Here is a 72,089-nt window from a genome sequence, read left to right on the forward strand (position 1 = left end):
TAATGGAGAAGCATTTACTTAGCCAAGTTTTAACACCTTGCATTGCTGGAATATCATTTCCAAATAACAATATATCATCCACATATAGTACAAGGAACATGATAGTGCTCCCACTAGCTTTCTTATATACACAAGCTTCATCACCATTTTTAATGAAGCCAAATTTCTCGGCTTCCTCATTAAAACGATGATTCCACATTCTAGATGCTTGTTTCAATCCATAGATTGACTTCTTTAACTTGCATAGTTTTTTAGGATATTTCGGATCAACAAAACCTTCAGGCTGAACCATATAGACATCTTCCACAAGATATCCATTTAGGAAAGCGGTCTTGACATCCATTTCCCATATTTCATAATCATAATGAGCAGCAATGGCAAGTAATATCCTAATAGACTTTAGCATTGCCACTGGCGAAAAAGTTTCATCATAGTCAACCCCTTGAGCTTGAGTGAAACCTTTTGCTACAAGTCTAGCTTTATATGTATCTAAGTTTCCATGTATGTCAGTTTTCATTTTGAAAAGCCATTTACAATCAACTAGCCTTGAGCCAGCAGGTTGTGTAACAAGTTCCCAAACTTGGTTGTCATACATGGATTGCATCTCAGCGTTCATGGCTTCCTGCCATTTATCTTTATCAATCCTTGATAAAGCAACTTGGTAGTTTATTGGTTCATCCAAATCAACCACATAGCAACCATCCATGAGAAACTCATATCTCTCAGGAGGATTACTAATCCTACCAGATCTGCGAAGGTCTTGTGTATTTTGATCATCCATTTGATCACTCTCAACATATTCATGTTGAGTGCTAGTGTCAGCCAATTGTGTATCATCTACTTGATCTTGAACCTCTTCAAGATCTATCTTCCTTTCACTATTTCCTTCCATTAGGAACTTAGTTTCAAGGAATTCAGCCTTTCGAGCAACAAATACATTTTGCTCAGTTGGATCATAGAAATAGTATCCCATATCATCCTTGGGATATCCTATGAAGATACACTTCGTGGATCGAGCATTCAACTTATTAGGGACGTAACGCTTAGGATAAGCTTCACATCCCCATACCTTTAAGTATGATAGAGATGGAGGTTTTCCAAACCACATCTCATGAGGTGTTCGTTCCACTTTCTTGGTTGGGGCCATATTTAAAATACGAGCCGCAGAGCATAGACAATAACCCCAAAATGATAGAGGTAACGAGCTTCTAGCCATCATAGATCGAACCATATCCATTAGGGTTCGGTTCCTCCTTTTGGAAACTCCATTAAGTTGTGGTGTCCCTGGTGGAGTAAGTTGCGAGATAATCCCACAACTTCTAAGATGATCTTGGAAAGCATCACTTAGGTATTCACCTCCTCTATCGGTACGAAGTACCTTGATTGTCTTATTGAGTTGATTTTGTACTTCGTTTTGATATTCCTTGAATGCCTCAAAAGTTTCGTCCTTGTGTCTTAATAAGTAGACATATCCGAAACGACTGAAGTCATCAATGAAAGTAACGAAGTATCTTTCACCATTCCTAGTTATGGGCTTAAAGGGTCCACATACATCCGAGTGTATTAATCCCAATAAGTCCTTAGCCCTTTCATAGGTCCCTTTGAAAGGTGCTTTAGTCATTTTTCCTTGTAAGCAAGACTCACATACATCAAACGAGTCTAGTTCATTTGATTTCAAAAGTCCATTCTTTTGAAGTGTATGCATTCGGTTCTTGTTTATGTGACCAAGGTGACAATGCCATAAGTAGGAATCACTCAAATCCCTTTTGAGTTTCTTGGTGTTCGTATGGAACATTGAGCTACTGCATGAAGTGTCATTATGAACCAATTCATAAATACCATTCGAAGGCGAAGCCTTAAAATAGAACACATTATCTAAAGAAACATGGATATCATCATTAATGAAATTAAGATTGAAACCATATTGTTTCAAACGGGATACAGAAATAATGTTTCGAGATAAATCGGGTGCATACAAAACATTTTTCAAAACAAGCTCCAAACCACTTGGTAGCTTTAAAACAAAGTCTCCTTGAGCTTTCACTTGCACCTTTGCTCCATTTCCCATGAAGAGACTTGTCGTTCCCGCTTCTCGGTCACTTCTTTTGAACCCCTGCAAAGAATTGCAAATATGAGTTCCACATCCTGTGTCTAATACCCATGTATTAGAAGAAGTAATACTAAGCTCAATGTATACCATATATACATTACCTGAGCTTTGCCCTGCATCCCTCTTTTCCTTTAACTCCTTAAGGTAGACCGGGCAGTTTCGTTTCCAGTGACCCATTTCACCGCAACCAAAGCACGGATCTTCCTTGGGGTTAGCTTTACCGGCAACCTTTTGCTTCTTGTTGTTGGTTGGGGTAACCATCTTCCCCTTTCCCTTGCCCTTGCCTTGGTAGGCGGGTCCTTTCCTCTTAGCCGCCTTTGGCTTAGAAGTGTTATGGTTTTTGGACCCGCCTACATTGATCGTAAACACGGGTGAAGCCCTTTTTCCCATGCTTGCTTCTGCCGTCTTAAGCATGGCATGTAATTCGCCAATGCTTTTATCCCAACCATTCATGTTATAGTTTAACACGAATGTGTCAAACCTCTTTGACAATGAGTTAAGGATAAGGTCCGTGGCTAATTCATTAGACACGTTGCAATTTAGACGGTTTGCTCGATCAATGAGGCTTTTCATCTTAAGGACATAAGATGAAACGGATTGGGTGTCGTCCATCCGACATGCATGAAGCGCTCGGACCGTTTCAAAGCGCTCGACACGAGCTTGTTGAAGGAACATCTCCTTCAATTGTGTGATCATGTCATATGCACTATGATGCTCGAAATCCTTTTGGAGTTCGGGTATCATAGTCCCAAGCATGAGGCAAGAAACTTGCAACGAATCGGTGCAATATTTCTCCCAATAAGCCATGGCTTCCGTATCATCCTCGTCCGGTTGATCGGGAATGGGGTCTTCCAACACATACGCCATGTCCTCAAGTTTGAGGACTATTCTTAGATTGCGGAACCAATCCATGAAGTTTGTATGGTTGAGTTTTTCCTTTTCGAGGATTGACCTCAACGACAGGTTGTTAAAGTTGATAGGTGCGTTTGGAATGTTGTTGTTGTTATTGGCGGCCATCTACAAAATTTAACAAAATTGTTTAAGTATTAATTTTAATTTAACAATCAATACCCTTTAAATCCAATTGATATTTATTAAATTTTAGAATCCAACGGTAAACCTAATTTCGGTTAGGTGACCTTTATCCCGTCATTTGATTTAGCTAGGTAGTCATTATATGACAATTGCAATCCTTTTGCAACTTCTAAGTTATGGGATCATGCAATCCTTTTGCATGGCATATTATCCCATCAACGCCTATTTGTTAATCATGCTTCGGTGACCCTAAGTTCATGATTCCCAAATCAAGTCGTCCTACTTGTGCTAACGTGTAAATTCAACATACTAGTGGTTAGGTGACCTTTATCCCACAAGTGTGTGAAATTCACCTCAATCATATTAGTTTGCTCATAACGGTTAGGTGACCTTTATCCCATTAAGAGTTCCCTAATATTTTAAGTGTTTGCACAAAAGGATGGCATTTAACTTGTTTGCCTTGTTTGTTAAAGGGATTTTAAGTTTCATAATTTCTAGTTGGAGAAAACTTTTATGCCATACACCAACATGCATTTAGTGTATGGTATTTATGAAAATCCATTTACATGTTATGTAATAAAGATATTTCATTACTTTGATATAAACCGTTTTATATGTGCAATCCGTTTCTTGTTCTTAATAACCATTTATTAGCGTCTTTTGCCATTTCAATTTAACCGATTAAATTGTAGTTTGGTACATTTCATGTTGTTAATAATTTAACCAATTAAATAGTAGTTTTACTTGTTGTTAACTTGTGTGATAACTTGTTGTAGTAACATACACAATCCACAATCATACAAGAAATTAAAACAACCACGCATGCAAAACAAATGTTCACAATCAAGCCTTTTGGTAGACATTTTGTTTGGCCGAAAACAAAATGCCACCGAGTAATGGGTCATAACACAAAGTAGGAGATTTTACCACTCCCACTTAATCTTGCATCCAAGTAGATTCTTCTTGTGTTCTTCCTTTGACTCCATCCTTTCATCTTCATTTTTACAAAAAATATATCCTAATACATTTTTCTAAAATGAAAATATAACCTAATCTATTTTACATACCAAATATGAAATAAATTACATAACCAAAATTAATATTACATGCCAAATGAATAATTAATTTTACAAACCAAATGAATGAATATTACAACCATATCAATTGAATAATAAATCAACCAAATAAGCATTCATTCAAACACATGGTCATGGCTAGATTGTGAACTTACAACATACAACAAAATTGACCAATTTGCAAGTTCCAAACCCACTTTTTGAACCCTTAAAATTCGGCCAAAATCATGAACCCACCCAAACCCGAATATTTTTACATTCTACTTTCATGCATGTACATAGAATGCAAAGTTGGTGGGTTTTAAAGACCATATATAAGAAGCATATTTCATAGACTTCGGCTCTGATACCATTGATGGAATTCAACATAATAACAAGTTTCTTGATGTTAATAGAATCATGAAACCAATTCATTTTAGTTATAACTAGCGGAAGCATAATTAACAAGAAAACAAGTTTATATGTAAAACCATTTTATTTGAATTCCATAAATGCATCAAGTCATGAAAATATGCTTACAAATAATAACTAGGAAGTAAGAATGTATTTACCTCCTCAAGTCAATTGAGAGTGTGTATGAAGAACAAAGTGATGAACAATGTGTAAAAGCCCAAGCTTTTGATGCACCAACACTACCCTTAATGTAGTTAGGCTTAAGAACCTTGATGAGCTAGTAAACCAAGCTTGAAACCCACTTGTATCTTCTACTAAAACCCGGACAGCAGCTGCCCAAAAGATGATGACGAATGAAGTCTCAAAATGATGAAACCTCAAGGAGAAATACCCCAAACTTGTGCACCAACACCCTTGCTTTTGGTTAGGATTTATTAGACACTTGAATGAACTTGCAAAAACCAAACTTTGAACCTCTTTTCTCCTCCCAAAGGCCACGGCCTAACAGCAGTTTTTGAGAGAGTTTGGTGCAGTTTTTTTTGATGTATTTTGCATGTAATGTGTTCCAAGAAGTCAAGGAACATGTATATGGATTAAAGGAAAAGTGTGACCAACTAGATGGAATCTCTAGCATGTGTGTTAAGACTCCAAGGCCACTTCCAACTTTTATATAAAATGGTTTTATAAAATTTGATTTTATATAATTAAATTTTATAAAATACTTTTTATAAAACATTCATTTTATTTATCATGTGTACATTATTTATAAAACTTACTTTTATAAAATGTAACACAATTAATTAATTATTTAACCTATAAATAATTAAACCCATATCATATAAATTATTCCATAATTTATATATATACATCAAGTTAAATTACTGAAAACCATTTTTCTTCAAGTCCAAGTGTCGCGTATTTGATTAATGATCCAATCGTTAAGATCAAATACGAATAAGGTGCTGGTAAGTTTGTTATTGGGTATGACCCGACTTGGATCAAAACATATTAGCCACGTTAATTTAATATGTCTCTCGGGCATATGAAATACCTTCATATCTACCATTAGTAAGACTTATCATATTTTTTTATCATTAGAAAATAATATATTTTATCATTTTTATCATTAATAATATTATTATTATAAAATTCACTAAAATTATTATTATTGTAACTTATTATTAGTATTACTATTATTATTATTAATTATTATTGATATTATTATTATTTGTATTTAAATTATTGTAAATAAAAGTATAATTAGTAAATGTTAATAAAAATGGTATAAAGTCTTATGCTTGAATCCAAATCAGTTCAAGATAATCATCAAACTGTATCATGCTTTGTTTCTATCCCCAATCTGTTACGTATCATTTTCAATTATACAAATCTAATCACCTTTACAGCTTAAATTTTTGGTTATTTAGTCTTTGATTGAATTGATCCTGTCTCCAATTTGTTAAACGTCTGAATCAACTCAGAATACAAACAAACGGATTTACTGCATCTAATGATTCGATTATTATTTGTACATAACTCAACCATCACAATGACATTTAAAATACCATCATCCCTCACCATGAACATACATATACATATATATCTTTATTTTTGGTTCTGTTGATGAACCAAACCACCAAGACCATCATCTCACTGCCATTGTGAAATGTCCCGTTCTTATTGATTAAAAACGTTCCATATTAATTGATTTCGTTGCGAGGTTTTGACCTCTATATGAGACGTTTTTCAAAGACTGCATTCATTTTAAAACAAACCATAACCTTTATTTCATCAATAAAGGTTTAAAAAGCTTTACGTAGATTATCAAATAATGATAATCTAAAATATCATGTTTACACACGACCATTACATAATGGTTTACAATACAAATATGTTACAACGAAATAAGTTTCTTGAATGCAGTTTTTACACAATATCATACAAGCATGGACTCCAAATCTTGTTCTTATTTAAGTATGCGACAGCGGAAGCTCTTAATAATCACCTGAGAATAAACATGCTTAAAACATCAACAAAAATGTTGGTGAGTTATAGGTTTAACGTATATATTATCAAATCATAATAATAGACCACAAGATTTCATATTTCAATATACATCCTATACATAGAGATAAAATTCATTCATATGGTGAACACCTGGTAACCGACATTAACAAGATGCATATAAGAATATCCCCTATCATTTCGAGAAATCCTTCGGACATGATAAAAACGAATTTGAAGTACTAAAGCATCCGGTACTTTGGAGATCTATCTTTAGGATTCGCGTCAATTAGTAGATCGGTTTACTAATTCTTAGGCTATCAAGAAAAAGGGCATATTCGGCTTCGATCATTCAACCATATAATGTAGTTTCGATTACTTATGTCTATTTCGTAAAACATTTATAAAACTGCATGTATTCTCATCCCAAAATATTAGATTTTAAAAGTGGGACTATAACTCACTTTCACAGATTTTTACTTCGTCGGGAAGTAAGACTTGGCCACTGGTCGATTCACGAACCTATAACAAATATGTACATATATATCAAAGTATGTTCAAAATATATTTACAACACTTTTAATACATTTTGATGTTTTAAGTTTATTAAGTCAGCTGTCCTCGTTAGTAACCTACAACTAGTTGTCCACAGTTAGATGTACAGAAATAAATCGATATATATTATCTTGAATCAATCCACGACCCAGTGTATACAAGTCTCAGGCTAGATCACAACTCAAAGTATATATATTTTTAGAATCAACCTCAACCCTGTATAGCTAACTCCCACATTACTGCATATAGAGTGTCTATGGTTGTTCCAAATAATATATATACATGGGTCGATATGATATGTCAAAACATTTGCATACGTGTCTATGGTATCCCAAGATTACATAATATATTAGAATACATGTATAATACAATATAAGTTAGCTAGGTTATGATTTGTATAGAATTGTTAGTATTTCCCGTAGCTACAAAAATCAAAAAATATCCAATCTTGTTTTACCCATAACTTCTTCATTTTAAATCCGTTTTGAGTGAATCAAATTGCTAGGTTTCATATTGAACTATATTTTATGAATCTAAATAGAAAAAGTATAGGTTTATAGTCGGAAATATAAGTTATAAGTCATTTTTGTAAGAGGTAGTCATTTCAGTCGAAAGAACGACGTCTTAATGACCATTTTAAAAAACATACTTCCACTTTGAGTTTAACCATGATTTTTGGATATAGTTTCATGTTCATAATAAAAATCATTTTCCCAAAAGAACATCTTTTAAATCAAAGTTTATCATAGTTTTTAATTATCAACCCTAAAACAGCCCGCGGTGTTACTACGACGGCGTATGTCCAGTTTTACGGTATTTTTCGTGTTTCCAGGTTTTAAATCATTAAGTTAGCATATCATATAGATATATAACATGTGTTTAGTTAATTTTAAAGTCAAGTTAGAAGGATTAACTTTTGTTTGCGAACAAGTTTAGAATTAACTAAACTATGTTCTAGTGATTTCAAGTTTAAACCTTCGAATAAGATAGCTTTATATGTATGAATCAAATGATGTTATGAACATCATTACTACCTCAATTTTTGTGTATAAACCTACTGAAAAAGAGACAATTGGATCTAGCTTTAAAGGATCTTGGATGGCTTGAAAGTTCTTGAAGTAGAATCATGACACGAAAACAAGTTCAAGTAAGATTTCCACTCGAAATAAGATTATTATAGTTATAGAAATTGAATAAAAGTTTGAATATGAGTATTACCTTATATTATAAAGATATCTTACTATAAATAAGAAAGATTTCTTGAGGTTGGATGATCACTCTACAAGATTGGAAGTAAGCTAGCAAACTTGGAAGTATTCTTGATTTTATGAAACTATAACTTGTAGAATTTATGAAGAACACTTAGAACATGAAGATAGAACTTGAGAGAGATCAATTAGATGAACAAAATTGAAGAATGAAAGTGTTTGTAGGTGTTTTTGGTCATTGGTGTATGGATTAGATATAAAGGATATGTAATTTTGTTTTCATGTAAATAAGTCATGAATGATTACTCATTTTTTTGTAATTTTATGAGATATTTCATGCTAGTTGCCAAATGATGGTTCCCACATGTGTTAGGTGACTAACATGAGCTGATAAGAGGTGATCATTGGAGTGTATATACCAATAGTACATACATCTAAAAGTTATGTATTGTACGAGTACGAATACGGGTGCATACGAGTAGAATTGTTGATAAAACTGAACGAGGATGTAATTGTAAGCATTTTTGTTAAGTAGAAGTATTTTAATAAGTGTCATGAAGTCTTTCAAAAGTGTATGAATACATATTAAAACACTACATGTATATACATTTTAACTGAGTCGTTAAGTCATCGTTAGTCGTTACATGTAAGTGTTGTTTTGAAACCTTTAGGTTAACGATCTTGTTAAATGTTGTTAACCCAATGTTTATAATATCAAATGAGATTTTAAATTATTATATTATTATGATATTATGATGTTTGAATATCTCTTAATATGATATATATACATTAAATGTCGTTACAACGATACTCGTTACATATATGTCTCGTTTCAAAATCATTAAGTTAATAGTCTTGTTTTTACATATGTAGTTCATTGTTAATATACTTAATGATATGTTTACTTATCATAATATCATGTTAACTATATATATATATCCATATATATGTCATCATATAGTTTTTACAAGTTTTAACGTTCGTGAATCACCGGTCAACTTGGGTGGTCAATTGTCTATATGAAACCTATTTCAATTAATCAAGTCTTAACAAGTTTGATTTATTAATATGTTGGAAACACTTAATCATGTAAATAACAATTTCATTTAATATATATATATAAACATGGAAAAGTTCGGGTCACTACAGTACCTACCCGTTAAATAAATTTCGTCCCGAAATTTTAAGCAGTTGGAGGTGTTGACGTATCTTCTGGAAATAAATGCGGGTATTTCTTCTTCATCTGATCTTCTTGTTCCCAGGTGAACTTGGGTCATCTACGAGCATTCCATTGAACCTTAACAATTGGTATCTTGTTTTGCTTAAGTCTTTTAACCTCACGATCCATTATTTCGACGGGTTCTTCGATGAATTGAAGTTTTTCGTTGATTTGGATTTCATCTAACGGAATAGTGAGATCTTCTTTAGCAAAACATTTCTTCAAATTCGAGACGTATAAAGTGTTATGTACAGCCACAAGTTGTTGAGGTAACTCAAGTCGGTAAGCTACTGGTCCGACACGATCAATAATCTTGAATGGTCCAATATACCTTGGATTTAATTTCCCTCGTTTACCAAATTGAACAACGCCTTTCCAAGGTGCAACTTTAAGCATGACCATCTCTCCAATTTCAAATTCTATATCTTTTCTTTTGATGTCAGCGTAGCTCTTTTGTCGACTTTGGGCGATTTTCAACCGTTGGTGAATTTGGATGATCTTTTCGGTAGTTTCTTGTATTATCTCCGGACCCGTAATCTGTCTATCCCTCACTTCACTCCAAAAAATCGGAGACCCGCACTTTCTACCATAAAGTGCTTCAAACGGTGCCATCTCAATGCTTGAATGGTAGCTGTTGTTGTAGGAAAATTCTGCTAACGGTAGATGTCGATCCCAACTGTTTTCGAAATCAATAACACATGCTCGTAGCATGTCTTCAAGCGTTTGTATCGTCCTTTCGCTCTGCCCATCAGTTGGTGGATGATAGGCAGTACTCATGTCTAGACGAGTTCCTAATGCTTGCTGTAATATCTTCCAGAATCTTGAAATAAATCTGTCATCCCTATCAGAGATAATAGAGATTGGTATTCCTTGTCTGGAGACGACTTCCTTCAAATACAGTCGTGCTAACTTCTCCATCTTGTCATCTTCTCTTATTGGCAGGAAGTGTGCTGATTTGGTGAGACGATCAACTATTACCCAAATAGTGTCAAAACCACTTGCAGTCCTTGGCAATTTAGTGATGAAATCCATGGTAATGTTTTCCCATTTCCATTCCGAGATTTCGGGTTGTTGAAGTAGACCTGATGGTTTCTGATGCTCAGCTTTGACCTTAGAACACGTCAAACATTCTCCTACGTATTTAGCAACATCAGCTTTCATACCTGGCCACCAAAAATGTTTCTTGAGATCCTTGTACATCTTCCCCGTTCCAGGATGTATTGAGTATCTGGTTTTATGAGCTTCTCTAAGTACCATTTCTCTCATATCTCCAAATTTTGGTACCCAAATTCTTTCAGCCCTATACCGGGTTCCATCTTCTTGAATATTAAGATGCTTCTCCGATCCTTTGGGTATTTCATCCTTTAAATCTCCCTCTTTTAAAACTCCTTGTTGCGCCTCCTTTATTTGAGTAGTAAGGTTATTGTGAATCATTATATTCATAGATTTTACCCGTATAGGTTCTCTGTCCTTTCTATTCAAAGCGTCGGCTACCACATTCGCCTTCCCCGGGTGGTATCGAATCTCAAAATCCTAATCATTCAACAGTTCAATACACCTGCGTTGTCTCATATTCAGTTGCTTCTGATTAAATATATGTTGGAGACTTTTGTGGTCGGTATATATAATACTTTTGACCCCATATAAATAATGCCTCTAAGTATTTAATGTAAAAACAACAGCGCCCAATTCCAAATCGTGAGTTGTATAATTTTGCTCGTGAATCTTCAATTATCTAGACGCATAAGCAATCACCTTCGTTCGTTGCATTAATACACAACCGAGACCTTGCTTTGATGCGTCACAATAAATCAAAAAATCATCATTCCCTTCAGGCAATGACAATATAGGTGCCGTAGTTAGCTTTTTTTTCAATAACTGAAACGTCTTCTCTTGTTCATCCTTCCATTCAAATTTCTTCCCTTTATGCGTTAATGCAGTCAAGGGTTTTGCTATTTTGGAGAAATCTTGGATGAATCTTCTGTAGTAACCAGCCAATCCTAAAAATTGACGTATATGCTTCGGAGTTTTTGGGTTTTCCCACTTTTCAATGGTTTTGATCTTTGCCGGGTCCACCTGGATACCTTCTTTGTTCACTATGTGACCGAGGAATTGAACTTCTTCCAACCAAAATGCACACTTTGAAAACTTAGCGTACAGTTTTTCTTTCCTCAATACTTCTAGCACTTTTCTCAAATGTTCTTCGTGTTCTTGATCATTCTTTGAGTAAATAAGTATCTCATCGATGAAAACAATGACAAACTTGTCAAGATATAGCCCACACACTCGGTTCATAAGTTCCATGAACACAGCTGGTGCGTTAGTCAATCCAAACGGCATAACCATAAACTCATAATGACCATAACGCGTCCTAAAAGTAGTTTTTGGAATATCATCCTCCTTTACTCGCATTTGATGATATCCAGAACGTAAATCGATTTTCGAATAAACCGACGAGCCTTGTAGTTGATCAAATAAGTCATCGATTCTCGGTAGTGGGTAGCGGTTCTTGATGGTAAGTTTGTTCAACTCTCGGTAGTCGATACACAACCTGAATGTACCATCTTTCTTCTTGACAAACAAAATAGGAGCTCCCCACGGTGATGTGCTTGGTCGAATGAAACCACGCTCTAAAAGTTCATGTAACTGACTTTGTAATTCTTTAATTTCGCTGGGTGCGAGTCTGTATGGAGCACGAGCTATTGGTGCAGCTCCCGGTACAAGGTCTATTTGAAATTCAACGGATCGATGTGGGGGTAATCCCGGTAATTCTTTCAGAAATATATCGGGAAATTCTTTTGCGACGGGAATATCATTGATGTTCTTTTCTTCGGAATTGACTTTATCGACGTGTGTTAGCATAGCATAGCAACCTTTTCTTATTATTTTTTGTGCCTTCAGGTTACTAATAAGATTTAACTTTGCGTTGCTCTTTTCTCCGTACACCATTAAGGGTTTTCCTTTTTCTCGTATAATGCGAATTGCATTTTTGTAACAAACGATCTCTGCTTTCACTTCTTTCAACCAGTCCATACCGATTATCACATCAAAACCCCCTAACTCTACTGGTATCAAGTCAATCTTAAATGTTTCGCTAACCAGTTTAATTTCTCGATTCCGACATATATTATCTGCTGAAATTAATTTACCATTTGCTAACTCGAGTAAAAATTTACTATCCAAAGGCGTCAATGGGCAACTTAATTTAGCACAAAATTCTCTACTCATATAGCTTATATCCGCACCTGAATCAAATAAAACATAAGCAAATTTATCGTCAATAAGAAACGTACCCGTAACAAGCTCCGGGTCTTCCTGTGCTTCTGCCGCATTAATATTGAAAACTCTTCCACGGCCCTGGCCATTAGTATTCCCCTGATTCGGGAAATTTCTAATAATGTGGCCCGGTTTTCCACATTTATAACAAACAGCGTTGGTATTACTTGCTCCGACACTATTCGTTTTGGCATTACTTGTTCCAGCATTATTTGCTCCCTTAGTTCTGTTAAACTTTGGTCCGTAGACCTCACACTTTGTCGCGCTATGACCATTTCTTTTACACCTGTTGCAAAATGTCGTGCAAAACCCCTGGTGATTTTCTTCACACCTATGACATGGCTGTTTTTGGTTTTTATTGCCGTTGTTGTTATTGAGGTTGTTGTTGGGATTGTTATTGTTGTTGAAACGGTTGTTGTAGTTGTTGTTGTTGTTGTTGGGATGTTTGTTGTATTTATTGTTAGGATTGCAGTTATTGTTGCGATTGTTGTTGAGGTTATTGGGATAGTTGCTGCGATTGTGGTTGTAATTGTTATTGTTGTTGTACTGGTGACTCTTGTCACCGTTTTCCTCCCACTTCCTCTTGAGTTGTTTCGTGTTGGCTTCTTCGGCCGCCTGCTTTTTAATTCTTCCCACAATCTGATTTATGAGTTTATGAGCCATTCGACTTGCCTTCTGTATAGAAGCAGGCTCGTGTGAACTTACATCTTATTGAATCCTTACTGGTAACCCTTTTACAAACGCGTCGATCTTCTCTTCTTCATCTTCGAATGCTCCCGGGCACAATAGGCACAACTCTGTGAATCGTCGTTCATATATGGTAACGTCGAACCCTTGTGTTCGTAACTCTCTAAGTTCTTCCTTGAGTTTATTGACTTCGTTTCTAGGACGGTACTGCTCGTTCATCAATTGCTTGAATGCCGACCACAGTAGTGCGTAAGCATCATTTTGTCCTACCTGTTCAAGATAGGTGTTTCACCACGTTAACGCAGTACCTGTGAAGGTATGCGTAGCGTACTTAACTTTGTCCTCTTCAGTACACTTACTTATGGCAAACACTGATTCGACTTTCTCGGTCCACCGTTTCAATCCAATTGGTTCTTCGGTTCCATCAAATTCCAAAGGTTTGCAGGCAGTGAATTCTTTGTAGGTGCATTCTACACAATTTCTTGCGCCGTTATCTGCATTGCTAGATTCAGCGTTATTGTTGGTATGTAGCGCAGCCTGTACTGCGGCTATGTTGGAAGCAAGAAAGGTACGAAATTCCTCTTCGCTCATATTCATGGTGTGTCGAGTAGTCGGTGCCATTTCCTTCAAAATAGCCAACTGAATTGAGTTAATCATACAGAATATTAAGAGTAGTCAATAGTATTTCGTAGCATAATATGAACTCATTTATAAAAGCTTTTTCTTCATATTAGCGTTTTATAAGTTTAATTTCGGGTACTACCTACCCGTTAAGTTCATACTTAGTAGCTAATATACAATTCAAGTACTACAATTCCATATGAAAAACTGATTATAATAATATATCACATACAAATATTCTTCAAACTTACAACTTCGCTATATTACATATAACATGAAATATAGTACACTTTGATACAGGACAGTTTTGAAGATAAACCTAGTTAATACGCAAGTTGTTCAGCAAAGGAAATAAAGACACGTAATTCATAAGTCCAGAAACAAGTCATGCATTCTGGTTTTACTAAGACGACTTCCCATCCTTGGTCTTGTGGAAAATAACCGTTATGACCATTGGCTAGGCAGCATGTTGTAATGTCATCAAAAGGACGAGGGTTTCGTAATGTCCAACAGTCCCGTAATAATCTAAAAACCTCATTTCTTACCCCAATTACCGACTCTGTCACTTGTGGGAACGTTTTGTTTAATTGTTGTAGCCCGATGATCTTGTTCTCACTTTGGTGAGAAGCGAACATTACTAACCCGTAAGCATAACATGCTTCTTTATGTTGCATGTTAACCACTTTTTCTAAATCACGAAGTCCTATATTCGGATATATTGAGTCAAAATAATTTCTTAACCCGTTGCGTAAAATAGCATTTGGGTTCCCCGCAATATATGCGTCAAAGTAAACACATCGTAACTTATGGATTTCCCAATGTGATATCCCCCATCTTTTGAACGAAAGACTTTTATAAACCAAGGCATTCTTGGAACGTTCTTTGAATGTCTTACAAACTAATCTCGCCTTAAATAGTTGTGCCGAGGAATTCTGACCGACTCTAGACAAGATTTCATCAATCATGTCTCCGGGTAGGTCTCTTAAAATATTGGGTTGTCTATCCATTTTGTGTTTTTATACTGTAAAATAGACAAGAGTTAGATTCATAAAAAAAATACTTATTAATACAAGCAATTTTTACATATATCATAAAGCATAAGCACACTATATTACATATATTACACCGCACGAATACAACTATCTTATTCTGACTCGCTCGTTTCTTATTCTTCTGTTTTAGTTCGTTTTGCCAAGTTTCTAGGGATATATGATGTTCCCCTAATACGAGCCGTCGTTTTCCACATTGGTTTAGAAAAACCTGGTGGTTTAGAGGTTCCCGGGTTATTGTCACATCTTAAGAAATACGGGTGTTGACGATACATATAAAGTTCATCGGGTTTGGAATCAAATTTCTCTATTTTTATGCCCTTTCCCTTATTGTTCTCTTTTGCCTTATTAAATTGTGTTGAGGTAATTTCTATAACATCATCGGAATCCTTGTCGGGATCCGATTCATCGGAGAATTGGTAATCCTCCCAATACTTTGCTTCCTTGGCGGAAACACCATTGACCATAATTAACATTGGTCGGTTGGTTGAGGATTTTCTTCTACTTAACCGTTTTATTATTTCCCCCACTGGTTCCGATTCTTCTTTCGGTTCCGATTCTTCTTCCGGTTCCGATTCTTCTTCCGGTTCCGACTCTTCTTCCGGTTCCTCTTCGGGAACTTGTGAATCAGTCCACGAATCATTCCAATTTACATTTGACTCTTCATTATTATTAGGTGAGTCAATGGGACTTGTTCTAGAGGTAGACATCTATCACATAATATCAAACACGTTAAAAGATTAATATATCACATAATATTCACATGTTAAAAATATATAGTTTCCAACAAAATTTGTTAAGCAATCATTTTTCAAGTAACACGGTCGAAGTCCAGACTCACTAATGCATCCTAACAAACTCGATAAGAAACACTAATGCAAAATTCTGGTTCTCTAAGACCAACGCTCGGATACCAACTGAAATGTCCCGTTCTTATTGATTAATTGATTTCGTTGCGAGGTTTTGACCTCTATATGAGACGTTTTTCAAAGACTGCATTCATTTTAAAACAAACCATAACCTTTATTTCATCAATAAAGGTTTAAAAAGTTTTACGTAGATTATCAAATAATGATAATCTAAAATATCATGTTTACACACGACCATTACATAATGGTTTACAATATAAATATGTTACAACGAAATAAGTTTCTTGAATGCAGTTTTTAAACAATATCATACAAGCATGGACTCAAAATCTTGTCCTTATTTAAGTATGCGACAGCGGAAGCTCTTAATAATCACCTGAGAATAAACATGCTTAAAACGTCAACAAATATGTTGGTGAGTTATAGGTTTAACCTATATATTATCAAATCATAATAATAGACCACAAGATTTCATATTTCAATATACATCCCATACATAGAGATAAAATTTATTCATATGGTGAACACCTGGTAACCGACATTAACAAGATGCATATAAGAATATCCCCTATCATTCCGGGAAATCCTTTGGACATGATAAAAATGAATTCGAAGTACTAAAGCATCCGGTACTTTGGATGGGGTTCGTTAGGCCCAATAGATCTATCTTTAGGATTTGCGTCAATTAGTAGATCGGTTTACTAATTCTTAGGCTACCAAGCAAAAGGGCATATTCGGCTTCGATCATTCAACCATATAATGTAGTTTCGATTACTTGTGTCTATTTCGTAAAACATTTATAAAACTGCATGTATTCTCATCCCAAAATATTAGATTTTAAAAGTGGGACTATAACTAACTTTCACAGATTTTTACTTCGTCGGAAAGTAAGACTTGGCCACTGGTGGATTCACGAACCTATAACAAATATGTACATGTACATCAAAGTATGTTCAAAATATATTTACAACACTTTTAATATATTTTGATGTTTTAAGTTTATTAAGTCAGCTGTCCTCGTTAGTAACCTACAACTAGTTGTCCACAGTTAGATGTACAGAAATAAATCGATATATATATATATATATATATATATATTATCTTGAATCAATCCACGACCCATTGTATACACGTCTCAGGCTAGATCACAACTCAAAGTATATATATTTTTGGAATCAATCTCAACCCTGTATAGCTAACTCCCACATTACTGCATATAGACTGTCTATGGTTGTTCCAAATAATATATATACATGGGTTTATATGATATGTCAAAACATTTGCATACGTGTCTATGGTATCCCAAGATTACATAATATATTAGAATACATGTATAATACAATATAAGTTAGCTAGGATATGATTTGTATAGAATTGTTAGTATTTCCCGTTGCTACAAAAATCAAAAAATATCCAATCTTGTTTTACCCATAACTTCTTCATTTTAAATCCGTTTTGAGTGAATCAAATTGCTATGGTTTCATATTGAACTCTATTTTATGAATCTAAACAGAAAAAGTATAGGTTTATAGTCGGAAATATAAGTTACAAGTCGTTTTTGTAAGAGGTAGTCATTTCAGTCGAAAGAACGACGTCTTGGTGACCATTTTGAAAAACATACTTCCACTTTGAGTTTAACCATGATTTTTGGATATAGTTTCATGTTCATAAGAAAAATCATTTTCCCAGAAGAACAATTTTTAAATCAAAGTTTATCATAGTTTTTAATTATCAAACCCAAAACAGCCTGCGGTGTTACTACGACGGCGTATGTCCAGTTTTACGGTGTTTTTCGTGTTTCCAGGTTTTAAATCATTAAGTTAGCATATCATATAGATATAGAACATGTGTTTAGTTAATTTTAAAAGTCAAGTTAGAAGGATTAACTTTTGTTTGCGAACAAGCTTAGAATTAACTAAACTATGTTCTAGTGATTTCAAGTTTAAACTTTCAAATAAGATAACTTTATATGTATGAATCGAATGATGTAATGAACATCATTACTACCTCAAGTTTTGTGGATAAACCTACTAGAAAATAAACAAATGGATCTAGCTTCAAAGGATCTTGGATGGCTTGAAAGTTCTTGAAGTAGAATCATGACACGAAAACAAGTTCAAGTAAGATTTCCACTCGAAATAAGATTGTTATAGTTATAGAAATTGAATCAAAGTTTGAATATGAGTATTACCTTATATTAGAAAGATATCTTTTTATAAATAAGAAAGATTTCTTGAGGTTGGATGATCACTCTACAAGATTGGAAGTAAGCTAGCAAACTTGGAAGTATTCTTGATTTTATGAAACTAGAACTTGTAGAATTTATGAAGAACACTTAGAACTTGAAGATAGAACTTGAGAGAGATCAATTAGATGAAGAAAATTGAAGAATGAAAGTGTTTGTAGGTGTTTTTGGTCGTTGGTGTATGGATTAGATATAAAGGATATGTAATTTTGTTTTCATGTAAATAAGTCATGAATGATTACTCATTTTTTTGTAATTTTATGAGATATTTCATGCTAGTTGCCAAATGATGGTTCCCATATGTGTTAGGTGACTCACATGGGCTACTAAGAGCGGATCATTGGAGTGTATATACCAATAGTACATACATCTAAAAGCTGTGTATTGTACGAGTACGAATACGGGTGCATACGAGTAGAATTGTTGATGAAACTGAACGAGGATGTAATTGTAAGCATTTTTGTTAAGTAGAAGTATTTTAATAAGTGTCATGAAGTCTTTCAAAAGTGTATGAATACATATTAAAACACTACATGTATATACATTTTAACTGAGTCGTTAAGTCATCGTTAGTCGTTACATGTAAGTGTTGTTTTGAAACCTTTAGGTTAACGATCTTGTTAAATGTTGTTAACCTAATATTTATAATATCAAATGAGATTTTAAATTATTATATTATCATTATATTATGATGTATGAATATCTCTTAATATGATATATATACATTAAATGTCGTTACAATGATAATCGTTACATATATGTCTCGTTTCAAAATCATTAAGTTAGTAGTCTTGTTTTTACATATGTAGTTCATTGTTAATATAATTAATGATATATTTACTTATCATAATATCATGTTAACTATATATATATCCATATATATGTCATCATATAGTTTTTACAAGTTTTAACGTTCGTGAATCACCGGTCAACTTGGGTGGTCAATTGTCTATATGAAACCTATTTCAATTAATCAAGTCTTAACAAGTTTGATTGCTTAACATGTTGGAAACACTTAATCATGTAAATAACAATTGCATTTAATATATATATAAACATGGAAAAGTTCGGGTCACTACACATTGTTTGCTTCTACTTTCTGCTATTAACCGAATACCAAAACAACCATCACGCCACCCTTGTCTCTCTCACTATTTTCGTTAGAGAAGCAACATTTTCAACCATGAAATCATCACACTTCATCTCTGTTTTCCTTTTGTTTACTAACCGAGAGTCACCATTCCTACACTACTTTCATTCTTTTGAATCACAAAAGATCCCACATTAATACTAATATCTTCTTTTATTTTTTTTCTTGAAAAACCATAGCCGAAAGACCACTTGAGCATCCTATTGTTCGGCTGATTGATCAACATTTCATTCTTTGCTTGGCTCGAATCACATCACCATCCCCTTTGATCGACTACAAGCCATTGATGCGTAAGTTTTGTTGCTTCTGTTCAAATAATAACCGCCACCTTGTTGTTATATTTTTTTTTTGTTTTGAACCTCCTTCAACTGCACTCTAGTGTTCATCAAGCTCAACCAAAAACTATCATGAATTATTGGTGTGTTTCCAATTCTGTCTTCAAGCTTGATTACAAACTCAATCCGTCACCATCTTCCTTAAATTAATTGTTACTGTTTTGCTACTTATGTACAACTGCTATTGCAGCTACTCTTATAAATGATTTGGGTTGAACGTCGCAAATAAAAAGGATGCATTTGTTGAATATATATATATATATATATATATATATATATATATATATATATATATATATATATAAAATAGATGAAGAAATAAGTAATACCAACTACTTGAGGGGTTTGTCAACTACTTGAGTGGGCAAGGGAAGAAATATTTGATTAACAAATGGTAGAGTTTTGTAGTTTCATTGTCAATGAGTGCAGAGGACATGGTGGGATTGAGGGCTGACCAAAATAGGGAAAGAAAAAGGGACGTTTGTTTTTTTTCATTTTAGAGAACAGGATAATAATTATATGGGTCACAAAGTATTAATTGAAGTTGATAAAATTTCATATTAATGACGAACGAATGAATTGAAAATCGATGTTGAACTGTGACTAAAACGATGAGGATGATTATGATGCTAAATGATGGTAATGATAATGATCGTCGGATTAGAATGATAATTAGGAAATGATTAAGGTTATGATTATAATTAGGATTATAAGGATCAGATTATGACGTTAATGATAATTTGATGATGTTAATGATCATGGAGAGGAGATAAAATAATGATGATACAAGCGTATTAACGATGTTATGATTTACAGCATAATATGATAATGATGAAGAGTAAATGGGTTTTTAGAAAATGAAAATGGAGACCGAAATAATCGGGTTAAATATAATTCGTTTATGAATTAAAACAGAAATGTATAAGCAGAGGATTGGTTAAGGGTGTTGATATCTTAGCAAGAGGTTTTGGGTTCGAGTCACGGCAGTGGTAGTTTCAATTTTTTTTGAAGCTTTTACTTATAAGGTAGTATTATTATTCTTATTATTATTATTATTATTATTATTACTATTATTATTATTATTATTATTATTATTATTAATTATTAATATTGTTATTATTTTAAGTTACTTATTATTATTACTAAGACTAATAACATGATTATTATTAATATTTTCATTATTAATAAAGTTATTATTATGATCACTAGTAAAACTTTAATATCAAAACTATCATTTTAACAAATAAATATTTTGTACATAAAACACACTTATTATATATACTATAAATATATTGATATTCCATATAACTATATGAAACATATTATCATTATATATATGACTACATATAACAAAATTAGGTATTTTTAATATAATACTAAATATATATAGATACTGATATAACTACAATAATCATTTTAGACAAAATAAACATATATAACACATAATTTAAGATATAATAAAAAATATATGATTTTAAATGAAATTTAGTATGAATATTATAACTACAATTACAACATATATTAATAAATGAAATTATGAGATTTCCAGTATACGTTTTAATATATAAATGAATGATATAGGTTCATGAATCCGAGGCCAACTCTGCATTGTTCAATGTCGTCATATGTATTTTTACTACAAAATATAGTATTGTGAGTTCATTTGATTCCCTTTTACTCTTTTACAATATATTTTTGGGACTGAGAATACATGCGAAATTTTTTTAAATGTTTTACGAAATAGACACAAGTAATCGAAACTACATTCTATGGTAGGATTATCGAAATCGAATATGCCCCTTATTAGCTTGGTAGCCTAAGAATTAGGGAAATGGCCCCTAATTGACGCGAATCCTAAAGATAGATCTATGGACCTTGACATGTCCCATTCGGGTTACGAATACTTTCGTACTTCGAATTCGTTTTTATCATGTCCGAAGGATTTGTCGAAATGATAGGGGATATTCTTATATGCATTTTGTTAATGTCGGTTACGAGGTGTTCAATCCATATGAATGATTTTTATCTCTATGCAGTTTGCGAAATGCCTGATACGAGATGATGTTTATGAGAAATGAAATGAAAATCTTGTGGTCTATTATATTATTGGAAATGATTGTTTATGATAAACTAATGAACTCACCAACCTTTTGGTTGAAACTTTAAAGCATGTTTATTCTCAGGTATGAAAGAAATCTTCCGCTGTGCATTTACTCATTTTAGAGATATTACTTGGAGTCATTCATGACATATTTCAAAAGACGTTGCATTCGAGTAGTCGAGTTCATCAAGATTATTATTAAGTCAATTATAGTTGGATATACTATAAAATGGTATGCATGCCGTCAACTTTCGATATAATGAAAGTTTGTCTTTTAAAAACGAATGCAATGTTTGTAAAATGTATCATATAGAGGTCAAGTACCTCGCGATGTAATCAACTATTGTGAATCGTTTATAATCGATATGATCGGGTCATTTCACTAGAGGGGGTGAATAGTTACTTATTGGTTTCTTAAAACTTTTTTGTTATGTTTAACATTCTACTCTTTAAGTTTTAAGCGCGCAAGCGTTTATGTGTGTTAATGCAATATGTAAATAATGTAAAGTTTAACAAACACAATTTACAATCTTCCTTATTTCACTCCTCGACACATCATGTCGAGAGTTTAGCTTCACTAAGCTCTTTTCCAAATCTGGTGGAGATCTGATTACATCACTCGCCCTTTAGAAAGAAACACCAACAATCTTTCGATCCCATTGAATGATTAAAGCTTACTTAGTTAACTCATATCTCCAACGAGATACGGATTTTTCACACTAACAATCAATTTTATAAATCCTTTTAAGGAAATTAGTTAGCTAAGTAAGATGGTGTTCTTATTACATGAACAAAGCCGCTAACTTGATCACCCCAAGTTAGATGCTCACGCTCACACAACAAAGTTACAAGTGATGATCTATGCTACTTCTTCAACTAATTCAAAGAAATAGCTTACAATGCATAATAGTTAATGGTAAGAACTAAGTGCTTAGGGTACATCGATTTATCTTGGGTACAAGATAGAATGTCCCTCAAGATAATCACGTATCTTCGGATGTTAAATGAAGCACAATGTAATCTTATTGGATCTGAATGAATTTCTGGAGGGCTGGGGGAAATATTCAAGCTTTGAATATATCTCCCTTTTATAGTTAAAGATATGAGTTTGACAGATGACTAACAGTCATATCCATAGTTGACCGTGGGATAGACCGTTTGCAATAGTCCAAATAAAATAGTTGTTTATGCAATAGTTCGTTCTTGTTAAGTGTGTTGGACTGTTGCTGAATTAGTGTTACCTGCAGAAAGTGTGCAATAGCCTAGACAAATGCTTTACGCTTAAAGTGTTAGAATTATCTTGGACGTAGTTTATGAAAGTTGTGACAACCCGGAAATTTCCGACCAAATTTAAACTTTAATCTTTATATATTCCCGACACGATAAGCAAAGTTGTAAGTTGAATCTCAAAGATTTTTAAACTGTGTTCATACATTCATTATAACCTCGACCAAATTCTGACGATTCACGAACCGTTATATATAAATAGATATGTGTATATGTATGTATGTATGTATATATATATATATATATATATATATATATATATATATATATATATATATATATATATATATATATATTATAACTTGAGAATATTAATAAAGTATTAAACGTATAATACTTTAAACGAACGTATTTGTTTCAATATGTTTATTGATGGAATTAGAAGATAATATCAAATGATTGAATTATCAGATACATTGTAATATGATTACGGGTCTATGTTATGAGGTTCACTGTGATTTAAGAAATCTATTCTTTTTGACAACATTCAGAAAATGGTAAAGTGATTTATAAGTAAGAACAAATGTTTCAATTAACGGGAACTAGACAAGGGTTAGTGGAGTTTCCTGTTCAATTTCCTATATAGGTGTTAACTAGTTAACTTTCATATTATTTAGGGTGAAAGTGAAATTTGGGAATATAGATAACTTAGGAAATAGATATCGAAAAGTTAAGTAACTCGACATTTTTCATTAAGATGATTTCATACGTTTATTTAACCTTTGGACCTTATCCCATGCTTCACCAACAGACTGTAATTTAAAGACTTGAAACCTATTATGAATATATATGGTTCTACTTTTCTAAAACGTTTTATGATATAACGATTTCCATTATTTTAACCTTTAAACAAAATAATTCTTAAATATATTTAGTTTTGAAAAACAAAATTATCATATTTATTTGATTTAGTTTCAAACGTACAAAAACGTTTTCAGTTTAAAAAGAACTTTATTAATAAAACGTATATAACTTTTATAAATATCTAGAATCACTTTTGACAACTCATTACTTAACCTGTATGATAAAGATAATGATATTTATATTTTATTTTATTAAATATATATAATGATTTAAATTAATATTATATATATTTATACGCGTATTATACGTACATAGTTTTATACTTTTACTATACTTAAACTTTACCTTTACTTTATTTTTACTTTACTTTAACTTTAATAATTCACTTTAATAATTCATACTTTAATAATTCACTTTAATAATTCATACTTTAATAATTCACTTTTATAATTCATACTTTAATAATTCACTTTAATAATTCATACTTTAATAATTCAATTTAAGAATTCAAAATTCTATTATAAATAGAATTCAATAGGTTTCATTATTTCATAGAAACTTGAAAATATTTTCTCTACACTCTCTCAATCGATTTACATATATATATTTACTCCGTATTATTTCAAGATATTATTAGTATACATAAAATGTTACGACGGAGTGCTGTCCGAGTGATTTCGAAATCGTTTTTTGAGCGGGATAGAGTTAAGGAAATTATGGGTTATAGATATGGAGGTGATGAGTAATGTTCATGGGTAGGCTCGCGAGGTCAATCTAGTGATTTTCATCTCCGTTGTGTTTACGTACCTTTCCTGCAATATTGAATATCAATATTGATACGTGAGTACTCGTAAATTAATGTTCACATATTAATAGTGTATCCCTGACTAGTGCTCAAGTATTTAGGATTATGTATGCTTATAACTTTTGATATTGCCCTTAGTTAGGTTATGTTGAATCCCGATTAGTTACACCTGCGGTTAAGATAAGGTATAAGATATGCATGTCGTTGGAAAGCTAGCGAAAAATTAAGAACTTTTCATTTAGATATCGAATGGTTTCGATGAACGGATTAGAAGTTATAATCAATTGAATTTTTTATATTACTATTAAAAATAATTATTATTATCGTCGTTACTATCGTCATCCTAATTTTTATTTAATTATTATTATTATTATTATTATTATTATTATTATTATTATTATTATTATTATTATTATTATTATTATTATTATTATTATTATTATTATTATTATCATTATCTATAAAAAGTATTTTCATTAAAAATTGTTATTTTTATTATTATTACTATCGTTATTATCGTTAAAGTTATAATTAGTATTATCATTAATATATTCATAATATTTATTATCATTAGTATTATTATGATTAAAACTTATATTAGTAACACTTAATTATTATGATTACTATTATTATCATTAACATGAAAATGATATAAAAGACGATTAAAAGCTATTAAACGAATCAATTAAGAAATAATGAGTATGAGTATCATGATGAAAATTAAATATTGTAAGATAATGATTTAGATAAAATTATCGTTCTTATTATTTTTTTATCATTACTATTATTATTAAAAGTATCGTTGTATTAAAACTATCATTTTAACAAAAATTACCATTTTAATAGAAATGTCATTGTTACTCTAAAATATCATTATTATTATCATTTTAAATAGAATTATTATTTTAAAAGATAATATTAAAAAGTATCATAAATATTTATGTTATCATAATTAGAATTATCATTTTATTTTAGTAATTATGAATATTGATATTTTAATTAATAGAATAACAATAATTATTATTACAAAATAATGCAACTTTTACTTACTATTATTATAGATATTATTTTATCAAATACATATGAGATACAAACATATTTTTACTACTTGTAATAAAATTTCTTTAATAATACCTATCATATTATCTTTATGATATTAAATGAACTTTATAAATTTTATTACTTAAGATATATAAAAGTATATTTTTTATAAAGTTTTATTTATTAATAAATGAATTATATTATTTACTCTAATAAATCTTTTAAAGATATTTAAAAATATAAAACGATGATATTTAAACTATATATTAATCATGTATAGATTTTGGAAATCATTTTGAGTCAAATTGACTTTTGCATATTAGTCTCGAGCATTAGGAATGAGGTACACTATGACTTGACCTTAATTGTTAGACAAATATTGACCAACATATAAATATATAATTAATATAGGTTCGTGAATCCGAGGCCAACCTTGCACTTGTTCAATGATGTTATATGTATTTTTACTACGAAATACAGTATGGTGAGTTTCATTTGCCTTTTTACCCTTTATATTTTTGGGCTGAGAATACATGCGCAATTTTTATAAATGTTTTACGAAATAGACACAAGTAATCGAAACTACATTATATTGTTGAATGATCGAAGCCGAATATGCCCCTTTTTGCTTGGTAACATAAGAATTAGTAAACCGATCTACTAATTGACGCGAATCCTAAAGATAGATCTATGGGCCCGACGAACCCCATCCAAAGTACCGGATGCTTTAGTACTTCGATTTTGTTTTATATCATATCCGAAGGATTTCCCGAAATGATAGGGGATATTCTTATATGCATCTTGTTAATGTCGGTTACCAGGTGTTCAATCCATATGAATGATTTTTGTCTCTATGCATGGGACGTATATTTATGAGAACTGGAAATGAAATTCTTATGGTCTATTAAAATGATGAAAATGAATGATTATGATAAACTAATGAACTCACCAACCTTTTGGTTGACACTTTAAAGCATGTTTATTCTCAGGTATTAAAGAAATCTTCCGCTGTGCATTTGCTCATTTTAAAGATATTACTTGGAGTCTTTCATGACATATTTCGAAAAACGTTGCATTCGAGTCTTTGAGTTCATCTGTCATACCCCCAAATAGGGCCGGGGAAATATGACATCACAATATCACAACACAAGTATGTATAAACGAGAACGACTCTATATGAGACATTTTATTTGATAACCAATGTATTAAAGCAGTGGAAAGTGTTAAGTCATTACGATTGTAAACTTTAATGTTCTAATGCAACAACATGATTGTATAAATGCGGACTCCAAAAGCAGCAAAGTCCAAATAGCAAATAATCTTTAGCAATCTTCACCTGAGACAAAACATGCTTAAAGTGTCAACCAAAAAGGTTGAGTGAACAACATAGGCTTAATAATTATAACAAGTTTTAGACCACAAGATTTAATTAGAGTTGACTGATATAAAATCAATCAATAGAATGAAGTGTGTTTATTAATATAATGAATATATTAACAGTGACCGATGAAGTTTGTTTATTAATATAATGAATATATTAACAGTGACCGATAAAGTTTGTTTATTAATATAACGAATATATTAACAGTGACGATAAAGTTTGTTTATTAATATAAGGAATATATTAACAGTGACGATAAAGTTTGTTTATTAATATAACCAATATATTAACAGTGACGATAAAGTTTGTTTATTAATATAACGAATATATTAACAGTGACTGATATTGTCAACAGACAAAGCATGTTTACTAATATAACGAATTATATTAGCAGTGACCGTTATTGTTAACAAACAACATGTAATGGATAAAATTTGAGTACTTGTGTCTAAGCGTAAAACAGTTTAAAAGCAAGCATGTGTCTCACCCCAAAGTTTATAAAACGGTTAAGAAATAGTAAAAAAAAGAGGGGCTATGAAGTTCACCTTAATAGCAGATAGATATTCCACGCAAGTTATATGATTAGAGTGTTGAACCCGGAGATCTCAACCTAGGGATATTATGTTCGATTAGTTAATGTCTAATAGACGTAATGTTTGTTTATTAATATAGTAAACTATATTTTGAGAAAGTTATATTCATATGAGTGATAATATAATTAGTGTTTATTAAGTGTTACTATATAATTAAGTGTACATGTTATACTAATAATAGTATTATTAGTTACATTAATTATTCAACTATTGAGTAAGTTATCATTATGTGTTACATATATAATTTTATCTATGTGATACAATACATTACATATATATTCTTTATTCATTATACATGTATTTATTTTTAACTATATGATACATATGTGTTAGTAAGTGTAGGTGTTACATATATAGTACTGTAAGATGGTACATAAACATATACTTGTTACTTCTTGTTATAATTAGGTTTACTAACTTATGTATCTTACATAATGAACTTTCATACATACATTCACACGTACATATACATACTTATATACACATACATATACACGTATGCATATATTCACATATACACACACACATATACATACAGTGTATACTTGCACATACGTACGTATGCATGCATACATGCACGTACACCATGATCACTTTACTAATCCATAATTTTAAGCTAAAATTTTTTTTTTAATCAAAATCTTTATAGCTTAACATAAAATCATAGTTTTTAACTTAACAACCTGTAACCTTTTAGCTCTAATCAAATCATAATCTCTTCCACCTTTAATCTATTTTCGACCCAAAGATCATGATCATAATCTTAATCTTTTATTCATAACGATTTCTTTTCATTATCTATATCATACCCCTTATTATTTACAAATCAAATTATCATCATTAACTACATATTAATCAAACACTAATCTTCTTTTTAACAATATCAACACATATTCAATCCACTTTAATCTTTTTCACCTACATGAAATAATACTTCATGATCATACCTAAATCAACCTAGTATCTTATTAACATAAAATCATGACCTTATATCTTAGTAACTAATCATCCTTTTTCTTAACAATTTATTAGTACTTCCTAATTATACTTAACCTTATTACAATTGTCACCTTTCAACCCTAACCATAATCTTGTATTATCATGTTCACCATACATAACTTTAACCTTTCTTTAAATCCTTTAACCAATTAATCACCTAGTATATATACCATGATCTAATCTTTAATCTTATCACTAATAATCTCAATACTTATTCTTATAATTATTATTATTATTATTATTATTTTTTACTCATTCATTAACCATAACCATAATTATTATAATTCACATAATCTTTTAACATTATCATCTTTTTCACCATATTCATAATACTTCTAATTATCTTCTAAAGACAAGATAGATATTATTCCACATGAAACATAGAAAATAATAGCTTAAGTAAGAATGATTATCATTAGGATTTAGGGATACCTTAACAAGATTGAGACCAAGAATAAGATAGTGATTATGATACGAATAGGAACAGATTCACAGCAGCAACAATCACGACCTCTTGGACTGATTTGTTCACGTTAGAAAGACAGAAAGTACATTAGATTTTGCAGCAACAATAACGCAGCAGTTATGCAGCAACAACACAGCAGATTCGATGATGAATCGAGGCTGAATAGCAGGCACAAAACAGAAGAAAAACGCATCAGCAATGGGTGGTTTAGGGGTAGATTCTTGGGCTGTTTTAAAGGCATGTTTGCAGCAGGGAAAACAATAGATTAAAGGGTTGTTGTGGACTGCAGAAGGATGGCTATAGGTGGCTAGATGGGTGGTCGATATGCAGGTTTGATGAGGATGATGATTAGTCGATACAGAAAAGGCTATGGAGGGTTTATGTTCGACTAATGAGGCTGCAGCAGCTTGTTTTAGTCGACAGAATATAGAGGGAAGACAGGTGAGGTCTGTCGACTAGATTGTGAGGTTTTGGTTGTGATGAACGTATGGAAAACTTAGGGATTTATATTGGGTTGTTGGATTTCCTAATCCTACTCAAAAAGCTTGGTGATTAAGGTTACTAATTTGAGTTAAGCTAGGATTTATTAACTTAAGGATCAAGCTTGATTCTCCTAAAAAAAATATATACAGCCGAGTTTATGATCTTATGTATTTATTTATTTTTTTACGGCAATTCCTTTATTTATACAAGTATTTATATTATTATTATTATTATATATATTTTTTCAGTACTTTATTATTTATTGTTTATTTTATATATATATATATATATATATATATATATATATATATATATATATATATATATATATATATATATATATATATATTTTTTTTTAATATCATTATTATTAATATTATTTATATTAGAGTTACATTTTATTTAATTGTTAACCCCTAACTTTTACAATTTCTTAATTTGGTTCTAATTAGTTTATAACTTTATAATTGTCACCATTTATTATTATTATTTTAGTATTAGGGTTAAATTTTAATAATTAATATGAAATGGAATTAGGGTTTATTATTAAATGGTGTTAGGGTTTAGCATTTAATGCAACAGGTTAGGTTTTGGGTTTTAAATGATATTTGGGTTTTAGTATTAATTACTTTATTTATTATACCCGTATAACAACCCTAGCTATAATGTACAAACATACGATGAACTCTAAGGGCAACTTGGTAAATTCAGAAGGGAAAAGTGAGGGTTGTTATAGTACCTCCCCGTTAATTTAAACTTCGTCCCGAAGTTTTCAGGAAGACTTCTCGGATGCATTAGAAGGTGAGAATAGATGTGGATATTTCCGTCTCATTCGGTCTTCGCGTTCCCAGGTATACTCGGGGCCTCTACGTGAATTCCAACGGATCTTAAGAACAAGAATAGAGCTTTGTTTCAAATGTTTAACCTCACGATTCATAACTTCTATAGGTTTTTCAATGAAGTGCAATTTAAGCGAAGATCATTCTAGGGAATAACGAGTATCTCGTCAACAAGACACTTTTTAAGATTCGAAATGTGAAATGTATGAACTTTATTTAACAGGAAGTGTTGACTAAAAATTATCATTCGGTCATCGTTTTGTTAAAGCAAAGTCTACACTTAATTAAAGTGGGGACCTACTTGAACGAGAGTGGATACTGTATGAAATTTCAGCTAAAGAGCCTAGGTGATTAAAATATCTAGTCTTATGGACTTCCTCCATGACTAGTTCTTGAAAATTTCTGATTAATGGTGATTTTTATAGGATCGACATGTATTCCTTCACTATAACTACATGTCCAAAGAATTGTATGATTCGTAGCCAAAGTTCACACTTAGAAAAACTTGGCACACAGTTGTTCCTTCTTTAAGAGCTCTAGAATCAATTGCAGATGTTACTCATGCTCTTTCTCGCTCTTGGAATAGATTAAGATGTCATCAATGAAGACTATCACGAATTTATCAAGATAGGATTTGCATGCATGGTTCATAAGATCCATGAATACAGCAGGAGCAGTGGTTAAACCAAAAGGCATGACAAGAAACTTAAAGTGTCTATAACGAGTTAGGAAAGTAGTCTTAGAAATATTGGTTTCCTTGACTCTCAATTGATGATAACCCGACCTAAGATCAAGTTTCGAATAGATACTTGACCCTTGCAGTTGGTCAAACATGTCATCAATAAGCGGGAATGGATAACGAATCTTGATGGTTAGCTTGTTGAGTTCTCGGCAATTAATACACATTCTCAACGTGCCACCTTTCTTAATGAAAAGAACGGGTGCTCCTTATGGAGGCAAGCTAAGACGAATGAAACCTCTTTCCAAAGGTTCTTGAAGTTGGTTAGATAATTCCTTCCTTTCGGATGGAGCTAAGAGGTATGGAACCTATGCAATAGGTACAGTATCGGGCGTGGATAATTGATAAGTAAAAGATATATAATATCTAGGGTAGATATTTGTAGTTGACAATATAGTGATAAGGAGTATGTAATGGTACACAGTGGTCCTAAGGTTGATCAAATCTTATTCCCATCATGATCCATTAGGATTTCTGTATGACTTATCATAATATAATGACGTTGATCAAGTGTCATTATATTATTCTAAATCATACTTTTATCACTCCATAAAGTTACTACTATGTCATCTAGTCAATATGCATCTTCATCGAGGTGAATGATTCAATGGAAAATAAAAGAAAAGAAAATAACATCATTCATTAAAAGAATATAACTAGAGTACTACAGAAACTTAATGAAATCTTCCAAAATGTAAAAGTACTAAATGGTGACATAAAGAACACTATGAAAATGAAAAGTTTAAATATCTCTAGTGGTTTTTGAAAACTCTTCATTGTGCCTCTTCATTCTTCTTCTTATCCAAGCATTGATTGTTGAAATGCCCTACTCCTCCACAGTTATAGCAAGTAGGAACGGTTGCATTTGCCTTTGTGGCTGGAGTTTTGGCTGATGGAGTAACAACTCTACAAGTCTTGGCTACGTGACCCACCTTCTCGCACTTGGTGCACTTGGCCTCACAGCATCCTTTATGATGTTTCTCATATCTCTTGCAATAGGGACGTTTTCCCTTATACAACTTGTTGAATTTTCTTTTTGAATTTCCTCGCTCCATTCCTTCTCTCTTCCTGTTTGCACCTTCTTTCTCCTTATGTTTGTCGATGAAATAGCTTGTCATGCAAGCAGCTTCTTGTATGGTGCTCGGGTTCTCCAAGATAACATCTCTTCGAACTTCATTAGGCAACCCATTGATGTAGCATTGGATTCCTAGATACTCGGGAGTAGCCATGAGAGCAAATTCTTGAAATCGGTTGGTGTAGCTCATGAGATCAGCATTCACCATTTCTATATCACTGAGCCCAGGTCTTTCAGTACTGTTGTATGTAGGGGGCGGGTAGTTTATGAAACTTTGATGAGAACGAATAGTCGAAAGGTTTCGCGGTACGCTATTGTTGCCATTGCCTTGAACAAGGGACTCGGACTTGGATTCTTCCTCGACTTCTTCTTCTTCAATCATCTCCTCCACAAACTCTTCCTCTTCGTCATCCCCATCATAGTTAGCATTAATGTGGGATTCTTCCAAATGAGGGTAGTGTGGAGGACAAGGAGGGACATAGTTTGGGTGGGTTGGTGAAAATGGCGGGGAAACGGGTCCATAAGTTGGGGTGTGGACAGATCTTTCGGAGTAGGATCCTTCGGACTCATTGTCGGAGATGATGATCGGGCTATTGCGAGACATCCTAGAAGTCACGAAAGAACTAAGTTAGGCAAGTTCTAAGGAAGACGCAAAAGCACGAATTAAAATGTAAGGAGAAAAATGCACTAGAACTAAAACAGGAAAGGTTATAGTCCTATAGATTGCTAAGGCACCAAACTAACACATAAGGCACACATAATATGCAATCCTGGTTCTCTATAACAACCTGGCTTTGATACCACTCTGTCATACCCCCAAATAGGGCCGGGGAAATATGACATCATAATATCACAACACAAGTATGTATAAACGAGAACGACTCTATATGAGACGTTTTATTTGATAACCAATGTATTAAAGCAGAGGAAAGTGTTAAGTCATTACGATTGTAAACTTTAATGTTCTAATGCAATAACATGATTGTATAAATGCGGACTCCAAAAGCAGCAAAGTCCAAATAGCAAATAATATTTAGCAATCTTCACCTGAGACAAAACATGCTTAAAGTGTCAACCAAAAAGGTTGAGTGAACAACATAGGTTTAATAATTATAATAAGTTTTAGACCACAAGATTTAATTAGAGTTGACTGATATAAAATCAATCAATAGAATGAAGTGTGTTTATTAATATAATGAATATATTAACAGTGACCGATGAAGTTTGTTTATTAATATAATGAATATATTAACAGTGACCGATAAAGTTTGTTTATTAATATAACGAATATATTAACAGTGACGATAAAGTTTGTTTATTAATATAACGAATATATTAACAGTGACGATAAAGTTTGTTTATTAATATAACGAATATATTAACAGTGACCGATATTGTCAACAGACAAAGCATGTTTACTAATATAACGAATTATATTAGCAGTGACCGTTATTGTTAACAAACAACATGTAATGGATAAAATTTGAGTACTTGTGTCTAAGCGTAAAACAGTTTAAAAGCAAGCATGTGTCTCACCCCAAAGTTTATAAAACAGTTAAGAAATAGTAAAAAAAAAAAAGAGGGGCTATGAAGTTCACCTTAATAGCAGATAGATATTCCATGCAAGTTATATGATCAGAGTGTTGAACCCGGAGATCTCAACCTAGGGATATTATGTTCGATTAGTTAATGTCTAATAGACGTAATGTTTGTTTATTAATATAGTAAACTATATTTCGAGAAAGTTATATTCATATGAGTGATAATATAATTAGTGTTTATTAAGTGTTACTATATAATTAAGTGTACATGTTATACTAATAATAGTATTATTAGTTACATTAATTATTCAACTATTGAGTAAGTTATCATTATGTGTTACATATATAATTTTATCTATGTGATACAATACATTACATATATATTCTTTATTCATTATACATGTATTTATTTTTAACTATATGATACATATGTGTTAGTAAGTGTAGGTGTTACATATATAGTAGTGTAAGATGGTACATAAACATATACTTGTTACTTCTTGTTATAATTAGGTTTACTAACTTATGTATCTTACATAATGAACTTTCATACATACATTCACACGTACATATACATACTTATATACACATACATATACACGTATGCATATATTCACATATACACACACACATATACATACAGTGTATACTTGCACATACGTACGTATGCATGCATACATGCACGTACACCATGATCACTTTACTAATCCATAATCTTAACCTAAATTTTTTTTTTAATCAAAATCTTTATAGCTTAACATAAAATCATAAGTTTTTAACTTAACAACCTGTAACCTTTTAGCTCTAATCAAATCATAATCTCTTCCACCTTTAATCTATTTTCGACCCAAAGATCATTATCATAATCTTAATCTTTTATTCATAATGATTCCTTTTCATTATCTATATCATACCCCTTATTATTTACAAATCAAATTATCATCGTTAACTACATATTAATCAAACACTAATCTTCTTTTTAACAATATCAACACATATTCAATCCACTTTAATCTTTTTCACCTACATGAAATAATACTTCATGATCATACCTAAATCAACCTAGTATCTTATTAACATAAAATCATGACTTTATATCTTAGTAACTAATCATCCTTTTTCTTAACAATTTATTAGTACTTCCTAATTATACTTAACCTTATTACAATTGTCACCTTTCAACCCTAACCATAATCTTGTATTATCATGTTCACCATACATAACTTTAACCTTTCTTTAAATCCTTTAACCAATTAATCACCTAGTATATATACCATGATCTAATCTTTAATCTTATCACTAATAATCTCAATACTTATTCTTATAATTATTATTATTATTATTATTTTTTACTCATTCATTAACCATAACCATAATTATTATAATTCACATAATCTTTTAACATTATCATCTTTTTCACCATGTTCATAATTCTTCTAATTATCTTCTAAAGACAAGATCAATATTATTTCACATGAAACAAAGAAAACAATAGCTTAAGTAAGAATGATTATCATTAGGATTTAGGGATACCTTAACAAGATTGAGACCAAGAATAAGATAGTGATTATGATACGAATAGGAACAGATTCACAGCAGCAATAATCACGACCTCTTGGACTAATTTGTTCACGTTAGAAAGACACAAAGTACAGTGGATTTTGCAGCAACAATAACGCAGCAGTTATGCAGCAACAACACAGCTGATTCGATGATGAATCGAGGCTGAATAGCAGGCACAAAACTGAAGAAAAACGCAGCAGCAATGGGTGGTTTAGGGGTCGATTCTTGGGCTGTTTTGAAGGCATGTTTGCAGCAGGGAAAACAATAGATTAAAGGGTTGTTATAGACTGCAGAAGGATGGCGATAGGTGGCTAGATGGGTGGTTGATATGCAGGTTTGATGAGGATGATGATTAGTCGATACAGAAAAGGCTGTGGAGGGTTTATGTTTGACTAATGAGGCTGCAGCAGCTTGTTTTAGTCGACAGAATATGGAGGGAAGACAGGTGAGGTCTGTCGACTAGATTGTGGGGTTTTGGTTGTGATGAACGTATGGAAACCTTAGGGATTTATATAGGGTTGTTGGATTTCCTAATCTTACTCAAAAAGCTTGGTGATTAAGGTGACTAATTAGAGTTAAGCTAGGATTTATTAACTTAAGGATCAAGCTTGATTCTCCTAAAAAAAAAATATATACAGCCGAGTTTATGATCTTATGTATTTATTTATTTATTTTTTTTTACGGCAATTCCTTTATTTATACAAGTATTTATATTATTTATATATATATATATATATATATTTTTCGGTACTTTATTATTTATTGTTTATTTTATATATATATATATATATATATATATATATATATATATATATATATATATATATATATATATATATATATATATATATATATATATATATATATATATATTTTTTTTTATTTAATATCATTATTATTAATATTATTTATATTAGAGTTACATTTTATTTAATTGTTAACCCCTAACTTTTACAATTTCTTAATTTGGTTCTAATTAGTTTATAACTTTATAATTGTCACCATTTATTATTATTATTTTAGTATTAGGGTTAAATTTTAATAATTAATATGAAATGGAATTAGGGTTTAATATTAAATGGTGTTAGGGTTTAGCATTTAATACAACGGGTTAGGTTTTGGGTTTTAAACGATATTAGGGTTTTAATATTAATTACTTTATTTATTATACCCGTATAACAACCTTAGCTATAATGTACAAACATACGATGAACTCTAAGGGCAACTTGGTAAATTCAGAAGGGAAAAGTGAGGATTGTTATATCATCAAAGATTATTATTAAGTCAATTTATAGTTGGATAGTGGATATTATGAAATGGTATGCATGCCTGTCATTTTTCGATGTAAAGAAAGTTTGTCTTTTAAAAACGAATGCAATGTTTGTAAAATGTATCATATAGAGGTCAAATACCTCGTGATGTAATCAACTATTGTGAATCGTTTATAATGTATATGAACGGGTCCTTTCAGTTGGTATCAGAGCGGTGGTCTTAGCGAACCAGGTCTGCATTAGTGTGTCTAACTGATAAGTCGTTAGGATGCATTAGTGAGTCTGGACTTCGACCGTGTCTACATGTCAAAAGTTTTGCTTATCATGTCTAGCCGGAAATCACCTGCTTATCACCCTTAGAAAATTTCCTGCTTAGTCTAGATACGTCTTGCTGCATTGATTGCATGAATAGTGTATAGACAAAAATTCATATCTTAGCGTATTTGCTAATTCATATCTTATCATTTCTATTACTGTAAACGTTGCCTGATATATTCCGTAAATTCCTCCGTAAATTACGAAATCTTTTGTTCTATATATATGGATATTCTATGTAATTAGAATACCATCAGTTAGCCAAAATCATTTCATATCGAAAAATCCTTTATCCAATCATATGAAATGGAATTCGTCATCAGTTCAAGTCACTCGGATTCTGAAATGGAATCCCATTCAAGATCCAAAAGCAGTGTGACCGGAATGGATCAACCAATCAGCCATCATCTACTTTGGATGAATTGGGGATGGGTTCATAGCCTTCTCAATCATTGGAGACAAGAAGAAGGTGATCCCTTCCATCCACCCCATTGCCCTCTTGACGAAGAACCTGAAGCACTTACCGGCGAACCAATCCGAAACACCATTTTCTCTCTCATTTCCAGAGTATCTCGTCACGATTATATACTACATCAAATTCTAGATTTTATTTATCCGCTCTTCCGAACCGACAATCACCCCGGAGTAATAGAAGAAGTCAACGAGCTTCGTGCTCGGGTAGTGGCTTTGGAGAATATGGTGCAAAGATTACAAACACCAGCAGCAGCACCAGCAGCATAACCAGTACCACCATCATCAACGCCAACAGTACCATTACCACCTCCAACCACAACCGCGTCGTAAACCTCAACTTCACAATCTGTCCCACGAGCATCAACGTCATACGCACCATAGATACCAAGGAGTACCAACAACAATAACTGATGAAATATTTATTCATAACTTCATTGGAGAAACATTCCGCGGTGATTATATAATCTATAAAGTCTTAGAGATTATCTAATCTAGCCCTAACCATAAATCAGTTAAGCGAACCAAAATGATAGAAGGAAGAGTAGAAACCCTGACAAAAATGGTGTGTGATCAACAAGTTAAACTTATTTTACCAACAGCATCAACAGTACCGTCAACGTCACCAGCATCGTCAGTACAGTCAACATCAGAATCAACAACACCTATAACATCACAAACTCCGTCAGTTCAAGAATCACTGTGGACATCATTACGAATCAGTAACGCGTATATTGTGTCAACGATTTATGAAGAATTAACTCATTACTCCTGAAGAAATTATATGTAATATATATATATATATATATATATATATATATATATATATATATATATATATATATATATATATATATATATATATATTGAAATAAAAATAAATCTATCCGTTCTAAGCTATTGTGTGTGAATCTTAACTAATCGGTTAATTCATATTACAAATATGCAATAATGTATGTCCTTCACCGCAGCTTAACCATCGTTAACTACAATCTCTGTCTCAATTCAACAAATTCCAGTTCATAATAAATCAAGTATATATATTTGATTTTACACTTTCATCATTGATGTAACCGAAACTTTTCAGATAACATCATTCGTACTTTGCGAAGTTCACAAGAATTTAACGAAAACCAACATCACATCTCAACAAATAACGAAGTATAGATTCATAATTTCAATATTATTGAAGAAATACTTATGTAATTTCTAAAGCCTTCAAGGGATTATTTGTAGTGACCCGAACTTTTCCATGTTTATATATATATTAAATGAAATTGTTATTTACATGATTAAGTGTTTCCAACATGTTAAGCAATCAAACTTGTTAATACTTGATTAATTGAAATAGGTTTCATATAGACAATTGACCACCCAAGTTGACCGGTGATTCACGAACGTTAAAACTTGTAAAAACTATACGATGACATATATATGGTTATATATATAGTTAACATGATTTTATTATAAGTATGTATCTCATTAGGTATTTTAACAATGATTTATATACATAAAAATGAGACTATTAATTTAAGAAACTCGAAAACGATATATATATATAACGATTATCGTTATAACAACGTCTTACTAGGTACATATGAATCATATTAAGATATTGATACACTTGGTTAATTATGTTAAATGATAAGTAAATATATTATTAAGTGTATTAACAATGAAATACATATATAAAAATAAGACTACTAACTTAATGATTTCAAAACGAGACATATATGTAACGATTATCGTTGTAACGACATTTAAATGTATATATATCATACTAAGATATATTATATATCATAATATCATGATAATATAACAATTTAACATCTCATTTGTTATAATAAACAATGGGTTAACAACATTCAATAAGATCGTTAACCTAAAAGTTTCAAAATAACATTTACATGTAACGACTAACGATGACTTAACGACTCAGTTAAAATGTATATACATGTAGTGTTTTAGTATGTATTCATACACTTTTGAAAGACTTTAAGACACTTATCAAAATATTTCTACTTAACAAAAATGCTTACAATTACATCCTCGTTCAGTTTCATCAACAATTCTACTCGTATGCACCCGTATTCGTACTCGTACAGTACACAGCTTTTAGATGTATGTACTATTAGTATATACACTCCAATAATCAGCTCTTAGTAGCCCATGTGAGTCACATAACACATGTGGGAACCATCATTTGGCAACTAACATGAAATATCTCATAAAATTACAAAAATATGAGTAATCATTCATGACTTATTTACATGAAAACAAAATTACATATCCTTTACATCTAATCCATACACCAACGACCAAAAACACCTACAAACACTTTCATTCTTCAATTTTCTTCATCTAATTGATCTCTCTCAAGTTCTATCTTCAAGTTCTAAGTGTTCTTCATAAATTCCAAAAGTTCTAGTTTCATAAAATCAAGAATACTTCCAAGATTGCAAGTTTACTTCCAAGTTCTCTAAATCCATTCCAAGTAATCATCCAAGATCAAGAAACCTTTGTTACTTACAGTAGGTTATCTTTCTAATACAAGGTAATAATCATATTCAAACTTTAATTCAATTTCTATAACTATAACAATCTTATTTCGAGTGGAAATCTTACTTGAAATTGTTTTCGTGTCATGATTCTGCTTCAAGAACTTTCAAGCCATCCAAGGATCCTTTGAAGCTAGATCTATTTTTCTCATTTCCAGTAGGTTTATCCAAGTAACTTGAGGTAGTAATGATGTTCATAACATCATTCGATTCATACATATAAAGCTATCTTATTCGAAAGTTTAAACTTGTAATCACTAGAACATAGTTTAGTTAATTCTAAACTTGTTCGCAAATAAAAGTTAATCCTTCTAACTTGACTTTTAAAATCAACTAAAAACATGTTCTATATCTATATGATATTCTAACTTAATGATTTAAAACCTGGAAACACGAAAAACACCGTAAAACCGGATTTACGCCGTCGTTATAAAACCGCGGGCTGTTTTGGGTTAGTTAATTAAAAACTATGATAAACTTTGATTTAAAAGTTGTTATTATGGGAAAATGATTTTTATTATGAACATAAAACTATATCCAAAAATTATGGTTAAACTCAAAGTGGAAGTATGTTTTCTAAAATGGTCATCTAGACGTCGTTCTTTCGACTGAAATGACTACCTTTACAAAAATGACTTGTAACTTATTTTTCCGACTATAAACCTATACTTTTTCTATTTAGATTCATAAAATAGAGTTCAATATGAAACCATAGCAATTTGATTCACTCAAAACGGATTTAAAATGAAGAAGTTATGGGTAAAACAAGATTGGATAATTTTTCTCATTTTAGCTACGTGAAAATTGGTAACAAATCTATTCCAACCATAACCTAATCAACTTGTATTGTATATTATGTAATCTTGAGATACCATAGACACGTATACAATGTTTTGACCTATCATGTCGACACATCTATATATATTTCGGAACAACCATAGACACTCTATATGTGAATGTTGGAGTTAGCTATACAGGGTTGAGGTTGATTCCAAAATATATATAGTTTGAGTTGTGATCAATACTGAGATACGTATACACTGGGTCGTGGATTGATTCAAGATAATATTTATCGATTTATTTCTGTACATCTAACTGTGGACAACTAGTTGTAGGTTACTAACGAGGACAGCTGACTTAATAAACTTAAAACATCAAAATATATTAAAAGTGTTGTAAATATATTTTGAACATACTTTGATATATATGTATATATTGTTATAGGTTCGTGAATCAACCAGTGTCCAAGTCTTACTTCCCGACGAAGTAAAAATCTGTGAAAGTGAGTTATAGTCCCACTTTTAAAATCTAATATTTTTGGGATGAGAATACATGCAGGTTTTATAAATGATTTACAAAATAGACACAAGTACGTGAAACTACATTCTATGGTTGAATTATCGAAATCGAATATGCCCCTTTTTATTAAGTCTGGTAATCTAAGAATTAGGGAACAGACACCCTAATTGACGCGAATCCTAAAGATAGATCTATTGGGCCTAACAAACCCCATCCAAAGTACCGGATGCTTTAGTACTTCGAAATTTATATCATATCCGAAGGGTGTCCCGGAATGATGGGGATATTCTTATATATATGCATCTTGTTAATGTCGGTTACCAGGTGTTCACCATATGAGTGATTTTTATCTCTATGTATGGGATGTGTATTGAAATATGAAATCTTGTGGTCTATTGTTACGATTTGATATATATAGGTTAAACCTATAACTACCAACATTTTTGTTGACGTTTAAAGCATGTTTATTCTCAGGTGAATACTAAGAGCTTCCGCTGTTGCATACTAAAATAAGGACAAGATTTGGAGTCCATGTTTGTATGATATTGTGTAAAAACTGCATTCAAGAAACTGATTTCGATGTAACATATTTGTATTGTAAACCATTATGTAATGGTCGTGTGTAAACAGGATATTTTAGATTATCATTATTTGATAATCTACGTAAAGCTTTTTAAACCTTTATTTATGAAATAAAGGTTATGGTTTGTTTTAAAAATGAATGCAGTCTTTGAAAAACGTCTCATATAGAGGTCAAAACCTCGCAACGAAATCAATTAATATGGAACATTTTTAATCAATAAGAACGGGACATTTCAGTTGGTATCCGAGCGTTGGTCTTAGAGAACCAGAAAATTTGCATTAGTGTGTCTTATCGAGTTTGTTAAGATGCATTAGTGAGTCTGGACTTCGACCGTGTTTTCTTTAAAAATGATTGCTTAACATTTTTGTTGGAAACTATATATTATTAACATGTATATATTATGTGATATATTAATCTCTTAACATGTTTGATATTGTGTGATAGATGTCTACCTCTAGCACAAATCCCATTGACTCACCTAATAATAACGAAGATTCGAATATATATTGGACTGATTCACAAGTTCCCGAATCAGAACCGGAAGAGGAGGAACCGGAGGAGGAAATAGAACCGGTGGGGGAAATAATAAAACGGTTAAGTAAAAGAAAATCCTCAACCAACCGACCAAGGTTAATTATGGTCAATAGTGTTTCCGCCAAGGAAGCAAAATATTGGGAGGATTACCAATTCTCCGATGAATCGGATTCCGACGAGAATTCCGATGATGTTATAGAAATTACCCCAACTGAATTTAAAAAGGCAAAAGAAAATAATAAGGGAAAGGGCATAAAAATAGAGAAATCTAATTCCAACCCCGATGAACTTTATATGTATCGTCAACCCCCGAAGCCCCTAAGTTGTAACAATGACCCGGGAACCTCTAAACCACTAGGTTTTTCTAAACCGTTGTGGAAAACGACAGCTCATATTAGGGGAACATCATATATCCCTAGAAACTTGGCAAAACGAACCAAAACCGAAGAAGAAGAAATGAGCGAGTCGGAATAAGATAGTTGTATTTGTGTGGTGTAATATATGTAATATAGTGTGCTTATGCTTTATGATATATGTAAAAATTGCTTGTATTAATAAGTATTTTTTTTATGAATCTAACTCTTGTCTATTTTACAGTATAAAAACACAAAATGGATAGACAACCCAATATTTTAAGAGACCTACCCGGAGACATGATTGATGAAATCTTGTCTAGAGTCGGTCAGAATTCTTCGGCACAACTATTTACGGCGAAATCAGTTTGTAAGACATTCGAAGAACGTTCCAAGAATGTCTTGGTTTATAAGAGACTTTCGTTTGAAAGATGGGGGATATCACATTGGGAAACCCATAAGTTACGATGTGTTTACTTTGACGCATATATTGCGGGGAACCCAAATGCTATTTTACGCAACGGGTTAAGAAATTATTTTGACTCAATGTATCCAAATATAGGACTTCATGATTTAGAAAAAGCGGCTAACATGCAACATAAAGAAGCATGCTATGCTTACGGGTTAGTAATGTTCGCTTCTCACCAAAGTGAGAACAAGAACATCGGGCTACAACTATTAAACAAAACGTTTCCACAAGTGACGGAGTCGGTAATTGGGGTAAGAAACAAGGTTTTTAGATTGTTACGGGACTGTTGGACATTACGTAACCCTCGTCCCTTTGACGACGTTACAACACACTGTCTTATCAACGGCCATAACGGTTATGTTCCACAAGACCAAGGATGGGAAGTAGTTCTAGTAAAACCAGAATGCATGACTTGTTTCTGGACGTATGAATTACGTGTCTTTATTGCCTTTACTGAACGACTTGTGTACTAGCTAGAATTATCTTCACAACTATCTTGTATCAAAGTTATTGTGTGTTATATTTCATGCTTTATGTAAAATAAGCGGTATTGTAAGTTTGTAAAATATTGTATAAAAGTTTGAACGCGAAATATTATTATAATCAGTTTTTCATATAGAATTGTAGTAGTTGAATTGTATGTTAGCTACTAAGTATGAACTTAACGGGTAGGTACTACCCGAATTTAAACTTATAAAACGCTAATATGAAGAAAAAGCTTTTATAAATGAGTTCATATTATGCTACGAAATACTATTAACTACTCTTAATATTCTGTATGATTAACTTGTTCCATTTGACTATTTTGAAGGAAATGGCACCGACTACTCGACACATCGTGAATATGAATGAAGAGGAATTATGTACTTTTCTAGCTTCAAACATAGCTGCAGTACAGGCTGCGCTACATACCAACAATAACCTTGGATCTAGCAGTACAGGAAATCGTGTAGGATACACCTACAAAGAATTCACTGCCTGCAAACCTTTGGAATTTGATGGAACCGAAGGACCGATCGGATTGAAACGGTGGACCGAGAAGGTCGAATCGGTGTTTGCCATAAGTAAGTGTACTGAAGAGGACAAAGTGAAGTACGCTACGCATACCTTCACAGGTTCTGCGTTAACATGGTGGAATACCTATCTAGAGCAAGTGGGACAAGATGATGCGTACGCACTACAGTGGTCAGCATTTAAGCACTTGATGAACGAGAAGTACCGTCCCAGAACCGAGGTCAATAAGCCCAAGACAGAACTTAGAGGGTTACGAACCCAAGGATTTGATATTACCACGTACGAAAGACGATTCACAGAATTGTGCCTATTGTGTCCGGGAGCGTTCAAAGATGAGGAAGAGAAGATCGACACGTTTGTGAAAGGATTACCGGAAAGAATCCAAGAAGATATAAGTTCACACGAGCCCGCCTCCATACAACAGGCATGTAGAATGGCTCACAAACTAGTGAACCAGATTGAAGAAAGAATTAAAGAAAAGAATGCTGAAGAGGCCAATGTGAAGCAAGTCAAAAGAAAGTGGGAGGAAAACGGTGATAAGAATCACCAATACAACAACAACAGCAATTACAACAATAATCGCAACAACTATCCCAATAATCGCAACATCAATCGCAACTACAACAAATGGCCCAACAACAACAACAACAACAGCAACTACAACAATCATCCCAACAACAATAATAACCGCAACAACAACAACAATCAGAAGCAACTATGCCAAAGGTGTGAAAAGCATCACTCGGGGTTCTGTACCAAATTTTGTAACAAGTGTAAAAGAAATGGTCATAGCGCGGCGAAGTGTGAGGTCTACGGACCAGGGGTTAACAGAACGAAAGGAACAAATGGTGGCGGAACGAGTAATGGCGGAGCAAGTAGTGTCAGAGCAAGTTATGCCAATGTAGTTTGTTATAAATGTGGAAAATCGGGCCACATTATTAGAAATTGCCCGAACCAGGAGAACACGAATGGACAAGGCCGCGGAAGAGTTTTCAATATTAATGCGGCAGAGGCACAGGAAGACCCGGAGCTTGTTACGGGTACGTTTCTTATTGACAATAAATCTTCTTACGTTTTATTTGATTCGGGTGCGGATAGAAGCTATATGAGTAGAGATTTTTGTGCTAAATTAAGTTGTCCATTGACGTCGTTGGATAGTAAATTTTTACTCGAATTAGCAAATGGTAAATTAATTTCAGTAGATAATATATGCCGGAATCGAGAAATTAAACTGGGTAGCAAAATATTTAAGATTGATTTGATACCAGTAGAGTTAGGGAGTTTTGATGTAATAGTTGGCATGGACTGGCTGAAGAACGTGAAAGCAGAGATCGTATGTTATAAAAATGCAATTCGCATTGTACGAGAAGAAGGAGAACCCTTAATTGTGTACGGAGAAAAGGGCAACATGAAGCTACATCTTATTAGTAATTTGAAGGCACAAAAACTAATAAGAAAAGGTTGCTATGTTGTTCTAGCACACGTTGAGAAAGTACAAACTGAAGAAAAGAGCATCAATGATGTTCCCGTCGCAAAAGAATTTCCCGATGTATTTCCGAAAGAATTACCGGGACTACCTCCACATCGATCTGTTGAATTTCAAATAGATCTTGTACCAGGAGCTGCACCAATAGCTCGTGCTCCTTATAGACTCGCACCCAGCGAGATGAAAGAACTGTAAAGCCAACTGCAAGAACTATTAGAACGTGGTTTCATTCGACCAAGCACATCACCATGGGGAGCTCCTGTTTTGTTTGTCAAGAAGAAGGATGGTACATTTAGGTTGTGTATTGACTACAGAGAGTTGAACAAACTTACCATCAAAAACCGTTATCCACTGCCGAGAATTGACGACTTATTTGATCAACTACAAGGCTCGTCGGTTTATTCGAAGATCGATTTACGTTCTGGATATCATCAAATACGAGTAAAGGAGGATGATATTCCAAAAACTGCTTTTAGGACGCGTTACGGTCATTACGAGTTTATGGTTATGCCGTTTGGATTGACTAACGCACCAGCTGTGTTCATGGACCTTATGAACCGAGTATGTGGGCCATATCTTGACAAGTTTGTCATTGTTTTCATCGATGACATACTTATTTACTCAAAGAATGATCAAGAGCACGAAGAACATTTGAGAAAAGTGCTAGAAGTATTGAGGAAAGAAAAACTATACGCTAAGTTTTCAAAGTGTGCATTTTGGTTGGAAGAAGTTCAATTCCTCGGTCACATAGTGAACAAAGAAGGTATCCAGGTGGACACGGCAAAGATCGAAACCGTTGAAAAGTGGGAAACCCCAAAAACTCCGAAGCATATACGTCAATTTTTAGGATTGGCTGGTTACTACAGAAGATTCATCCAAGATTTCTCCAAAATAGCAAAACCCTTGACTGCATTAACGCATAAAGGGAAGAAATTTGAATGGATGGATGAACAAGAAAAGGCGTTTCAATTATTGAAGAAAAAGCTAACTACGTCACCTATATTGTCATTGCCTAAAGGGAATGATGATTTTGTGATTTATTATGACGCATCAAAGCAAGGTCTCGGTTGTGTATTAATGCAACGGACGAAGGTGATTGCTTATGCGTCTAGACAATTGAAGATTCACGAGCAAAATTATATGATGCATGATTTGGAATTAGGCGCGGTTGTTTTTGCATTAAAGACTTGGAGGCACTACTTATATGGGGTCAAAAGTATTATATATACCCACCACAAAAGTCTTCAACACATATTTAATCAGAAACAACTGAATATGAGGCAGCGTAGGTGGATTGAATTGTTGAATGATTATGACTTTGAGATTCGTTACCACCCGGGGAAGGCAAATGTGGTAGCCAACGCCTTGAGCAGAAAGGACAGAGAACCCATTCGAGTAAAATCTATGAATATAATGATTCACACTAACCTTACTACTCAAATAAAGGAGGCGCAACAAGGAGTTGTAAAAGAGGGAAATTTAAAGGATGAAATACCCAAAGGATCGGAGAAGCATCTTAATATTCAGGAAGACGGAACCCGGTATAGGGCTGAAAGAATTTGGGTACCAAAATTTGGAGATATGAGAGAAATGGTACTTAGAGAAGCTCATAAAACTAGATACTCAATACATCCTGGAACGGGAAAGATGTACAAGGATCTCAAGAAACATTTTTGGTGGCCGGGTATGAAAGCCGATGTTGCTAAATACGTAGGAGAATGTTTGACATGTTCTAAGGTCAAAGCTGAGCATCAGAAACCATCAGGTCTACTTCAACAAGCCGAAATCCCGGAATGGAAATGGGAAAACATTACCATGGATTTCATCACTAAATTGCCAAGGACTGCAAGTGGTTTTGATACTATTTGGGTAATAGTTGATCGTCTCACCAAATCAGCACACTTCCTGCCAATAAGAGAAGATGACAAGATGGAGAAGTTAGCACGACTGTATTTGAAGGAAGTCGTCTCCAGACATGGAATACCAATCTCTATTATCTCTGATAGGGATGGCAGATTTATTTCAAGATTCTGGCAGACATTACAGCACGCATTAGGAACTCGTCTAGACATGAGTACTGCCTATCATCCACAAACTGATGGACAGAGCGAAAGTACGATACAAACACTTGAAGACATGCTACGAGCATGTGTTATTGATTTTGGAAACAGTTGGGATCGACATCTACCGTTAGCAGAATTTTCCTAGAACAACAGCTACCATTCACGCATTGAGATGGCGCCGTTTGAAGCACTTTATGGTAGAAAGTGCAGGTCTCCGATTTATTGGAGTGAAATGGGGGATAGACAGATTACGGGTCCGGAGATAATACAAGAAACTACCGAGAAAATCATCCAAATTCAACAAAGATTGAAAACCGCCCAGAGTCGACAAAAGAGCTACGCGGACAGTAAAAGAAAAGATATAGAGTTTGAAATTAGAGAAATGGTCATGCATAAGGTTTCACCTTGGAAAGGCGTTGTTCGATTTGGTAAACGGGGGAAACTAAATCCAAGGTACATTGGACCATTCAAGATTATAGATCGTGTCGGACCAGTAGCTTACCAACTGGAGCTACCTCAACAACTCGCGGCTGTACATAACACTTTCCACGTCTCAAATTTGAAGAAATGTTTTGCTAAAGAAGATCTCACTATTCCGTTGGACGAAATCCAAATCAATGAAAAACTTCAATTCATTGAAGAACCCGTCGAAATAATGGATCGTGAGGTTAAGAGACTTAAACAAAACAAGATACCGATTGTTAAGGTTCGATGGAATGCTCGTAGAGGACCCGAGTTCACCTGGGAGCGTGAAGATCAGATGAAGAAGAAATACCGGCATTTATTTCCAGAAGATACGTCAACACCTCCAACTGCTTAAAATTTCGGGACGAAATTTATTTAACGGGTAGGTACTGTAGTGACCCGAACTTTTCCATGTTTATATATATATTAAATGAAATTGTTATATACATGATTAAGTGTTTCCAACATGTTAAGCAATCAAACTTGTTAAGACTTGATTAATTGAAATAGGTTTCATATAGACAATTGACCACCCAAGTTGATCGGTGATTCACGAACATTAAAACTTGTAAAAATTATACGATGACATATATATGGTTATATATATAGTTAACATGATTTTATTATAAGTATGTATCTCATTAGGTATTTTAACAATGAGTTATATACATAAAAATGAGACTATTAATTTAAGAAACTCGAAAACGATATATATAACGATTATCGTTATAACAACGTCTTACTAGGTACATATGAATCATATTAAGATATTGATACACTTGGTTAATTATGTTAAATGATAAGTAAATATATTATTAAGTGTATTAACAATGAAATACATATGTAAAAATAAGACTACTAACTTAATGATTTCGAAATGAGACATATATGTAACGATTATCGTTGTAACGACATTTAACTGTATATATATCATACTAAGATATATTATATATCATAATATCATTATAATATAACAAATTAACATCTCATTTGTTATAATAAACAATGGGTTAACAACATTCAACAAGATCGTTAACCTAAAGGTTTCAAAACAACATTTACATGTAACGACTAACGATGACTTAACGACTCAGTTAAAATGTATAAACATGTAGTGTTTTACTATGTATTCATACACTTTTGAAAGACTTCAATACACTTATCAAAATATTTCTACTTAACAAAAATGCTTACAATTGCATCCTCGTTCAGTTTCATCAACAATTCTACTCGTATGCACCCGTATTCGTACTCGTACAATACACAGCTTTTAGATGTATGTACTATTGGTATATACACTCCAATGATCAGCTCTTAGTAGCCCATGTGAGTCACCTAACACATGTGGGAACCATCATTGGCAACTAGCATGAAATATCTCATAAAATTACAAAAATATGAGTAATCATTCATGACTTATTTACATGAAAACAAAATTACATATCCTTTATATCTAATCCATACACCAACGACCAAAAACACCTACAAACACTTTCATTCTTCAATTTTCTTCATCTAATTGATCTCTCTCAAGTTCTATCTTCAAGTTCTAAGTGTTCTTCATAAATTCCAAAAGTTCTAGTTTCATAAAATCAAGAATACTTCCAAGATTGCAAGTTTACTTCCAAGTTCTCTAAATTCATTCCAAGTAATCATCCAAGATCAAGAAACGTTTGTTACTTATAGTAGGTTATCTTTCTAATACAAGGTGATAATCATATTCAAACTTTAATTCAATTTCTATAACTATAACAATCTTATTTCGAGTGGAAATCTTACTTGAAATTGTTTTCGTGTCATGATTCTGCTTCAAGAACTTTCAATCCATCCAAGGATCCTTTGAAGCTAGATCTATTTTTCTCATTTCCAATAGGTTTATCTAAGGAACTTGAGGTAGTAATGATGTTCATAACATCATTCGATTCATACATATAAAGCTATCTTATTCGAAGGTTTAAACTTGTAATCACTAGAACATAGTTTAGTTAATTCTAAACTTGTTCGAAAATAAAAGTTAATCCTTCTAACTTGACTTTTAAAATCAACTAAATACATATTCTATATCTATATGATATGCTAACTTAATGATTTAAAACCTGAAAACACGAAAAACACCGTAAAACCGGATTTACTCCGTCGTAGTAACACCGCGGGCTGTTTTGGGTTAGTTAATTAAAAACTATGATAAACTTTGATTTAAAAGTTTTTATTCTGGGAAAATGATTTTTATTATGAACATAAAACTATATCCAAAAATTACGGTTAAACTCAAAGTGGAAGTATGTTTTCTAAAATGGTCATCTAGACGTCGTTCTTTCGACTGAAATGACTACCTTTAAAAAAATGACTTGTAACTTATTTTTCTTACTATAAACCTATACTTTTCGGTTTAGATTCATAAAATAGAGTTCAATATGAAACCATAGCAATTTGATTCACTCAAAACGGATTTAAAATGAAGAAGTTATGGGTAAAACAAGATTGGATAATTTTTCTCATTTTAGCTACGTGAAAATTGGTAACAAATCTATTCCAACCATAACTTAATCAACTTGTATTGTATATTATGTAATCTTGAGATACCATAGACACGTATACAATGTTTTGACCTATCATGTCGACATATCTATATATATTTCGGAACAACCATAGACACTCTATATGTGAATGTTGGAGTTAGCTATACAGGGTTGAGGTTGATTCCAAAATATATATAGTTTGATTTGTGATCAATACTGAGATACGTATACACTGGGTCGTGGATTGATTCAAGATAATATTTATCGATTTATTTCTGTACATCTAACTGTGGACAACTAGTTGTAGGTTACTAACGAGGACAGCTGACTTAATAAACTTAAAACATCAAAATATATTAAAAGTGTTGTAAATATATTTTGAACATACTTTGATATATATGTATATATTGTTATAGGTTCGTGAATCAACCAGTGTCCAAGTCTTACTTCCCGACGAAGTAAAAATCTGTGAAAGTGAGTTATAGTCCCACTTTTAAAATCTAATATTTTTGGGATGAGAATACATGCAGGTTTTATAAATGATTTACAAAATAGGCACAAGTACGTGAAACTACATTCTATGGTTGAATTATCGAAATCGAATATCCCCCTTTTTATTAAGTCTGGTAATCTAAGAATTAGGGAACAGACACCCTAATTGACGCGAATCCTAAAGATAGATCTATTGGGCCTAACAAACCCCATCCAAAGTACCGGATGCTTTAGTACTTCGAAATTTATATCATACCCGAAGGGTGTCTCAGAATGATGGGGATATTCTTATATATGCATCTTGTTAATGTCGGTTACCAGGTGTTCACCATATGAATAATTTTTATCTCTATGTATGGGATGTGTATTGAAATATGAAATCTTGTGGTCTATTGTTACGATTTGATATATACAGGTTAAACCTATAACTCACCAACATTTTTGTTTACGTTTAAAGCATGTTTATTCTCAGGTAAATACTAAGAGCTTCCGCTGTTGCATACTAAAATAAGGACAAGATTTGGAGTCCATGTTTGTATGATATTGTGTAAAAACTGCATTCAAGAAACTGATTTCGATGTAACATATTTGTATTGTAAACCATTATGTAATGGTCGTGTGTAAACAGGATATTTTAGATTATCATTATTTGATAATCTACGTAAAGCTTTTTAAACCTTTATTTATGAAATAAAGGTTATGGTTTGTTTTAAAAATGAATGCAGTCTTTGAAAAACGTCTCATATAGAGGTCAAAACCTCGCAACGAAATCAATTAATATGGAACGTTTTTAATCAATAAGAACGGGACATTTCATTATTCAATTCTAGTTCCAACTGTAAATCGAATGAGTTTAATTTAGTATTAACTCATTAAAATCTATGTTACATCTGAAGAGAATATATACATATATATTTTCATAAAGACTGTAATAAAAAAATTTTAAGATATTAATTGTGAAATTTTTTTTAACGGGTAGGTAATACCCGAGAGAGATATATATATTCACAATTAATATGTTACATTCTTCGAATCTGATTAAGCAAATTATCAACCATACTTCCTACTTTCACAATAATATACATTCTTTCATATCAAAACAACCATACTCATTCAAACTCAATTACATATTCTGATTTTGAAACCTCAGAATTAAATTCGAGATATAACTGGTACCATCACCTTTAGATTCCTACATCTTTCAAAGCTATATTTTGACTTCAAAACTGTGTTATAACATCAAATGTATGTTAACGATTAGAATCTGTGTTCAAACCCTTCAAAAATTTCTGAAGACACTTCGAATGATCAGCAATCGAGATGATGATCCAACAACATGTTACCCACAGTTATGTACCCGAAAAACTCTTGAAACCAAAGTAAAAGTTTAAACAACGTATCCACGTCAGATTCTTTGGCATTTATTAGCAAAAATAACTTTGCGATTTCTTTTCAAAGTAGCAGTTTTGTCACAGCTCCAGCAAGTCAACTTCGACTTTTCAGTCAGACTAACCTTATTATAACCTTGAGATATACACCATCGTTACTGGAGAACCTTTTACATTCCACCACATTATTAGCAGATGTACCAACAATTTCATTACCCTTTGACTTTAGCCTCTCCAAAAAGTCATTATAATTATTCATTGAAACCCCATCATTTACTCATTCGCATCTTGTAATGAGAATTGCCATACAAATCATTGGGTATTAGCAATTCGTATTTTGAAATCTCGCAGCATGTCTACGCCAATAGTTATATGTGTACATATAACGGACTTACATACTTCGGATGTGAAGTTTCTGAAAAACATCCTGAACTGCGGAATAGTTCTCGAAATGTTGATAAAGCAGCAAAAACTATAAAATGACCTTAACAGTAAAAAGTTTGATGATAATGAATAGTGTGCTGGCAAAGCGCAGAAAAAGAGAAGTCTTGAAACTGGAAACCGGATTGAGCAAAGTATGAAGGAGGCTGTGAACAAATCACAAAGACTGAACCTGACTTCAAAGAATCCAAATGATTCAGTATCTGCTGAAGTCATTAGCGAATACCTTGCTTCTGACTCTAAACCCCTGCGGACAATATCCTTCATCATCCTCTGATATTAGAAATCCTAAGATATCATCGTATCTTTCATTATAAATATCCTCCATATTTCTGAAGATATTTTCATAATTACTCTTATCTGAAATCATTTACCTCTTCGCGCTATCTGTATTACATCATAAAAGAAACTATTTTAGTTTCTAAATTCTGAAACATTCGAGTTTAAAATAGGAATATTTTTGAAGAAGTGTTGGGAGCTGAAGCATGATTTAATATAATATAATGACACTTGATCAACGTGATTATATTACAGTAAGTCATGCTGAGTTTCTAAATGGAACGTGATGATTCACAGATCATAACATCATCATGTGCCATGTTATACGATTCTTGTATTCTATTTAACCTCTAAAATATCAAGAAAATATTTCTTGATGATTCGGCCTTTTCCAAGGTATTCTGGTAATTTAACAAGTCAAGATCGTGCCATCACAATTTCCTTCCTAGAACATTAACAATGTTCATTCCGAAATTCAATTCTGTGAATTCTGAACCATTACAAGCGGTGTTTAATCGCAAGAAGAAGAAACGAAAGGACAAAACTCCGAAATAGGAATTGGGGTATAAATTGCATCAAATAAAATAGAGCATTAACTGTGGATGACAATGATTATAGAAGACAGAAGCAGAGACTTTGAAATATAAGGGAAGATATAAAGCCCAACGACAAACCAGAAATTATAAACCATATATATCGATGCATATAGCAATATAAAGACACGGGAGAACTAGAAACACTATAAACCCAAGAGTATAGTAGAAGTAAATAGATTCTTCCGGCGGTAGGTGAAAAAGAAAAATGACCGATAGGAAAGTTAGAAATATATCGAGAATCAGAACTGGATGGAGCATATTGATGAATACTTTAAAATATGAGTTGAGGGGGAAAGAATAGAAGGTGATGAAACATGACTAGGAACTTAGAAATCAACAGATTTAACTCACACAATGACGGAATAAGTGAATCAATCCCTCTAGTGAATAAGTTAAGCTTTTTGGGATTAATTTAGTCAAACCACAACTAAATCAAGTGTGTTTAGATCAACACGTAGAGCTATTAATCACCACCTGGGTGATTTGGGTTGAGAGAGAATCGGAGGAGCTCACCAGATCTGAGTGTGTGTAACAAATGAGAGGCTTAACCTAAAATGAGGAACATAAGACTTTATATACCCCTACTGTTGACTCACCCGTACGATTCATCCATTACACGTACGAGTTGGCTTCATCAGCCGTACAGGTGATCACTCACTCGTGTCTTTTCATTTAGGTTGTAATTGTGACTTAGCTCAGCATCAACCGTGCGTATGAGCCTGTCAGCCGTACGAATGGGGCTTCACTCGTACGGCTGACTAAGTCTAACATAGTCAAACATCCAAATCTCATTCCTGCAGTTCCTGCAACCACATACAAACACAGATAGGATAATAACGAGCGATCATGGTGGCATGTAAACTGTTGTACCTGCAATGGATGTGGGTAGATGTCTAGGGACTTGCATAAAATGCATCAACAGAAGGTGTGAGTTGTAAGGGAACGAAGGAGGTGAATTTATAAGAAAATCTCTGACAGAAAAATTAAAATGGACGATCGCATTTAAAGCGGATCCTAATTCCCTTGGTTACCTGAGAATCAAATCTTATTACGAAGATTTTCTTCAAATCCCTTGAAATCTGGAAATCAATCATATCTACGTCAAATGATAAGATGAATCTACACTTACTCATTTCACTCTTCTATGTTAGCTTCATTCGTACTCTTCATATAAATGGATTGTTTATTCAAATTATTCGCTGATGATAAAACTCTAATTTTCAGCCCGTATGCATCATGAAAACATACTTATTATCATTCACGACCTTTCCACTCAAATTTCGGGATGAAATTTCTTTAACGGGTAGGTACTGTGACAACCCGTAAATTTCCGACCAAATTTAAACTTTAATCTTTATATATTCCCGACACGATAAGGAAAGTTGTAAGTTGAATCTCAAAGATTTTTAAACTGTGTTCATACATTCATTATAACCTCGACCAAATTCCGACGATTCACGAACCGTTATATATAAATAGATATGTATATATATATATGTATATATATATATATGTATATATATATATATATATATATATATATATATATTATAACTTGAGAATATTAATAAAGTATTAAACGTATAATACTTTAAACGAACGTATTTGTTTCAATATTTTTATCGATGGAATTAGAAGATAATATCAAATGATTGAATTATCAGATACATTGTAATATGATTACGGGTCTATGTTATGAGGTCCACTGTGATTTAAGAAATCTATTCTTTTTGACAACATTCAGAAAATGGTAAAGTGATTTATAAGTAAGAACAAATGTGTCAATTAACGGGAACTAGACAAGGGTTAGTGGAGTTTCCTGTTCAATTTCCTATATAGGTGTTAACTAGTTAACTTTCGTATTATTTAGGGTGAAAGTGAAATTTGGGAATATAGATAACTTAGGAAATAGATATCGAAAAGTTAAGTAACTCGATATTTTTCATTAAGATGATTTCATACGTTTATTTAACCTTTGGACCTTATCCCATGCTTCACCAACAGACTGTAATTTAAAGACTTGAAACCTATTATGAATATATATGATTCTACTTTTCTAAAACGTTTTATGATATAACGATTTCCATTATTTTAACCTTTAAACAAAATAATTCTTAAATATATTTAGTTTTGGAAAACAAAATTATCATATTTATTTGATTTAGTTTCAAACGTACAAAAACGTTTTCAGTTTAAAAAGAACTTTATTATTAAAACGTATATAACTTTTATAAATATCTAGAACCACTTTTGACAACTTATTACTTAACCTGTATGATAAATATAACGATATTTATATTTTATTTTATTACATATATATAAAAATTTAAATTAATATTATATATATTTATACGCGTATTATACGTACATATTTTTATACTTTTACTATACTTAAACTTTACATTTACTTTATTTTTACTTTACTTTAACTTTAATAATCCACTTTAATAATTCATACTTTAATAATTTACTTTAATAATTCATACTTTAATAATTCACTTTAATAATTCATACTTTAATAATTCACTTTAATAATTCATACTTTAATAATTCACTTTAATAATTCATACTTTAATAATTCACTTTAATAATTCAAAATTCTATTATAAATAGAATTCAATAGGTTTCATTATTTCATAGAAACTTGAAAATATTTTCTCTAAACTCTCTCAATCAATTTACATATATATATTTACTCCGTATTATTTCAAGATATTATTAGTATACATAAAATATTACGACGGAGTGCTGTCCGAGTGATTTCAAAATCGTGTTTTGAGCGGGATAAAGTTAAGGAAATTATGGGTTATAGATATGGAGGTGATGAGTAATGTTTATGGGTAGGCTCGCGAGGTCAATCTAGTGATTTTCATCTCCGTTGCGTTTACGTACCTTTCCTGCAATATTGAATCTCAATATTGATACGTGAGTACTCGTAAATTAATTTTCACATATTAATAGTGTATCCCTGACTAGTGCTCGAGTATTTAGGATTATGCATGCTTGTAACTTTTGATATTGCCCTTAGTTAGGTTATGTTGAATCCCGAATTAGTTACACCAGCGGTTAAGATAAGGTATAAGATATGCATATCGTTGGAAAGCTAGCGAAAAATTAAGAACTTTTCATTTAGATATCGAATGGTTTCGATGAACGGATTAGAAGTTATAATCAATTGAATTTTTTGTATTATTATTAAAAATGATTATTATTATCGTTGTTAATATCGTCGTCCTAATTTTTATTTAATTATTATTATTATTATTATTATTATTATTATTATTATTATTATTATTATTATTATTATTATTATTATTATTATTATTATCATTATCTATAAAAAGTATTATCATTAAAAATTGTTATTTTTATTATTATTACTATCATTATTATCGTTAAAGTTATAATTAGTATTATCATTAATATATTCATACTATTTATTATCATTAGTATTATTATGATTAAAACTTATATTAGTAACACTTAATTATTATGATTACTATTATTATCATTAACATGAAAACGATATAAAAGACGATTAAAAGCTATTAAACGAATCAATTAAGAAATAATGAGTATGAGTATCAAGATGAAAATTAAATATTGTAAGATAATGATTTAGATAAAATTATCGTTCTTATTATTTTTTTATCATTACTATTATTATTAAAAGTATCGTTGTATTAAAACTATCATTTTAACAAAAATTACCATTTTAATAGAAATGTCATTGTTACAATAAAATATCATTATTATTATCATTTTAAATAGAATTACTATTTTAAAAGATAATATTAAAAAGTATCATAAATATTTATTTTATCATAATTAGAATTATCATTTTATTTTAGTAATTATGAATATTGATATTTTAATTAATAGAATAATAATTATTATTATTACAAAATAATGCAACTTTTACTTACTATTATTATAGATATTATTTTATCAAATACATAGGAGATACAAACATATTTTTACTACTTGTAATAAAATTTCTTTAATAATACCTATCATATTATCTTTATGATATTAAATGAACTTTATAAATTTTATTACTTAAGATATATAAAAGTATATTTTTTTATAAAGTTTTATTTATTAATAAATGAATTATATTATTTACTCTAATAAATCTTTTAAAGATATTTAAAAATATAAAATGACGATATTTAAACTATATATTAATCATGTATAGATTTTGGAAATCATTTTGAGTCAAATTGACTTTTGCATATTATTCTCGAGCATTAGGAATGTGGTACACTATGACTTGACCTTAATTGTTAGACAAATATTGACCAACATATAAATATATAATTAATATAGGTTCGTGAATCCGAGGCCAACGTTGCACTTGTTCAATGATGTTATATGTATTTTTACTACGAAATACAGTATGGTGAGTTTCATTTACCTTTTTACCCTTTATATTTTTGGGATGAGAATACATGCGCAATTTTTATAAATGTTTTACGAAATAGACACAAGTAATCGAAACTACATTATATGGTTGAATGATCGAAGCTGAATATGCCCCTTTTTGCTTGGTAACCTAAGAATTATTAAACCGATCTACTAATTGACACGAATCCTAAAGATAGATCTATGGGCCCGACGAACCCCATCCAAAGTACCGGATGCTTTAGTACTTCGATGTTGTTTTATATCATGTCCGAAGGATTTCCCGGAATGATAGGGGATATTCTTATATGCATCTTGTTAATGTCGGTTACCAGTTGTTCAATCCATATGAATGATTTTTGTCTCTATGCATAGGACGTATATTTATGAGAACTGGAAATGAAATTCTTGTGGTCTATTAAAATGATGAAAATGAATGATTATGATAAACTAATGAACTCACCAAGCTTTTGGTTGACACTTTAAAGCATTTTATTCTCGGGTATTAAAGAAATCTTCCGCTGTGCATTTGCTCATTTTAAAGATATTACTTGGAGTCTTTCATGACATATTTCGAAGAACGTTGCACTCGAGTCTTTGAGTTCATCAAAGATTATTATTAAGTCAATTTATAGTTGGATAGTGGATATTATGAAATGGTATGCATGCCTGTCATTTTTCGATGTAAAGAAAGTTTGTCTTTTAAAAACGAATGCAATGTTTGTAAAATGTATCATATAGAGGTCAAATACCTCGCGATGTAATCAACTATTGTGAATCGTTTATAATGTATATGAACGGGTCCTTTCAAAAGTGACTTGTTAAAAACACTTTGGGCAAATCTTTCTTTCTTGACATTCCTTCAAGAATACTAAATAAGTTAAGTGCATATTTGGATCATATCTAATCTATAATTTAAACTTTGGTCAAGATCTTAGCCATTTGAGTTTAGGTTGACCAAGAAAGTTTTGCTTTAATCATAAGCTTGGTAGTCGATAAGACGAACAAATGGCTATAGGCATTAAGTATTGACTTTAAGTCTAAGCATACATTTAATATTATATTCCTAAATGTATTGTATGATTTAGTCATTCATGAAGTAATTGCAACAAGTATATGCACATGTAAATGACTACGGGTTAGGCATATTAAGATTAATTACTTAAACCAACATTCAATATTAGCTCAAGTATTCTAGCAGGCAACTTATATTGATCATTTAAGTGTAAAGCAAATAGCATGCATTGATTATTTAGGCATTAAGCAAAAATCATGTTCTTAGAATATTAAGATGTGAACACATATGATTTTACTTATTAAGTAGCATGCAATTTGCTAGGTATTTCTAATCTCCTAATCATGTGTTCATGTAAGTATATAAGTTAGTACACTTGGATCAATATCTATGTTTGATAGAACCATGTACTTAATGTAATATACAAATAGTGTTGTATGATTTTATCTTGGTTTATCATGTCCTTATTCAAAAACTTTTACTTGAGATGGTTTGATTAAAGACGCGATTTGCAATTGTTACAAGTGATCAAACCATATCATATGTTTTACAACATAGTTCCATATGATTTGATAGGGTAAGTATGCATTTAAGCATGTTGCACCTAATAGCTAATCACATAAATATATAAATGTACAATAATGTACAACTCATGTTTAAGCAACTAGTAACTAATCATATTGTTGTTTAAGCACGTAAAACCTAATCATATAGTAGCTAATCATGGCAATGTCTAATAGCATGGCAGTTGTAAGTAACTAAAGGGGGGTGAATAGTTACTTAATACGTTTTTACTTTTTCGATTGATCACAAAATTCGATTAACTTTGATCATCCAATTCAGCTCAAACTTGATGTGTGTGGTGTATATGTTTAAAATGATGAATGAAGTAATGTAAAGAACATAGACACAAGTATTTATAGTGGTTCGGGCGGATGTTAACTAATCCACCTTAATCCACTCCCCAATTACACTAATCGGGATTTGTTGCTTCACTAAGCACTTTTCTCCAAACCCGGTGGAGATCCGATTTACAATTCTTCAACTTCTTTGGTAGACAACAAACCTAATCTTTCTATCCCTTTGAAAGATAAACTCCAACCTAGATCAACTTGTCTTCACCTTGGACAAGTATTAATCTCTAAATAAGATTAATCAACTTCCTAAGTCCCTAAAAGGAAGTAGATCACTAAGCTAGCCTATACTTCTACTAATTGAAGTTACAAGACTTATACACTTTGTAATGATGATTCTAAGACAATACTAGGAGATACATTACACTAAGTAAACTCATAAGATTAATGATTTTGATTAGTAAGTTTACAACAACCAAATTCTATATCTATAAGATCATAGAATCTTCTCTTGCTTGATCACATTTGAGTAGAAATTAGAGCCCTTGTGATCTCTGAAAATAAGCTTTTGAAATATGCAAGAGGGTCCACTTCAAATGCTCTTCAATGCTTTCCTTTTATAGTAGGATTCAAAAAATAGTCATTGACACACGGTTTCCAGCACGGTCGACCGTGGTTCGACCGTGCGTGCTCCAGTTCAAAATTGATATTCATTGTATAGCCGTTTGACTCAAATTTGAACACCACATTTTGACACCTTTACTCCTTCTAGCACCTGCAAAAGAAACCAAACATCGTATACAAGTACTATATGCAATAAGTGTGTGAGATTTGGTCTTATTGTGTGAAAGTGACATAACACTCCATTAGTGGTAAACCTAACATTCTTGGAGAAGTGTCTTGACTGATATTTTGGGAAATCTCAGATTTGTCAAGACTTAGTTAGTCACTTTAATGCATTTGGTTCAATTCTAAAGACTAGTCAATATGTCATTAACTTCCTAGTTTTAATTAATCACAAGTCATGTTTATTTTAAGCTTAGGTAGATTAATTTAATGATGTCTTTCTAAGATAATCATTAAGTATGTATAGACATCAAACTTAAGTCTTACTTGAACAAGCAATCACAATTTGTTACTTAGGCAAGACCAAGTAAACAATTGATCATAATTTCATTGTGAACCAATTTACACTTAATTTGTTGGAGTAGACTAGTTACTTGAATCCTAACTAGTAAACACATAGCAAGCATGTTAATCAAGTTGACAAATTTATGAGTATTAAACATATTAGCAAGTAGCAAGTAATACTCACACTTAGTAAGAGATAGTTACTCTAAGATCAATCATATAGATATTTGCACAACTTGTAATTCAAGCTTTTAGTGAAACAACCCAACCCGTATTAAAACCGGCCCATAAAAATTTTTCCTTTTAATACGCGTTAAATAATACTTTAGGTCCCATTACACAATTTCCAAAACATATTTGTTACCAAAGTAAGTTCATCTAACTCAAAACATACAATAATAATTTAAACTCCTTAATACGATGATACGTTAATTAAATCATAAACCGGTTATAATCATTATGACTTGACTAGTTACGTTTACACAAAACCGAGCATGGTGATTTGGGACTACGCTACCCAAATCCTAATCGAGTACAAAAGCAAGATCTTCTAAAGCAACCTAGCCAAGATCTCAAATCCCCAAGCTCACCCGAGTCGCCAAGCATGCGAACCTATAAAATATCAACAACGAGAGGGTAAGCTAACGCTTAGTGAGTGATAATATACTACATACATATATATGTATAAAATGGATACGCCACACAATTAATCAAATACCGCATACCGGAGCATCCAAGCATAAAGGCAAGCTAGTCTAAGCGTACCGTACGATCACTAAGCAACAAGCTAAAAGTGTCAACAATAAGGTAAGTTCACCAACGACGATGTGAACAACCCCATTAAGCTACACCCAGAGGGTTAGCTACATCACAACAATATGACAATATATATACATATATATATCACAATAATATGACAAATATCGATGTTCACAACATCTAAAAGTATTCAAGATCTCAAGGCTAGCTCTACGAATGGTATCGTCAACATCAAACTTAAATCCCGTTCGTCCCAATTAACGTGGTATCGTCAACATCGAACTTAAAACCCACGTATGAGGTATCGTCAACATCAAACTTAAAACCCTCATCGAATGAATTAATGTGGTATCGTCAACATCGAACTTAAAACCCACATATGAGGTATCGTCAACAACGAACTTTAAACCCTCATCAACGTCACTACAATAGTCGTATGGCATCGTCAACATCGAACTTAAATTCCATACATGAGGTATCGTCAGCATCGAAATTTAAGCCCTCATCAACACCACAATATACTCTAGGGTACGGTATCGTCAACAACGAACTTTAAACCCTTACCCTACAAATAAATAACTCATATACATACGTATATAATTATTCCACTCACAAGCCCATGTGATAATGTACACACGAATTGTGCACCTTGACAAAGGTGGTCAACCAAAACGCACAACCGTGCCAATTGGACATGTACACAAGTCCACCAATTCCACCTATATGTGAAGTGAGCTCTATAACCAAGAACCACTTCACCCGACCCGCACCCATCCTACACATACATATGCACATAGGATATTAACACTCACCTTGTCGCCTTGAAGAATGCTTCCAAGTATCCGCAACTCATCAATGGAAAGTACCTATTCTGTTATCACAAATTCAACAACACACTTAGATTGGATTTACAAACCAACCCAATTTGACACTTAGTGCAAATTCGACCCAAATGCACTTCCAAGTACAAACCGCGCCCAAACTAACCAATAATCACTAACACGAGTGACAATGGTCCTAATATGCCAATTAAACCCAAACACAAGTGTTAAACACTTATCGTTCTCAAAAACGCCCATAAACCCTAATTTTGACCCATAAAGTCAAAATCTCACCATATACAAGTTTTGACACCAAAACATTTTTAACTCGATTTCATACATCAACTTAATCCATTTCAAGTTTATAAACCTCAAAGAATCGACATTCGGGTTATAATCCTCAACAAACCCTAATTTCGACTCTAGTCAAAGTTAGTCAACCACAAGAACCCTAAAGGTCTCCAAAGCACCAATAATCACTAATACTAGTGATTATACACCATTCTCAAGTCTTAAACATGGTTAAATCATTAACCAACCCAAAACCCGCCTTTAACACTTATAAACCCGAATCTTGGTGTTAATCTCCAATTAGCAACTAAATGGGTTTCACCTATGAATCATACAATCAAAAGCTCCAAATTTGAATGATGAACACGAAAATGAAATTCAGAGTTAGAGCTTACCACTAGTATCACCGTGTAGCTAAGAACGAGGAGAACAACCTAGTCAACTATGCCAAAGATCAAATCCCGCTTCTTCCTTTCCAAAAATCCCTTTGAAATCAAATGGGTGTTTGAGTTTTGAGAGAAAAATGAAAAGAAAAGGAAAATGAAATTAGGAAAATGAATGAGTGGATGAGGTTAAAGCCTCAAATCTGGCTCAAACGTGAAAAGACCAAAATGCCCTTGAACTTCATTTAAAATTACAAGAATCTGGTGCCAGTTCGTGCAGTATGCCGCGCCGCGACCTTAAATGTCGCGCCGCGACATTTGACTAAGTCTGGGATCATTTTATAACTAACTTCTGATCTGGATTTATTCGAAACGCCGCGCCGCGGCTCCTTTTGTCACGCCGCGACACTCAACGTGTCCTGACTCATTTTCTCGCATACAAGACTTTAACACCCGAACATGTATCGAACCCTTCATACGCCTGTCGTACATACACAATACACCTATAAATCATATACGAGGAAAACGGGGTGTTACAACTCTCCCCCACTTAGATTCGATCACGTCCTCGTGATCCTAGTCACGAACCCAAACGGACCCACAATCAATGGTCGTCGAACATGCATTTCAAACCGACTTCTACCACAAATTCGCTAACCCGGTGGTTAATCCAATGACAAATTACACACTTGATCGCATCCCGAGACGTACAATACACGCAACAACCGAAGTCTACAACAATCCCTTAGACAATTCTTCTCAAAAAGTTACCCTTAACAGCTAAATCGTCACCCGCGATTTATCAAATTCCATAAATCCGAGCACTAGCACTAACTCAATCCCTCACATCGGGAAAACTCAACCAATCTCGTATCGAGATACCAATTCCTTAGCATACCCTTACCGAGTACAATGCTAAAAGCAACCAAGTCTCAACCTAAGGTCAACAATCCGAAACGATGAAGACCGAACCAAACGAATCCTGATGGATAACACCAATCACTAAACATCCCTTGTAGTGCGCAATACGACCAATACGCAACTACCGTAACATCATAATCCAACGGCTAAAACCGATAGCGCCCAAAACGACTATGGAAATGCGAATCCCAAGGTGTACAAAATCGACTATTGTCACACCCGTAACAACACGTGAGCGAAGCACGGCTATCGCATCACTAAACATACAACATGGTCCTCACGATCCCACCATTGGTGTATAAAACAACCAATAGATCAAACATCATGGTCCTTACGACCCCACCATCGGTGTATAAAACAACCGACAGATCACACAACCCGAAGGCTGGCCGAAAACACACGCGCCTTAGTGAATCCGAACTACACGCAACTCACTACCTTCACCACAACAACACTCGGGATTGGCCGAACTACACGCGCCTTAGTGAATCCGAACTACACGAGAGTCACTATCCCGGAGGAATGACCGAACTACATGAGTCATTTGTGAATCCGAACTACACGAGACTCACTCCTCAATACAATGACCGAAACCACACGAGTCATTTGTGAATCCGAAACCACACGCGATCCACTACCATGATGAAGTCAGCGGACCCGAAGATCATGCTTCACCAATCTCAACACCGGATGAAGTCAGCGGACCCCGTCAACGGTCATGCTTCACCGATATAACACCTCGCTCATGATGAAGTCAGCGGACCCCGAAGGTCATGCTCCACCAATCGCATACTCCCATGATGAAGTCAGCGGACCCTAAAGGTCATGCTTCATCAATCACCAATACCATGATGAAGTCAGCGGACTCCGAAAGTCATGCTTTATCAATCAACGCCCTTTTGGCCTCGAACGACGAGTAGTGTAACATCGCGCTCTGCTACTCCATAGTGAATCCTAACGGATACCACTAACCATTCACACACTCGAGCAAGAACCACCTATATCAAACATAGGCACAAAACAATAATTCTCTAGAAGAGAATCCGACACACACCTCCCTTAACCGAAGGATTTCACCTTGCTCACCAACCACGTCCATTATCTCTCAATCGAGATTTACCGCATTACCACCACGGTGATAATTCAAATCCAAACCATATGTACAATTTATCCGAAATTGTAATCTACCACAAATCGACCAAAACCAGGTCTCGACAACGTTTTCCGGATCTACCAAAAGCATCATCCGAAATCTTACACCAAAACCTCCTCGTGCGGGTGTGTAACTCCCCCACTTGGAACTACGTTCCATATCCACAACTCGTACAACCGTACAACGGTACCAAAGGTAGACTTTACAAACGATTGGGCTCACACGACCCATCACCATATTTTGCTCCAGCCTTGAGCACACGAAGGATTTCAATCAATCCTTAAACACTTCGAACAAAAAGTGTACCACGATTACACAAACCACACCCTCGCATTCATCCAATTGCTCTAGTTTGTCAATTTCCACCTAGTCACTCATGTACCTAAGGGTTTCACTCCGGCACCCTAAGTACAATGTAACCACAACACCATCGGAGTTGAACTCCACGCTAGTAGGTATAAAAGAGGCACCTAATGTCGCGTCTTATATACTCCATTACCAACATACATCGAGATTCAAAACACTCGATCTCAAAGTTTTCCAACCACCCGACGAACCTCATGGTTCATCAACTTCCACACTATAGCGAACACGCGCTTAACAATCGAACACCAAAACCCATTTCCATGGCTTGGTAGAAACATCTCCCAAATACTAAGGAATGCTTGGTGGCACCAAGTCTTATGCCCTTCGCCCGAAAATCAAACGTCACCATAGGGTACTTCCATTAGGAACGTCACCCATAACAACAATATGCACAACACAAGGCATTTAATAATTCAAACTCAACGGCACTTAATAAATAATCAAAGAGCATATTTATTAAAACGAAACGTACCTTAACGTCTCCTTGCCACACCCGTCCCCGCTAACTTGGGACATTCCGACTTACGATGTCCTTCTTCTTGGCAATTGAAACACACCATACCATCACCCCTTGGCACCGAACATTCCCAAGACTTGTGACCCCTCACGCCACAATTGTAACACCTAGACGCACTAGAATCCGATATACCCGTCCGTGTACCACCCGTGTTCACGCTCGGACCCTTAGTCCTCTTACTTGGAGCACCATACAAAACAACCGTTCTCTCACTTGAAGGTTCACCAATCTTCGATCGCGAATACGACTCAAAACGTCTAGCCACCGCGAATAATTCCGCAAACGACTTCACGTTACCCCGGCTAATCTTACTCTTCAAGTCATCATTCAAAGTCCAATAGAAATCCTCCATCAACAACGATCATTCCCCAAATACTCCGGGCAAAAACGAGCCTTCGCCATAAAGGTCGTCTTGAGAGTATTCAAATCCATAGAACCCTGTTGCAAATTTCGCAACTCATTACGCATTTCTGACAAATCGGCTGAAGTCCGGAACTCCTCGAAGAATTCCTTCTTAAACCCATCCCATGTTAACGCCATAAACGGTTCACCACCAACAAGATCAATCTTACCATCCAACCAATCCTTTGCCCTACCCCGCAACAAACTAGTAGCGAGTCTCATCTTCTTCTCAGGAGGGCATTCAATAGTACGAAAACACCCTTCGACATCCGAGATCCAAGTTGTGCTTACCAAAGGATCCGGTTTCCCATCATACATCGGGGGTTTAGTCCTCATGAAGCTCTTAAGACAACGCTCCATTTCACTACTACCCCGAACTTCGGAATACTTCCTATCCATTTCTTCTCGAAACGCACTCATTTGCTCCACAACGGCGGCCGCAACTCTAGAGTTAAACTCCTCGTCATTCGTCTAGATCTCGTTTCGCGTCGTCATTCTAAAGAATGCAAAACGAATTGTCTACGAACGTATAAAACCATACGCACAACACCGCCCCATCTTACTCGACACTCGTGGTACATCACTTGTTAAACACGATTTGCACCCGTAATAAGGTTTGCAAGTCCTTATTACGCACACACATCATATCCCCTTGTTAGTACAACGACCATCTTGCTCGATGATATTCGCAACGCAACATAAACACAAACATAACACAGTCGTATATTAATAATATCCATGTATTAATATACACGTTAGTCCACCTATCAATTAAGGCACTAACCAAATTCTCATTCCGACCCGTTCACCTACAAGTCCCGCAAAAAATAAGCACACACAAAAGTCTAAGTCTAGGCACCTATCTCAAGTCGCCTAAATCCCTTAGACCATGCTCTGATACCACTTGAAACAACCCAACCCGTATTAAAACCGGCCCATAAAAATTTTTCCTTTTAATACGCGTTAAATAATACTTTAGGTCCCATTACACAATTTCCAAAACATATTTGTTACCAAAGTAAGTTCATCTAACTCAAAACATACATTAATAATTTAAACTCCTTAATACGATGATACGTTAATTAAATCATAAACCGGTTATAATCATTATGACCCGACTAGTTACGTTTACACAAAACCGAGCATGGTGATTTGGGACTACGCTACCCAAATCCTAATCGAGTACAAAAGCAAGATCTTCTAAAGCAACCTAGCCAAGATCTCAAATCCCCAAGCTCACCCGAGTCGCCAAGCATGTCAACCTATAAAATATCAACAACGAGAGGGTAAGCAAACACTTAGTGAGTGATAATATACTACATACATATATATGTATAAAATGGATACGCCACACAATTAATCAAATACCGCATACCGGAGCATCCAAGCATAAAGGCAAGCTAGTCTAAGCGTACCGTACGATCACTAAGCAACAAGCTAAAAGTGTCAACAATAAGGTAAGTTCACCAACGACGATGTGAACAACGCCATTAAGCTACACCCAGAGGGTTAGCTACATCACAACAATACGACAATATATATACATATATATATCACAATAATACGAAAAACATCGATGTTCACAACATCCAAAAGTATTCAAGATCTCAAGGCTATCTCTACGAATGGTATCGTCAACATCGAACTTAAATCCCATTCGTCCCAATTAATGTGGTATCGTCAACATCGAACTTAAAACCCACGTATGAGGTATCGTCAACATCGAACTTAAAACCCTCATCGAATGAATTAATGTGGTATCGTCAACATTGAACTTAAAACCCACATATGAGGTATCGTTAACAACGAACTTTAAACCCTCATCGACGTCACTACAATAGTCGTATGGCATCGTCAACATCGAACTTAAATTCCATACATGAGGTATCGTTAGCATCGAACTTTAAGCCCTCATCAACACCACAATATGCTCTAGGGTACGGTATCGTCAACAACGAACTTTAAACCCTTACCCCACAAATAAATAACTCATATACATACGTATATAATTATTCCACTCACAAGCCCATGTGATAATGTACACACGAAATGTGCACCTCGCCAAAGGTGGTCAACCAAAACGCGCGACCGTGCCAATTGGTCATGTACACAAGTCCATCAATTCCACCTATATGTGAAGTGAGCTCTATAACCAAGAACCACTTCACCCGACCCGCACCCATCCTACACATACATATGCACATAGGATATTAACACTCACCTTGTCGCCTTGAAGAATGCTTCAAAGAATCTGCAACTCGTCAATGGAAAGTACCTATTCCATTATCACAAATTCAACAACACACTTAGATTGGATTTACAAACCAACCCAATTTGACACTTAGTGCAAATTCGACCCAAATGCACTTCCAAGTACAAACCGCGCCCAAACTAACCAATAATCACTAACACGAGTGACAATGGTCCTAATATGCTAATTAAACCCAAACACAAGTGTTAAACACTTATCGTTCTCAAAAACGCCCATAAACCCTAATTTTGACCCATAAAGTCAAAATCTCACCATATACAAGTTTTGACACCAAAACATTTTTAACTCGATTTCATACATCAACTTAATCCATTTCAAGTTTATAAACCTCAACGAATCGACATTCGGGTTATAATCCTCAACAAACCCTAATTTCGACTCTAGTCAAAGTTAGTCAACCACAAGAACCCTAAAGGTCCCCAAAGCACCAATAATCACAAATACTAGTGATTATACACCATTCTCAAGTCTTAAACATGGTTAAATCATTAACCAACCCAAAACCCGCCTTTAACACTTATAAACCCGAATCTTGGTGTTAATCTCCAATTAGCAACTAAATGGGTTTCACCTATGAATCATACAATCAAAAGCCCCAAATTTGAATGATGAACATGAAAATGAAATTCGGAGTTAGAGCTTACCACTAGTATTACCGTGTAGCTAAGAACGAGGAGAACAACCTAGTCAACTACGCCAAAGATCAAATCCCGCTTCTTCCTTTCCAAAAATCCCTTTGAAATCAAATGGGTGTTTGAGTTTTGAGAGAAAAATGAAAAGAAAAGGAAAATGAAATTAGGAAAATGAATGAGTGGATGAGGTTAAAGCCTCAAATCTGGCTCAAATGTGAAAAGACCAAAATGCCCTTGAACTTCATTTAAAATTACAAGAATCTGGTGCAAGTTCGTGCAGTATGCCGCGCCGCGGCTGAAATGTCCCGTTCTTATTGATTAAAAACGTTCCATATTAATTGATTTCGTTGCGAGGTTTTAACCTCTATATGAGACGTTTTTCAAAGACTGCATTTATTTTTAAAACAAACCATAACCTTTATTTCATAAATAAAGGTTTAAAAAGCTTTACGTAGATTATCAAATAATGATAATCTAAAATATCCTGTTTACACACGACCATTACATAATGGTTTACAATACAAATATGTTACATCGAAATCAGTTTCTTGAATGCAGTTTTTACACAATATCATACAAACATGGACTCCAAATCTTGTCCTTATTTTAGTATGCAACAGCGGAAGCTCTTAGTATTCACCTGAGAATAAACATGCTTTAAACGTCAACAAAAATGTTGGTGAGTTATAGGTTTAACCTATATATATCAAATCGTAACAATAGACCACAAGATTTCATATTTCAATACACATCCCATACATAGAGATAAAAATCACTCATATGGTGAACACCTGGTAACCGACATTAACAAGATGCATATATATAAGAATATCCCCATCATTCCGAGACACCCTTCGGATATGATATAAATTTCGAAGTACTAAAGCATCCGGTACTTTGGATGGGGTTTGTTAGGCCCAATAGATCTATCTTTAGGATTCGCGTCAATTAGGATGTATGTTCCCTAATTCTTAGATTACCAGACTTAATAAAAAGGGGCATATTCGATTTCGATAATTCAACCATAGAATGTAGTTTCACGTACTTGTGTCTATTTTGTAAATCATTTATAAAACCTACATGTATTCTCATCCCAAAAATATTAGATTTTAAAAGTGGGACTATAACTCACTTTCACAGATTTTTACTTCGCCGGGAAGTAAGACTTGGCCACTGGTTGATTCACGAACCTATAATAATATATACATATATATCAAAGTATGTTTAAAATATATTTACAACACTTTTAATATATTTTGATGTTTTAAGTTTATTAAGTCAGCTGTCCTCGTTAGTAACCTACAACTAGTTGTCCACAGTTAGATGTACAGAAATAAATTGATAAATATTATCTTGAATCAATCCACGACCCAGTGTATACGTATCTCAGTATTGATCACAACTCAAACTATATATATTTTGGAATCAACCTTAACCCTGTATAGCTATGGTATCTCAAGATTACATAATACAAGTTAGTGTCTATGGTATCTCAAGATTACATAATATACAATACAAGTTGATTAAGTTATGGTTGGAATAGATTTGTTACCAATTTTCACGTAGCTAAAATGAGAAAAATTATCCAATCTTGTTTTACCCATAACTTCTTCATTTTAAATCCGTTTTGAGTGAATCAAATTGCTATGGTTTCATATTGAACTCTATTTTATGAATCTAAACATAAAAGTATAGGTTTATAGTCGGAAAAATAAGTTACAAGTCGTTTTTGTAAAGGTAGTCATTTCAGTCGAAAGAACGACGTCTAGATAACCATTTTAGAAAACATACTTCCACTTTGAGTTTAACCATAATTTTTGGATATAGTTTCATGTTCATAATAAAAATCATTTTCTCAGAATAACAACTTTTAAATCAAAGTTTATCATAGTTTTTAATTAACTAACCCAAAACAGCCCGCGGTGTTACTACGACGGCGTAAATCCGGTTTTACGGTGTTTTTCGTGTTTTCAGGTTTTAAATCATTAATTTAGCATATCATATAGATATAGAACATGTATGT

The sequence above is a fragment of the Rutidosis leptorrhynchoides genome, chromosome 3 (genome assembly GCF_046630445.1).
Source record: "Rutidosis leptorrhynchoides isolate AG116_Rl617_1_P2 chromosome 3, CSIRO_AGI_Rlap_v1, whole genome shotgun sequence".
Taxonomy (NCBI): domain Eukaryota; kingdom Viridiplantae; phylum Streptophyta; class Magnoliopsida; order Asterales; family Asteraceae; genus Rutidosis; species Rutidosis leptorrhynchoides.